The sequence below is a fragment of the Salmo salar genome, chromosome 06 (genome assembly GCF_965601325.2).
Source record: "Salmo salar chromosome 06, fSalSal1, whole genome shotgun sequence".
Taxonomy (NCBI): domain Eukaryota; kingdom Metazoa; phylum Chordata; class Actinopteri; order Salmoniformes; family Salmonidae; genus Salmo; species Salmo salar.
In genome coordinates, this window is record NC_138296.1 from 37,408,310 (window position 1) to 37,475,000 (window position 66,691).

The following is a 66,691-nucleotide window of genomic DNA, read 5'->3' on the forward strand; positions in this document are numbered from 1 at the left end:
ATGCAAATAATGAACATTCTTCTATAATCGATAATGTAAATTGTTCTTGGCTAGCTATAGAAATGTAGTTGCCCTCTCATAAAATGTAGGTTTGTGAATGCATTGCAAAAGTCAAACACACAGAAGAAACAGCAACTGCTGTTGTTGTCACTGTAATATTACCTAGCCTGAGAAATCCATCTGGCAAAACATAGAAGAAATAACAGGTCCATAACAACTCATATGCAATTTATTAGCTGATGATTCAAAAAAAGAAAGAACACCACCATCCTCTCCCCTCCAGAAAAGGGGTTTTGTACTGCTGGGGCTTGGCGCATGGATTAGATATGGAGAAGCTACGTTTGTGGATGTCCTGGGCCCCTACTCGTCTCAGCTCATCTACATCAGCTACATCTGTATTGGTATGGGCTCAGTGCTGTCTTTCACAGGTCTCATCGGCTGCTGTGGGGCTTGGAAAGAGAACCGCTTCTTTATCATGCTGGTGAGAGACAAAAGTTGTGCAGTCAATTTCAAGTCACCAAGCAATAATTGTCTTACTGTGTTATACTACTGCAGAGTTGTAAATGTCCCACTCTTTTCCCCCTGCAAGCTTCAATAAGAGGCAATATTTGACCTGTACCCTGAACAGTTTTTCTTCATCGTGACAATGCTGTTTGTTGCTGAAATCATTGGGACTATTTTTGTCTTTACGTACAGGAATCTGGTAAGAATAAATGAACATGCTGGCATCTGTATCATCAAGTAGGCGAACCTATATCATAATTTAGAGCACTGTAAATTATTGATTTATTTGTATGATATAGCCTAGCCAGGCTATGCCTTTCAATAAGCTGTGATGTCTAAATGTGACAGGTTAGATTAGTGGTACGTGATGCAAGCAAGAATTCCCTGATGACTGCCTATATGGGCCCAGCGGCAACAGACCCAATCTCAACAGCATGGTACACAGTCATGTTCAAGGTGGGAAGCTCGAATGGGGAAAGGTCCAAATAGCCTTGGCTTTACTATTTGGTTCCTTTGACCACCAGAGCATCCCAGACAGTAGTTATCACAGCTAATGTCTTTGTCTTTATTTGGTTTTTCATCTCTTATTTCAAATGCTGTGGTTTTGAGGACTCGACTGTAGATTTCAAGGGCTCTGTGTTCAGTACAACCACGGGTTTGAACTACCCTAAGACTTGCTGCGTGAACAAGACCCTTGCAGATTGTGACGGTATCACCATCACTCCAAGTCTGATCCAACCACAGGTAACCTAACCCAGTGCCTCACTGCACTATGTTGTATCAGTCTGTGCTCTAAAGCTGTAAAGCCTTAAGCCAAATGCCCCCTGTGTGTCCCCCAGAGCTGCTTTGGTAAGGTCATCACAGTGATCAGAGAGCAGAGTGTCATCCTGGGATCAGCAGCTGGTTGCATATGTATGATGGAGGTATACTATGGGAGAATCTCAATTGGTGTTGCTTGACTCCTCGCGTCGTCTCCTCCGTCCTCTCCTCACCTGATAAAGATGGCGCAGAAGAACATGGCTGACGTTTTACATTCTCCCAACCAATTGTGCTATTCTGTTAGTTTTTTTGTGTAACTTATTTTTCAACTTATTGTGTACATAATGTTGCCGCTACCGTCTCTTATGACATAAAATAACTTCTGGACATCAGAACAGCGATTACTCATTGCGGACTGGAAGAAACTTTTTCCTTTAATGAGTCCAATGAGAAGGATATCCTGCTTTCACTGAACTGGCCCAGATCCCCACCTTTTGCATGAAGAAAAGATGAAGGAAAAGGGGCCGCAGATCAGGCAGCCTTCTGAGAATCCGTAGGCCATCCGTTCTTCTTGCTAACATGCAATCATTGGAAAATAAAATTGATGACCTATGATTTAAGATCCTACCAACGGGACATTAAAAACTGTAACATTCTTATGTTTCACCGAGATGTGGCTGAATGATGATACGGAATATAGAGCTAGCAGGATTTTCCATGCACCGGCAGAACAGAGACGCTACCTCTGGTAAGACGAGGGGTGGGGTTGTGTGTCTTTGTCAATAACAGCTGGTGCGCGATGTCTAATATTAAAGAAGTCTCGAGGTATTGCTAGCCTGAGGTAGAGTACCTTATGATAAGCTGTAGTACACACTATCTACCAAGAGAGTTCTCATTTATATTATTCGCAGCCGTCTATTTACCACCATAGAACGAAGCTGGCACTAAGACTGCACTCAACCAACTCTATAAGGCCATAAGCAAAGAAGAAAATGCTCACCCAGAAGCGGCGCTCCTAGTGGCCGGGGACTTTAATGCAGGCAAACTTAAATCAGTTTTACCAAATTTTTACCAGCATGTCACATGTGCAACCAGAGACAAAATAAATCCTAGACCACCATAACTCCACACACAGAGATGCATACAAAGCTCTCCCCCGCCCTCCATTTGACAAATCTGACCATAATTCTATTCTCCTGATTCCTGCTTACAAGCAAAAACTAAGGCAGGAAGTACCAGTGACTCGCTCAATACGGAAGTGGTCAGATGACGTGGATGCTACACTACAGGACTGTTTTGCTAGCACAGACCGGAATATGTTCTTGGATTCATCCAATGGCATTGAGGAGTACACCACCTCAGTCATCGGCTTCATCAATAAGTCCATCGACGTCGTCCCCACAGTGACTGTACGTACATATCCCAACATTACAGGCAACATCCGCAGCGAGTTAAAGGCTAGTGCTGCCGCTTTCAAGGAGCGGGAGACTAATCCGGACGCTTATAAGAAATCCCGCTATGCCCTCAGACGAACCATCAAACAAGCAAAGCGTCAATACAGGATTAAGATTGAATCCTACTACACCGGCTCTGACGCTCGTGTGATAACGCTCTTGGTAGCCGATATGTACAAAACCTTTAAACAGGTCAACATTCACAAAGCCGCTGGGCCAGACGGATTAACAGGACGTGTACTCAAAGCATGCGTGGACCAACTGTCAAGTGTCTTCACTGACATTTTCAACCTCTCCCTGACCGAGTCTGTAATACCTACATGTTTCGAGCAGACCACCATTGTCCCTGTGCCCAAGGAAGCGACGGTAACCTGCCTAAATGATTTCCGCACCGTGGCACTCACGTCGGTAGCCATGAAGTGCTTTGAACGGCTGGTCATGGCTCACATCAACAGCATCCTCCCGGACACCCTAGACCCACTCCAATTCGTATACCGCCCCAACAGATCCACAGATGACGCAATCTCAATCGCACTCCACACTGCCATTTCCCACTTGGACAAAAGGAACACCTATGTGAGAATGCTGTTCATTGACTACAGTTCAGTGTTCAACACCATAGTGCCCACGAAGCTCATAACTAAGCTTAGGACTCTGGGACTAAACACCTCCCTCTGCAACTGGATCCTGGACTTCCTGACGGGCTGCCCCCAGGTGGTAAGAGTAGGCAACAACACGTCTGCCACGCTGATCCTTAACACTGGGGCCCCTTAGGTGTGTGTACTTAGTCCCCTCCTGTATTCCCTGTTCACCCATGACTGTGTGGCCAAACACGACTCCAACACCATCATTAAGTTTGCTGACTACACAGCAGTAGTAGGCCTGATCACCGACAACGATGAGACGGCCTATAGGAAGGTTGTCAGAGAACTGGCAGTGTGGTGCCAGGACAACAACTTCTCCCTCAATGTGAGCAAGACAAAGGAGCTGATCGTGGACTACAGGAAAAGGCGGGCCGAACAGGCCCCCATTAACATCGACAGGGCTGTAGTGGAGCGGATCGAGAGTTTCATGTTCCTTGGTGTCCACATCACCAACAAACTATCATGGTCCAAACATACCAAGACAGTCGTGAAGAGGGCACGACAAAACCTTATCCCCCTCAGGAGACTGAAAAGATTTGGCATGGGTCCCCAGATCCTTAAAAGGTTCTACAGCTGCACCATCGAGAGCATCCTGACCGGTTGCATCACCACTTGGTATGGCAACTGTGAGAACGACCCAGTACATCACTGGGGCCAAGCTCCCTGCCATCCAGGACCTGTATACTAGGCGGTGTCAGAGGAAAGCCCATAAAATTGTCAGAGACTCCAGTCACCCAAGTTATAGACTGTTTTCTCTGCTACCGCACGGCAAGCAGTACTGGAGCGCCAAGTCTAGGACCAAAGGCTCCTCAATAGCTTCTACCCCCAAGCCATAAGACTGCTGAACAATTAATAAAGTCGCCACCGGACAATTTACATTGCCCCCCCCCCCCCCCCCCTTTTGTACACTGCTGCTACTCAATGTTTATTATCTATGCAAAGTCACTTCACCCCACCTAAATGTACAAATGACCTTGACTACCCTGTACCCCCGCACACTGACTAGGTACCGGTGCCCCCTGTATATAGCCTCGTTATTGCTATTCTTATTGTGTTACTTTTTATTTTAGTCTACTTGGTAAATATTTTCTTAACTCTTCTTGAACTGCACTGTTGGTTAAGGGCTTTAAGTAAGCATTTCACTGTGAAGTTTACACTTGTTGTATTCGGCGAATGTGACAAAGTTTGATTTGATTTTGATTTGACCTCTTTTTGGAAAATGTCAAAAGTATTTGAGGATAGAAGTCGAGGAGAGGAAACGTGTAAAATAAAAGTGCTGGTATGAAGTGACTCTTTCTCCACTAGCTCGTCATCAGGCAGATGACGTTTACAGAGAAGGAATCTTAAAATACATGTGTAAAGTGGTAAAAAATACATTTAGATAAAAAGATTAGTAACGTATACTTTTAAAATCTGTGCATGCTTTTCTCCTCTGAGTAAACAGCTGATTCAAAGGGGGAGTGGCAGATATCAAAACACTTCGCAGAGGATGCGCTTCAGTATCCTTTGCCGAACAAAGTAATTGAGGAAGGGAGCAAACTCCTCTGTTCGCTTACTAACGAATTTCAACTGTCCTTAACCACTTATCGGTTTCCGGGTCACGGAGGAAAGGAGGAAGACTTTTGGAGGAAGACTTTTTCCCAATTGAGAATCTCCCTATGAGTTACACTGCTCCCTCAAGGTCTTCTGGAGAACTTTAACCTCTCTCAGTATCCTTTTCAAGGACTATTGCTGAAAATGAATGCACATTTTAAAGCATAGTAATGCTTTTTCTACAGTAGCTCACCATTAGGACCTAAAGAGTATTCTTAGTTTGATAACTATCTATTCTATAGAAATTGGTTGCTGATCAGATAATGTTGCTTGGCTTCAAGTCATTGTTTTCCTGTCCTCTCCTCTTTGCAGTTATCCTCCATGATCCTTGCCATGGTTTTGTTTGTGAAGTTGGGGCTCATGAGGCATCCATGGTGAAGCCAAAGGGTCCGTCCACACCTGGAGGACACCAACAACCCCCACAGGCAACAATAAAGTTCTGCTAAACAATAAAAGTTAGTGTGTTTTCCTTAGATGAAATCATATCTGTTATTTTGGTTATATTAAATGTTGAATATATTATTTTTAAAGCAATGTACTTTGTATTCACTGGGAAGGGGAAACCTAGTCAGTTGTACAACTGAATTCATTCAACCGAAATGTGTCTTCCGTATTTAACTCGACTCCTTTGAATCAGAGAAGTGTGGGAGGCTGATTTAATTGATGTCATCGGCACCCGGGGAGCAGAGTGTTGTTAGGTGTTAACTGCCTTGCTCAAGGGCAAAAATGAAGATTTTTCCACTTTGCCAGCTCAGGGATTCGAACCAGTGACCTTTCAGTTACTGGCCCAATGCTCTTAACTGCTAGGCTACCTGCCGCCCCAATGTTATGTTCAATTCCAACAAAATGTGTATTCTACAATCGTCTCAGTTTAATTTTAGTGCTCACAAATATGACAACAGTGCCCTCGTGAAATTATTAATTAGTGAAGTGTAGAAAGAAGACACATTTAAGGAGACGATATGCAATAGCTGCTTCTATTTAAACAAAATAGCTGATTGATGTACATCTATTTTTTGCTTTGATAAAAAAAAAGACATCTATTGTTCGTAATGTGTGGAATATGTCTTATTCAAAAAGTGACACTTGAAGGCCACATCTAAAATCCCTGTGTTTACAGGACTGTCTGTCCACATCACAGGGGATTTTGTGTATGACTTTGGCTTCCTCATGCTTGATCAATCTTTATTGGAAGGAGACCAACAACATGTACTGTACTATACATCATGTACTAAACAGGCAAACATCAGAGTTAGACATTACTGTTATAGTGTTCACCATAAAGTTGAATAATACTGCAACCTTGCCGGTTGAGCTTTAGATTAAGTCCTAACTGAATTAAAAGGGTGTTCAGTCCACATATTGTACAGTAATTCTTCAGTGATCAAATGTAAAGAAATGGGGGTGTTTATAACAGCTGGTTATAGAGTACCACCGTGTGAGTCATAATACCCATAAAACGGGCGAATGGTTACAATTGTTTTTCCACATTTCATTTTTTCCATAGGGGATTTTAGAAACATTTCAAATAAGGACTGTGTTTCGTGAAGGCTTACCCTGGCGTGACATTTTGATAACTGTGTAAATCTCTCCAGGACAAGGTAACTTTTATCAATAACCTCGCATGTATTTACCTCCCAAAAATGAAACACTAATAAGCTGCTAATGTGGCTGTCATAAAGAACTACAAATCCCATGATCTGGACGAGAAGGTAAGAATCTCTGGATTAACTATCTAATGTTAGTTAAATGTAGTAATTTAATAAATTGGCTACATTTCTTTAAATAGACAATTCTGAACTGTTGTGCACGCTTTAAATTGACAAAATAACTGTTAGTAAAGGTGTCAGCTGCAGATGATGAGCACGGATTTGTAGTTTTGCATGATGTCTACTTTGATGCTAATTAGCATTTTCGAATTTGAGTGTAAATAGAGCCGAATATATTGATAAAATTCACCTTGTCCGATAGAGATTTACATGGCTATCAAAACATCACGCCAAGGTAAGCCTACACGAAACACAGTCCTTATTTTAAGTGTTTCTAAAATCCCCTATGGGAAAAAATTTATGGTGGAAAAACGACTGGAACCATTTCCCTGTTTGACCACTAGGTTTTATGATATTATGACACCTCCACCGTGAGGCTCTATATAACTTCAGTGAGACTGGAATTAATTTGAACTGGTGTTTACTTTTAGGGGTTTCCATCTCCAGTGAGTTATACAGTTTACAGAACAGTGTTAATATGTAAAGGGTCACATAAGAGAGGCTTGGCGTGTGACATTTCCCTTTATTTTCTGAGTCAAACAACACACAAATAATATAATCCCGAATTAATGACTTAATATAAAATGTTGGCTGTTAGAAAACTGCAGTTTCTTATCCTATTATTTTGCCAAGATATGCATAAAATGGGCCATGGCCATATTATAGACCAATGACTATAACAATGTTGACGTTGAACCATTATGTATGTTCTCTAATTAAAGGTTATGGCAGGTTTGCAAAGTGTTCGTGGCATTGAGCTGGTTTTGTCTGGAAGGGATACAGCTTTTGTCAAAACATTTTCGTAGCAGTTTTAGGAGAACATGCGCAGCAGGTTAGGATAATGTATGTAGCAGGTTGGGATAATTAGGTTAAAGTTACGAAAATGTTTAGGGTTAGCTAAAATGAAACAACAAAAATATATACTTTTGACGTCAATTTGACAAAAGCAATATCCCTTCTAGACATGACCCATTGAGCCTGCGGATGTTGAAGGAGGAGTCGTTTCAATTCTCGTTTCCTTTCCCACACCGCTTTCGAGCACTTGACGCTTCTCTGCAACTCTTCTCAAATTACAATCCCAACAAGATTCCACAGCTCAATGCAACTTCTGTTCTTAAAGCGGAATCAATCAACCCTCGATCCAGCTTGTTATTGAGACAATTTGCTAGTTAATGTTTTTCCTCAAACCCTTCTGAGTAGGCTACTTTTCGACAGGTGTTTTGGGCAGAGTGCCCGGAATAAAAAATGTCCAATGGGAAAAATGCACCTGCGGCGGCTAAGTAAGTTTCAACGTCGGGACAGCTTGGCCTACTACACTGAACTTTAAAAATATATATATATATTGGTTGTTCGGTTTATATAGTTATTCAACATCAATTTAATTCATGTAAATACGCAGATTTATTTTAAATATTGTCAATAAAAGTACTTAGTGATCAGGTAACTTTGTTACATTACTTTATTCAGAAGTTATTTAAGATATTTAAAAAGTTATTTTCCTCTTTACATTGGTGTTGTGTTGACATTGAGGTGGACAGAGTCAAGATGGTAGTTTAACAATAATATTTTGTGAGGTTTTATTTGAGAAATGTATTTTGGATTGAGTACATCCAATTCATGACTAATCAAATAATTCAACAAAAGACCAGTCAATGCATGAATAGCTGAAGATATCTTATTTATTTTAGCATGACTCTCTCCTCCTTTCTAACTTATTCCTGTCAAGTGAAGTGTAGTTTCAGTTTAGTGCTTGTTTATTTCATGTTTCCACATATTACTCCTCACAACATATGTTTTATGTTGAGCTCTTTGTGGAGGGGGAAATCCACTGTAGTTATCTTGAAGTTGTACAAGAAGGCAGGTTTTCTTAGATCATCTTGCAGCTGATTTCTAAGAGTTCTGGCTCTAAATAAATGCATACATTTGAGAATTTTGACAGGACTAGCTTGGCGAAAAGGATATTCTTAAAGGTTCTTTTTACAATACATCAGAGAGCTTCAGATCCATCCGTGCCAGGTTTTAATGTTATGTGCACACGTACAAGGAAATGCATTTCTTGCAAGCTCTAAACCCAACAATGCAGTAATGAAGGTAAGAGACACTGTGAGCAGTGTGTGAAGGGTGCTGTGAACAGGTGGGTGCATGTGTATTGACACGATTGCAGGCAACTTACCTTACCTATGGGCCTTAGAGCCCTTCCATTACCTATTTTCTTTCTCTCTCAGGAAGAGAGACAATACTAAAGCTGATACTTACTGTCATGTAACCATTGTAGTGTGTGTGCGCAGTTCCTCACAGATGACCCTGCAGGTGTGCCTTGAGGAGTGTATGGAGGCCCTGGACCTCTTCCTCAACAACCACTTCAGTGAGAGCCTGGACAAACTGCGGCCACGGTAACAGTACCACTCTCTCTGGACTAAAGTGGGCTTCAAACTCTCCATTGGCCAATTAGCGGGTACAAGGTGTCTTGAGGCATATTTGTGCAGCCTTTAGCCGTTGAGTGGTGTGTAACTTAGTGCAGCATCAGCACTGTTGAGGTGTTATGTTGTATTGTGGTGTGGTGTAGTACAGTGAAGTGTCACACTTCCTGCTACCCAAGGCATCAGGCCTCGTCACTTCTCCAGGATATGGAGTGTTTACTGAAGCTGACGCCCAGGGCTCAACGGGCAGAACAGAGGCCCTGGAAAATAAACACCATACTGCTGTAGTGAAATAGGAAAATAATTAGGTGTCTGCTGTTGGCTACTCTGTCTTTCCTCATTATCAATAGGTAAAGCCAGTCTCTATATTGGAAGAAAGGCACATTTTATTCCGAAAGGAAATTAAAATGTTCGCTGGACAATAAATACTTGCTGTTTTCTGATTGTCAGTGAGGTGTGTATGATGATGTTGTGTTGAAGGGTGAAAGAGAGCATGTACCATGCTCTGATCTACGCCACTGTGCTGGAGATGCAGGCTATGATGACCTTCCAGCAGGACGACATCGTCAATGCAGGCAACACCATGAAGAGTGCCCAGGAGGTCTGCCAGAGGTGAGGATGCTACTATACATGGACACTCATCTGTTTCATGTCCTCTTTAACACATTAGTTCATATTATAGACACAAGCAACGTCCAGAAAAGGTAAATGGAGGGAATTCCTGGAATATTCTGACCTCTAACAGTGAGGCCAAATATGCCACTAGTGCTATTAGTCTCCTGTCCATCAGCCATAACCTGCAGGCAAATGAGAGCATTTACATGGCAACCAGGTCTCTTTGCGCCCCGGCTGGAATTTGCCTGTGTTTGCATGGCCAGAGCAGCTCTGTTGATGGCCTACAGCAGGGGTATTCAACTCTTACCCTACTAGGTCAGGAGCCTGCTGGTTTTCTGTTCTACCTGAGAATTAATTGCCAGGTATAAATCAGTTCCTGATTTAGATGGGAACAATGAAAACAAGCACTGGAATTGGCTTCGAAGTCCAGAGGTGAGTTTGAAGGGCCTACAGCACAGGTGTCAAACTCATTCCACGAAGAGCTGAGTGGCTGCTGGTTTTTCCTCCTCACTTGTACTTGATTGATGAATTAAGGTCACTAATTAGTAAGGAACTCCCCACACCTGGTTGTCTAGGGCTTAATTGAAAGCAGAAACCTACAGACACTAGGCCCTCCATGGAATGAATGACACCCCTGGCCTACAGCAAGCAAGGACACTTGAGATTGCTGGAGGTGGTCGAAAGGCTGTCATGTGTTATTATAATGTTCCACATTAATGCCCATGTGATTAACATGAGAAACATGCATTGCTCAATGAGATGTAATTTTTTCAGTCTTACGCTCATAGTTGGTCTCATTTCTTCTTAGGTTTCGACGAAAGTCCCCTAGCAATATCAGTAAATCACCTGGAGAGCGTCTAACTGAAGGTAAGAGCGCTTTTATAATTGGGCATCTCAGCCTATTATTCTGGCAGATTTCAAATAGCCACTGACCATGTGTGTGTGGGTTTGCAGAGCAGCTCCAAGCTCTCCATGCTGATGCTTGTTATGCTGAATGCTTGCTCCAAAGGGCTGCTCTCACCTTCTTACAGGTAAGATGGGTCCTCCCGTCCTCAACTATAAATCTTACTGATCCTGGTTAATGATACTGCTGATGTTTCGTTTAGCATTAATGCACAGGTAACTGCCAAAATAAAGAAAACACTTGAGTAAATGGGGGATACAAAGTATATTGAAAGCAGGTGCTTCCACACAGGTGTGGTTTTCTATGTAAGTTAAGCAATTAACATCCCATCATGCTTAGGATAATGTGTGAAAATGCCTAGTTGCCCATTAGAAGAAGAGATCAGTTACTTTGAAAGAGGGGTCTCAAGGGAGCATAAGGACTTTAAAGTGGGTGCATGTGTATGTCTGTTTCTCGGTCATCAGATCTCAACCCAATGTAACACCTATGGGAGATTCTGGAGCGGCGCTTGAGACAGCGTTTTCCACCACCTAGAGTTCCAGTCACTTGTAGAATCTATGCCAAGGAGGATTGAAGCTGTTCTGGTGGCCCTATTAAGACACTTTATGCTGGTGTTTCCTTTATTTTGACAGTTACATGTATGCATGATAACTGTATCCAACTGATTAGATATCGGTTGATGAAACACATTGTAATTGTTTGCGTTCCTGCTTCTTGGTGTTTTGAGTCTGTGTGCATAGTTTTAAAGAGATCCAACAGGTTTCCCCTGTCCTCTCATTCATTTGTGAATACAGTACATTACTGTCTCACCAGTTGACACCTTTTGTTAAAATGTTTTATTTTCCCTCTTCCTCAAGGATGAGAACATGGTGAGTTTTATCAAAGGAGGAATCAAAGTACGCAACAGTTACCTGATTTACAAGTAAGTTTGCAAGGGGAAAGGGCAGAAATGGTTCTCACATTAAACAGGCGGTGATTGTGAATCAATAATTCTGTTTACCAAATTATGCACTGCTATTACAATAAGACTGCTCAGATGTTAAAACAATAATGGCACATTTCTCTGGTAAGTGTCTGTCGTTATCAGTCATTTAGATGTGTTTTTATTGTGTAATCAGGCATTATTACAGCCTATAATATAATTATGTTAGACTATGAATGACATAATTGCCTTTATGACACAGGGAGCTGCACACCTTCCTACAGTCTAACAGCTCTCTCCAAGGACCCAACCACATTCACTTAGAGGGAGGGGTGTCTTTTGGGATCGGCGCATTCAACTTGGTTTGTCCCACAAGCATCCCCGTATTCCATTAATGGTCCATTTGTTAGATCATTGCGTGTTTTAGCACACATGTCAGTCAGACCTTATGCTGTATCACAGGATTCTGTACTGTCTTCCAGACTCTTTCCATGTTTCCACCTCGGTTACTCAAAATGTTAGAGTTTGCTGGCTTCTCTGGAGACAAGGTATAGTTGCTCATTCTAACTTGTGTCTAGAAAGTGGTTGGTTTACAGCAGGGCTGCCCAACCCTGTTTCTGGAGAGCTAGCCTGCTGTAGTTAATTAACATGATTCACCTTAACAAGCAGGTCATTATTATAGTCTGGTTTGCTAGATGCTCTAAAGGAACAGCGTTGGGCAGCCCTGCTTTACAGGTTGTCTTTGTCTCCTCCCTCTCACTATATATTGTATGTTATTGTGTGCAGGAGTATGGTCTGTCCCAGCTGAATGATGGTGCCACTACAAACAACCTGCGCTCCATGCTGTGTGCCTTGCTGTTGCTCTGTTACTACACCTTCCTCACCTTCATACTCGGTACTCTACTCTTCACAATCAGGAAGTGAATGGGGATCACAAATTACTTGGCTGTTTGGAAATGACACAATTACATATCACATACACGCATGTGTGAAAGAGTGAGAGAAAGAACGAGAGGGTAGACTGTGTTTGTGAGTTTCTGGTTTTGTCCATACATCTTATTCAGTTGTTTATCACTCTACAGGGACCGGTGAGGGGGACGTGGCTGATGCTGAGAAGCTGCTGAAGCCTTTCCGGCTCCGCTACCCACAGGTGAGTGTCACTCCTCCCCAGGCTCTCACCCAGCCCAAAGCAAACTCAACTCTGTATGGAACACAATGTGTACCAATACCAGCAGACTTCTGGGCAAACACAATCTAAAGTAATAGTTTTACAATGTGGGCGTAATGTGGGTAAGTAATGCACTGACCAAGAGAGAGGCAATTTAGTCAGAGGAGGAGCTTATGCTTGAGCTACCATTGTGTAAGTATGTCATTTTACAAGTGCTAGCCACCGCCAAAGTATTATATATATGGTGTTATCAGAGAATGTTTACATTTCTCTCCACTTCCCTTCAGGGGGCCATATTTCTCTTCTTCGCAGGCAGGGCTGAGGCAATCAAGGGGAACATTGATGAGGTGAGCCTCAAGCTACATGTCTATGTTATGCTATTTGTATTATCTGTCTGTTTTTCCAGTCATATTTAGCAGTGGTGTTTGTATTAATAGGGCCTAGAATGAGATCAGTGTGTGCCTGTGGTTTGCTGGTGGGGTGTACTGTAATGATGATATGTCACCAGGCGGTGGTGCTGTTTGAGGATGGCTGCAAAGCTCAGCAACAGTGGAAGCAGTTCCACCACATGTGCTACTGGGAGCTGATGTGGTGCTTCACCTACAAGTGCGTGTGGAGGATGGCCTACTTCTACGCTGACCTACTGAGCAATGAGAGCCGCTGGTCCAAGGCAAGAGAGTGTGCTGTAGTGTTGAGTATAGCCTAGGACCCAATTTTAAGATGACACAAAACCACTTGAGCAGACACTCTTAATTGAATTCAGTCAATTTGACCTGCCCGCTAATTGTATGGCTTTTAAAGCCAATGCGGTATTTTAACCCCACAATAGACTTTACATTATTAAACTCTACTTACTGTATGGCTGGGTCCTGACTGAATAAGGCTTGTCTTTCCTTCAGGCCATGTATGTGTACATGAAGGCTGCTTACCTGAGCATGCTTGCCTCGGGGGAGGCTAGGCCTTTTGGGGAAGATGAGGTGGAGCTTTTCAGGTAGACACATGCTCATCACAACAAAAACATAACTTGGAAATTCCCCAGTCCCATTTCATTGTGACCACCCCTCTTTCCTGGCCCCTTCTCATTTTCTGTCTTTGCCCGCTCTCTTAGACAGGTGTCTACTTTCAAGCAAAAGATAGCAGGGAAGTCTCCACCCACAGAGAAGTTTGCCATTCGCAAGGCTAGACGTTACAAAGCTAGCTGCCCGGTGAGGCTCCCAGTACCTGTGCTGGTGAGACCCCACAAACACACATACGCAAAGCTGCATAAAGACATGCACAAATCTGTTGCTAAAATGGTAAGGGTCACTTGTATTTGTGTGGTTCTGACAGTATTATCTCTTGCTACATTGTGCTGTAGGAGATGATGTACATGTGGAACGGCTTCTCCATGATCAGCAAGCGGCCAGAGCTCACCGAGGGTGTTCTGCAGACACTGGTGGAGGCAGAGCGCACCCTGCTGGAATCCCCCGGTATTGCATGCTGTCTGGGGCTAACCAGTTTCAGGCAGTCAGACTGAACTGGGCCAAACCAGCCTGCTTGTCTAAGCTGGTCATGAAGCAATAACCACTCTTATAATATCACCAAAAGAGAATGGATAAAGACAGATTCTACACACATTCTGCTTGAGCCTGTGTTGATGAGTAATTTTGAATGCATGGTTTTCTAATCTGTGTTTTGTTTTGGAAGCGAATGAGTATTCAATGGATGACCGCTGTGTGATCCACCTACTGAAGGGGCTGTGTCTGAAGAACCAGCAACGCATTCAGGCTGCAGAGGAATGCTTCAACAAGGTGTACAACAGGTGACGTAGGGAAATCTTTTACACACACCTGGAATCTGTGTGTTGTATAACAAAAGGGTAAATGCATGCCGACACATACGTAACATGTTTGCTGAGAGGTTATAAAATGAGTTTATTGGTTTATTTGGATCCCCATTAGCTGTTGCCAAAACAGCAGCTATTCTTCCTTAGGTCCAGAGTGTCACTTTTTAACAAGCTCATCCATGCCAAAAGGAAATATTTTCATGGTATTTAATCAAACAATGTGTTCTTTGTTTGATTAAACCACACCGATGTTTTATCATAGCAAGTTGAATGATGCAGTGTTATGAAGGATGGTAGGACCTCTTAGCAGTGAAATGCACTATGAATAATGTCTAGAGATGTGTTTTTAGAACAGTCAGTGATTATATGAACATGTTCAGTGTAAACGACTACGAGGTAATGATATGGCCGTCTGTTCTCTAACCTCCAGTGAGAAGAAGATCAAGTTTGACCATTACCTGGTGCCCAACGCTCTGCTGGAGCTCAGTGTGGTCTACATGGACACGGGCCGCAAGGACGAGGCCATCAAACTACTGGTAAAAGCCAAGTGAGTCATCTCTTACTGGTTGTTCCAATATAGCCTGCAAGCTGTAGTAGGATGTAGCAGGCTTACATTCCAGCTCGACATAAACACTTTATTAAACTAATGAAGATTCTGTTGATTGGTTAGTTGAAAAGAATGGCACCGGAGGGGATGGCTGCTGTTTTTACAGGCTCCTAACCAATTATTTGTAACTTATTTTGTACATAATGTTTCTCCCACGCTTCTTATGACCCAAAAAGAACTTCTGGATAACAGAACAGCGATTACTCACCTCGAACTGCACAATTTTTCTTTAACGAGTATTGCGGATACAGGGGACGCCTCTACCATCCGTCCTATTGGCCAATGTGCAATCATTGGAGAATAAATTGGAGGAGCTCCGTTCAAGACTATCCTACCAAAGGGGTATAAAAAAACGAATCGAAACTTCAATCTGTTTTACCTCATTTCTACCAGCATGTTACATGTGCCACGAGGGGGGGGGACTCTAGGCCATCTTTACTCCACACACAGAGACGTGTACAAAGCTCTCCCCCGCCCTCCATTTGGCAGATCTAACCATAATTCTATCCTCCTGATTCCTGCCTACAAGCAAAAACTAAAGCAGGAAGTACCAGTGACTCGCTCAATATGGAAGTGGTCAGATGACACCGATGCTAAGCTACAGGACTGTTTTGCTAGCACAGACTGGAATATGTTTTGGGTTTCTTCCGATGGCATTGAGTACACCACATCAGTCATTGGCTTCATCAATAAGTGCATCGAAGTTGTCCCCACAGTGACCGTACGTACATACCGCAGCCAGAAGCCATGGATTACAAGCAACATCCGCACTGAGCTAAAGGGTAGAGCTCCCGCTTTCAAGGAGCGGGACTCTAACCCGGACGCTTATAAGAAATCCTGCTATGCCCTCAGACGAACCATCAAACAGGCAAAGCTTAATACAGGACTAAGATTGAATCCCGTAGCACTCACGTCTGTAGCCATGAAACCCTCAATACCATCATCCCAGAAACCCTAGACTGACGCTAGACTGATTTGCATACCGCCCCAACAGATCCACAGATGACGCAATCTCTATTGCACTCAATAGAGTGCAATAGAGATTGGACAAAAGGAACACCTACTTGACAATGCTGTTCATTGACTACAGCTCAGTGTTCAACACCATAGTGCCCTCAAAGCTCATCACTAAGCTAAGGACCCTGGGACTAAACACCTCCCTCTGCAACTGGCTCCTGGACTTCATGACGGGCCTCCCTCAGGTCGTAAGGGTAGGCAACAACACATCTGCCATGCTGATCCTCAACACGGGGGGCCCCTCAGGGGTGCGTGCTCAGTCACCTCCTGTACTCCCTGTTCACCCACGACTGCATGGCCAAGCACGACTCCAACACCATTAAGTTTGCACACAACGGTGGTAGGCCTGATCACCGACAACGATGAGACAGCCTATAGGAAGGAGGTCAGAGACCTGGAAGTGTGGTGCCAGGAAAACCTCTCAACGTGATCAAGACAAAGGAGATGATCGTGGACTACAGGGAAAGAAGGGCCAAGCATGCCCCTATTCTCATCGACGGGGCTGTAGTGGAGCAGATGGGCTTCAAGTGCCTTGGTGTCCATCCAACATCCAACAAACTATCATGGTCCAAACACACCAAGACAGTCGTGACGAGAGGGCACGACAATGCCTATTCCCCCTCAGGAGACTGAAAAGATTTGGCATGGGTCCTCAGATCCTCAAAGTTCTACAGCTGCACCATCAAGAGCATCCTGACTGGTTGCATCACCGCCTGGTATCGCAACTGCTCTGCTTCTGACCGCAAGGCACATGACTAGAGGGTAGTGCATACGGCCCAATACATCACTGGGGCCAAGCTTCCTGCTATCCAGGACCTCTATACTAGGCGGTGTCAGAAGAAGGCCCTAAAAATGGCCAAATAATCCAGCCACCCTAAGTGTAAACTGTTCTCTCTGCTACTGCACAGCAAGTGGTACCGGAGCACCAAGTCTAGGTCCAAAAGGCTTCTGAACAGCTTCTACCCCCAAGCCATAAGACTGCTGAACAGCCAATAAAATGGCTACCCAGACTATTTGCATTTACACTTTGCTACTCGCTGTTTATCTATGCATAGTCACTTTAGCCCTACATATATGTACATATTACCTCAACTAACCTGTACCCCCGCACATTGACTTGGTACCGGTACCCCCTGTATATAGCCTCGTTATTTTATTGTTGCTCTTATTTTTTTACTTTCGTTTATTTTGTAAATATTTTCTTAACCAAAAATGAAATTAACTCGTATTTTTGTTAAGGGCTTGTAAGTAAGCATTTCACGGTATATTTGGCGCATGTGACAAATAAAATTGTATTTGTATTGAGGCTAGACTGGAACAAATTCCTGCACACTATTTTGCTCTACAGGACCAGGATTGGTGACTTCTGCAAGATACAGTGAGCTCCAAAAGTATTGGGACAGTGACTTTTTGTTTTGGCTCTGTACTCAGCACTTTGGATTTTTAATTTTACAATGACGATGAGGTTAAAGTGCAGACTTTCAGCTGACAGTCTGTACTTTAACCCGTATCATTTCAAATCCAAAGTGCTGGAGTACTGAGCCAAAACATGTCACTGTCCCAATGCTTTGGGTGTACACATACACAATGTTACTAAGTCTTACTCATGATTCCTATCCACTTTGTTCTGTTTCCTCAGAACTAACTACAAGGAGTATTCCATGGAGTCACGCACCCAGTTCAGGATCCATGCTGCTCTCTCCAAACTCAAGGCTGACACTAGTGACCAAGATGAAATCACACCACTGTAGTATAACAGGTGACATTGTGCTGAGCAAGCACTGGACTTGCTTCCCCTGCCATGTGTAGACGTTCCAGGAAGACTTGCTCTATTTTACATCCTCAGCCACTTTGATCACTGCCTCCAAATCATTTTACATTTTTAGTCATTTAGCAGACGCTCTTATCCAGAGCGACTTACAGTAGTGAATGCATACATTTCATACAATTTTTTTCTTTTTTTCTTCCCGTACTGGTCCCCCGTGGGAATCGAACCCACAACCCTGGCGTTGCAAACACCATGTTCTACCAACGGGACCACTTGGTTTGTGGTGAAAGTCTCCGTCCTTCATGGAAGGTGGTCTCTCCCTGATTAAAACACTTGAGTTTTCAATGGGAGTTGGTAGAAGTTGCCTTTACCTGCTGGTTCTAGATCAGAGGCATTTTATCCACCTACTTACTGGGTGATGAACACCCTGATCCTACATCTGTGGTTAGGTTCTATCTTCAGTGTTTGAATGTGTGGTACTTATATCACTGTACTGGTTACCCATAACAGTAGATGGGAGGCAGTTGCTCAACAATTTGAATACAGTATATCCACAATTTTTGTGGGGAAAAACATGTTGAAATGAACTTATGAACAATGTAAGTAATGTTCGTATGTTCTGATATGTGAGGTAGAGTTTTGCTTTTAACTTCTCTAAAAGGGATTGAGTATTACTGTAAGCATTTTGACAAAAGCACCCATTTAGTGATAACTGAATAAGACAGACGTATGACATTGCTTTGATCCCAGAGTTATTTTAACAAATGTATTAACATTTATGTATTAGTAGAAGAACCTTAGGTTATGCTACATTTGTTTTATGTACAGTTGAAGTCAGAAGTTTACATACAGCTTAGCCAAATACATTTAAACTCAGTTTCACAATTCCTGACATTTAATCCTAGTAAAAATTCCCTGTCTTAGGTCAGTTAGGATCACCACTTTATTTTAAGAATGTGTAATGTCAGAATAATAGTAGAATGATTTATTTCAGCTTTTATTTCTCATCACATTCCCAGAGGGTCAGAAGTTTACATACACTCAATTAGTATTTGGTAGCATTGCCTTTAAGTTGTTTAACTTGAGTCAAATGTTTCGGGTAGCCTTCCACAATAAGTTGGGTGAATTTTGGCTCATTCCTCCTGACAGAGTTGGTGTAACTGAGTCAGGTTTGTAGGCCTCCTTGCTCACACACGCTTTCTCAGTTCTGCCCACAAATTTTCTATAGGATTGAGGTCAGGGCTTTGTGATGGCCACTCCAATACCTTGACTTTGTTGTCCTTACGCCATTTTGCCACAACTTTGGAAGTATGCTTGGGGTCATTGTCCATTTGGAAGACCCATTTGCGACCAAGCTTGAACTTCCTGACTGATGTCTTGATGTTGCTTCAATATATCCACATAATTGTCCTCCTCATGATGCCATCTATTTTGTGAAGTGCACCAGTCCCTCCTGCAGCAAAGCACCCCCACAACATGATGCTGCCACCCCCGTGCTTCACGGTTGGGATGGTGTTTTTTGGCTTGCAAGCCTCCCCCTTTTTCCTACAAACACAACGACGGTCATTATGGCCAAACAGTTGTATTTTTGTTTCATCAGACCAGAGGACATTTCTCCAAAAAGTACGATCTTTGTCCCCATGTGCAGTTGCAAACCGTAGTCTGACTTTTTTATGGCGGTTTTAAAGCAGTGGCTTCTTCCTTGCTAAGCGGCCTTTCAGGTTATGTCGATATAGGACTCGTTTTACTGTGGATATAGATACTTTTGTACCTGTTTACTCCAGCATCATCACAAGGTCCTTTGCTGTTGTTCTGGGATTGATTTGCACTTTTCGCACCAAAGTACGTTCATCTCTAGGAGACAGAACGCGTCTCCTTCCTGAGCGGTACGACGGCTGCGTGGTCCTATGGTGTTTATACTTGCGTACTATTGTTTGTACAGATGAACGTTGGTACCTTCAGGCGATTGGAAATTGCTCCCAAGGATGAAGCAGACTTGTGGTCTACAATTTTTTTTTCTGAGGTCTTGGCTGATTTATTTAGATTTTCCCATGATGTCAAGCAAAGAGGCCCTGAGTATGAAGGTAGGCCTTGAATTTTCCAAGCTGTTTAAAGGCACAGTCAACTTAGTGTATGTAAACTTCTGACCAACTGGAATTGTGATACAGTGAAATAATCTGTCTTTAAACAAATGTTTGAAAAATGACTGGTGTCATGCACAAGGTAGATGTCCTAACCGACTTGTAAAACTGTAGTTTGTCAACAAGAAATGTGTGGAGTGGTTGAAACACTTAGGTTGGAGTCATTAACTCGTTTATGTAAACTTCCGACTTCAACTGTAGGTTGTCCCTGCTGCAATATACAGAGGAAAGTAGTCAGATGAAATAAGTTTAACGTCACTAACCTCTGATATTCATTACTTCAAATAAAATTTAGACTGTCACTCAAGACCTTGTACAAAGAAAGGCATGGTTAAAAGATGTGAAAAACATGATTAAATATGTCCATTTGCTACAAGCCCTTATGCTCCAGTAAAATAAAACACTATCTCAGTTGAGTGTAACCCATTCTTGTCCAGATTGCCCTACAAATAAACTTTGATTAAGAGGTGACATTACAGATGAAGATGTATGACTGGTACCTACACGGAGTGTACAAAACATTATGAACACCTGCTCTTTGCATGACAGACTGACGATCCCTTATTGATGAAAGGGAGGAGACGGGTTAAAGGATTTTAACGCCTTGACAATTGAGACATAGATTGCGTATGTGTACCATTCAGAGGGTGAATGGACAAGACTAAATATTCAAGTGCCTTTGAACAGGGTATGGTACTGGGTGCCAGGCGCATCGGTTAGTGCCAAGAACTGCAATGCTGCTGAATTTTTCACATTTAAGTTTCCTGTGTGTATCAAGAATGGTCCCCCACCCAAAAGACATCCAGCCAAATTGACACAACTGTGGGAAGTATTGGAGATAACATGGGCCATGATCCCTGTGGAACGCGTTCGACACCTTGTAGAGTCCATGTTGTAACTCAAATATTAGGAAGGTGTTCTTAATGTTTTGTATACTGTGTATAAACTCACCGGCTATTTCCTTGATGAACTTAATCAGTGGATCATGACGTGTCAATCATGGGGCGGCAGGTAGTCTAGTGGTTAGAGTGTTGGGCCAGTAACTGAAAGGTTGCTGGATTGAATCCCCAAGCTGACAAGTTAAAAATCTGTCGTTCTGCCCCTGAACAAGGCACTGTTCCCCGGTGGGCCGTCATTGTAAATAAGAATTTGTTCTTAACTGACTTGCCGAGTTAAATAAAGGTTACTTACACGTTCTGCACAACAGTGTGCACTATGTAAGGCCAGGGGATAAATGTCTTACATTCTTATATACTTTGTCCATTTATATGGAAAATCATTTTGAAGTCAGCATACAAATACACAAAACCTATAATACATGATCTAATTGTAGGGTGTTTACCTAAACTCTTGGGGCCGGTATCCCATTAACAGATGAAGCCTAGTCCTGGACTAAAAAGCTATTTTCTATTGGAGATTCTCCATTGAACAAGCTTAGTCCAGGACTAGGCTTCATCTGTGTCTGGGAAACCAACACCTTAGGGTTGCAATGATATTCAGGTATTTTTAACATATTGAGAGTCAGACCCAGGGACTTGAGACCATGACCAGACCAAGACTGCATTTACTTGGTCTCAAGTAGTCTCAGAACAATCCTCAAGATCAAGACTCAATTTCTGGTGTACACTATATATAGCCTGCCAATTTCATATGGTTCCAGATGGTGGTTTGCTAACGCCATGCCTAGCCTCATCCCTCTGTAACCATAACCTAACATTGTTTTATGTTAATCGTATCTCATACACTGAACAAAAATATAAATGCATCATGTAAAGTGTTGGTCCCATGTTTCATGAGCCGAAATCAGATACACCTTTTCCATACGCACAAAAAGCTTATTTTTGTGCATTTGTTTTTACATCCCTGTTAGCAAGCGTTTCTCCTTTGCCAAGATAATCCATCCATCTGACAGGTATGGCATATCAAGAAGCTAATTAAACAGCATGATCTTTACACAGGTGCACCTTGTGCTGGGGACAATAAAAGGCCACTCTAAAATGTGCAGTTTTGTCCCACAATGCAATGCCACTATGTCTCAAGTTGAGGGACCAACCATGTAGCATACTTCTACAACTGGTACACACAGAACGATGTGGCCCACCACCCCTGCATCTATAAGCAATCCTCAGAGGACACCTGGTCAAATGCCTAATGTGACATACAGCTTCCCTTAACCTGTGTGAGGACAGACTGTTAGTCAAGATTGTGATTTTGTTTTTCCTGCTGTGTCTCTGGATAAGAAAAGTTTGCCAAATGGCTAAATGTGGTGTAATGTGGATTTAGCCTGTTTTTAATATTGTGTAATTGTTTAACAATAATAAACATGTTTATCACATGAAAAATCATTCTTCCTATACTAACTACTAGTCTATAACTCAGTAAAAGAATACTCCTGAGTGTCAGTAAAGTATGAGACAGACCTAGTTCTGGTGCGTTTTATTTATTATAGCAGGCAAACTCAAAACAGTTGACAACAATACATTTACAAAGTTGACTAAATAGTCATATTTACAAAGTCGGTGCCTTATGACGAGGAATCAGCCCGAGGAAGCAGCAGGAGGGACATGGCTCTGTTCTTCTTTTAGTCTACGTTTCATCAGCTTTCTTTTCTTCTTCTCCTCCTTTTCAATTTCACTCACCATTTCCAGGAACTTGGGGCTTCGGGGGTCCATAGCATAGCCAAAGCGTTCTCTGGCCTCAGCTAGCAGCCTTTCACGACGGGCCTTCTCATCTTTCAACTTCTGTTTCGCCTCCCGTTTTTCCTTCCTCCAGTCAGCCACCATCTTAGGCATCTTGGCCATATTGGCTGCAACCAGTTTCTCTCTGCAAAAGAAGATTGGAGGGGGTGTTAGCCAAGTATCATGTCATCATAAAAGCTACTATAAAAAGGTATGGTTAGACAGAGCTTTATCCACCTGTCAAGCAAATGCTGTACTTCAACAACACTATTAAAGAACAATATGAATTGGAACCAAAGCCTATCAGACTGTTGAGCATATTTATTTATGTTATACATACATACATACAAGAGGCCTCTCATTGAGAGATGTCATGCCCATGTAACTAGTTGCCTTGAGTCATATAGGCAAATGTCATGAAGTAACTACCATTCTCAATTTCTCTCAATGTTATCTAGTATGGCACGTTGCGTAGAAACAAACATGTCATTTGACAGGTCCTAAAAAGATAGCTAGTATTAACTTGGTTAGCGTGGATGTTTACCTCGCGAGACGTTTCGCATTGGCTTCCTTCGTTTTCGCCTCGACGTTCTTCAGCATCACCTGGAGCGGAGGGTTCCATTCCCTCTCCTCTGCTATCATCTCCTCGAGCTGGGCATGGCTGGGCCACAGCTTTGCAGGGTCGATTCCCGACGAAGAGCCATACCGCCCGAATAACTTGCGGTCATACTTCGCTGTCTTCTGCCATTCCGGAGTTTTCTCGCTTTCCCTATCTGGTATGTATGGATCTTTCAAATTTAATTTCAGTGGTTTAGGGTTATAATTTACTATCTGATGTAGAAGCCCGCAGTGTGAGCTGGCAGGATTATACGATTTTAAGGGTGAAACCCTTCGAATAGCCCAGCTAAATATTGCTGTCCTCCTGCACAGCATGGAGGTTGCCATTTTTTGTGGCAAAGTTCGGAGGACCCTCGTTCCGTCACATTTGATTGCTCATAGCTGACTACAACCTCGCCTGTCCTTTATTGTTGCCATCATCATAAGCAAGAGGATCATAGAGGTATCGAAGGTGTTGTGGCAAAAGACAGTCTTGCCAATTCTGATTTGAAACTCTTAGGCTATAGGCCTAGTCAGTGTTATAATTAAAACAAATATTATTGTGTTGCCAAATTTGTATCCATAGCATATAATGAAGTTTAGGTCAAAATTGCCTTCATTTTGAAAGTTGTACCATATGCTACAGAATGTGGGCTGTATCCAATCAGTCTTATCAGTGGAAGTCATGCTGGAAAAGGTAACACTATTTTAAGAGCTCATGTGCACAGTGGCGGTTCTAGACCATTTCAACTGGGGGGCCAAGCTGGGGCCAGTTACATTAGACGTTATTGTTGTCATATCGTTTTCTTCACTGCATTGCAGGCATTAGCAGGCAAAAGACCATGTTCATAATCATCATCGTTGCCACTGTCTAATAACGGATGTAAAAAAGAATGATAGCAAAAATGTGTTATGTAAAAATGATTTCATACTCCACATTTAGGCCCCCCCCCCAGAACCGCTACTGCATGTGCATATGAAATAGAGCTATGTTCAATAAGTGACTTATTTGTTATCTTATGAAGTTAAATTCTAGACCTAAATTATGATAATCATATCAACATCTCTCATTAGTCCACCATCATACGCTCTTGCAAGCCACTTTTAGTTTGAAAACTATTTTTCAATGGGTTTGAGTTTCAAATGTATAAATGAATCTGGGGAAAATGTCCTTTCAAGATCCAAGTGGGGCCTGGAACCAGCAGTGGGCAGGTGGGCAACAAAGCCAAAACCAGAGCCAGAGGAGAAGTATAGACTCTAACACCTTTTTTGAACGTTAAGAATGCTGTATGGGGAATTATCCAGAAAACACACTTTGAAAGAAAGGTTCTTTGTTTCAACTTCTCCCCGCTTTCCTCTTTTAGCAGCCCCTCCCACAACTCCTCTTTTATTCTAGATTTATTTTCAAGAAGGGGAGATAGAACAAATGGGGGGGATCTTGAGTGCAGCACTTACTGAGACAGATGTCACCGCTTTTGTGTTGCGGGAGCTGCTCAAAACTCTCCATCATCATTAAAGATGTAGGGTTCCCATGGCAGGAGGAGGAGAGGGGTGAAGGTGGGGTGGGTATAATAGAGGCTTAATTTGGCTTAGGGGCAATCCAGTGCCAAGCTCAGGGCTTTAGGGATTAAATCAATGTCAGTCACTGGCAAATAGGCTTGTTAGCAGTTAGAATATAAGGGATGGCATGGCAAGCACATTGCCTTGGTCTATTTCTGACTGAGGGATATATAGATAAAGATTGAACAAAATTAAGTAGGACATCATAAGATAAACCAATCTAGTTATCACAAAAAGCTATCAAAATGATCTGAGGATCTGTAAATAGATAACAAAATATGAACTGACTAACATTAACCCAAACTCATGTTCTATGCAGGGACCTTCACTTCTAGAGTTACTGTGTGGACAAGATGGGTTGAGTTGAAAAGGAGAAAAAATAACTGAACCACATTAGTGGACAAGCACCCCCTGCCTGCTGGCTGTAAAGACATCGAGGTAAGTGATGGTGTGGATGAGGATAATGTACATGGTATCTACTGGGGAGTGTTGGCAGAGGATGGGAGAAGCAGGAGGCCCTGGCACCAAACATGGCTTCCCATGGAGATTAGGGATGGATGCATAAGGATTGATTCAGTGTTTGCCAACCCCAGTGAGTGCAGCTATAGAGGACATCCATATTGCCTTTTGATTAAATATTAAAATGTCTCCACTCTTTTATAAACACACGTAAAATGAATGTTTAAATTGAATGAGTGTCACTGTACCCTTCCTCATTCCTGTGACCCCTTCTACATTGCACTCATTTAATCCCATAATTATGGGTTGTGAGTTTGGCCACTTCAGCAGGATGCCAGGATAAACATTTACCTCAACCTACTAGTACACACACACACACACACACACACACACACACACACACACACACACACACACACACACCTGTGGCAGTCAATGCCGTTTAAGAGGAGGACGGACTATTTTTTTTTTCATGAGCATGGACTTATTTTAATTTTTTTTACCGCTTTTTTCTCCCCAATTTCATGGTATCCAATTGGTAGTAGTTACAGTCTTGTTTCATCGCTGCAACTCCCGTACGGACTCGGGAGAGGCGAAGGTCAAGAGCCATGCGTCCTCTGAAACACAACCCAACCCAACCCAACCAGGCCGCACTGCTTCTTGACACAATGCACATCCAACCCGGAAGCCAGCCACACCAATGTGTCAGAAGAAACACCGTACACCTGGCGACCTGGTCAGCGTGCACTGCGCCCGGCCCGCCACAGGAGTCGCTAGTACGTGATGAGACAAGGATATCCCTGCCGACCAAACCCTCCCCAACCCAGAATCTCTGGTACGAACCCAGAATCTCTGGTGGCACAGCTAGCACTGCGATGCAATGCCTTAGACCACTGCACCACCCAGGAGCCCCTACATGGACTTATTTCTATTACAGCATATTGGATGACTGTCATTTATATTCCATTCACCCAGTTCAATGTAACAGTGATAGGTTTAGGCTACTACATGATACTCAAATTTTCCCTCTAACCATCATGTGGTTGCTACAACCTAGCCTATGAATGAAAGTTTACAACGTAGGTGCGCACAGGTCAACATTTTCTTTTAGGTGACAGACAGTGACACAAGCACAGACAGAGACACATTCAATGCCGCCTTACACACTCTTGCCTACATCTAGCTGATATAGGATGTAATCATTAGTCCCAACAGTAGAACATCAAAATGGCGATGATGAATAGGGCAGCTGTGCTTCTAGCTCTTAGGAAACTTTTCAGTATTTCGTTTTTTAATGTGTTATTTCTTACATTTTTAGCCCAGATTCTTTTGGGGGTTATTACTTACAGCCGGGAAGAACTTTTGGACAGCAAGGCAAATTTGAGAAAAACGCTCCCGAATTTCTATCAATACATTGACTGTGGTACTCGCACTGCTAAAACACTCGACCACTGCTACTCCAACTTCCGGGATGCCTACAAGGCCCTCCCCTGCCATCCCTTCAGCAAATCTGATCACGATTCCATTTTGCTCCTCCCTTCCTATAGGCAGAAACTCAAACAGGAAGTACCCGTGCTAAGGACTATTCAATGCTGGTCTGACCAATCGGAATCCACGCTTCAAGATTGTTTTGATCACGCAGATTGGGATATGTTCCAGAGTAGCCTCCGAGAATAACATTGACGAATACACTGATACGGTGACTGAGTTGACAGGAAGTGTATAGGAGATGTTGTACCCACTGTGACTATTAAAACCTACCCTAACCAGAAACGTGGATAGATGGCAGCATTCGCGTAAAACTGAAAGCGCAAACCATCGCATTTAACCATGGCGAGGTGACTGGGAATATGGCTGAATACGGACATATTCAATCTCTCCCTCTCCCAAAGGTAACTGAACTAAATGACTATCGCCCCATAGCACTCACTTCTGTCATCATGAAGTGCTTTGAGAGACTAGTCAAGTATCATATCACCTCTACATTACCTGACATCCTAGACACACTTCAATTTATTTACCGCCCCAATAGATCCACAGATGATGCAATCGCCATCGCACTGCACACTGCCCTATCCCATCTGGACAAGAGGAATACCTATGTAAGAATGCTGTTCATTGACTATAGCTCAGCATTCAACACCATCGTACCCTCCAAGATCATCATTAAGCTCGAGGCCCTGGGTCTGAACCCCGCCCTGTGCAACTGGGTCCTGGACTTCCTGATGGGCCGCCCCCCCCCAGGTGGTGAAGGTAGGAAACAACACCTCCACTTAGCCGATCTTCAACACTGGGGCCCCACAAGGATGCATGCTCAGCCCCCTCCTGTACTCCCTGTTCACCCATGACTGCGTGGCCACGCACGCCTCCAACTCAATCATCAAGTTTGCAGACAACACAACAGTAGTAGGTCTGATTACCAACAATGACGAGACAGCCTACAGGGAGGAGGCGAGGGCCCTGGGAGTGTGGTGCCAGGAAAATAACCTCTCACCCAACGTCAACAAAACAAAGGAGATGATCGTGGACTTCAGGAAACAGCAGAGGGAGCACCCCCTTATCCACATCAATGGGACCGCAGTGGAGAAGGTGGAAATCTTCAAGTTCCTCAGTGTACACATCACTGACAAACTGAAATGGTCCACTCACACAGACAGTGTGGTGAAGAAGGTACAACAGCTCCTCTTCAACCTCAGGAGGCTGAAGAAATTTGGCTTGGCACCTAAAACTTTCACAAACATTTACAGATGCACAATTGAGAGCATCCTATCGGGCTGTATCACCGCCTGGTACGGCAACTGCACCGCCCGCATCCGCAGGGCTCTCCAGGGGGTGGTGCGTTCTGCCCAACGTATCACCGGGGGCAAACTACCTGCCCTCCAGGACACGTACAGCACACGATGTCACAGGAAGGCCAAAAATATCATCAAGTACAACAACCACCCGAGCCACTGCCTGTTCACCCCGCTACCATCCAGAAGGCAAGATCAGAACAGGTGCATCAAAGCTGGAACCGAGAGACTGAAAAACTGCTTCTATCTCAAGGCCATCAGACTGTTTAATAGCCATCACTAGCACATTAGAGGCTGTTGCCCTATATACATAGACTTCAAATCACTAGTGACTTTAATAATGTTTACATATTTTGCATTACTCATCTCATATATATATATATATATATATATATATATATATATATCTGTATTCTATCCTATTCTACTGTATCTTAGTCTATGCCGCTCTGACACTGCTCACCCAAATATTTATATATTCTTAATTCCATTCCTTTACTTTAGATTTGTGTGTATTGTTGTTGTGAAATTGTTAGATATTACTTTTTAGATATTACTGCACTGTTGGAGCTAGAAACACAAGCATTTCGCTACACCCACAATAACATCTGCTAAACACATGTATGTGACAAATAAAATTAGATTTTATTTGCAAACGAGACTTTCTATTGGACAAATTCAAGTATGTTTATCCCCATTTTGTTCCCTTCGCTTCCGTTTAAGAAACGTTTTTCAACAAAATCGGCGGAATGAATACACCCCTGATCATGTGTAAACACAGTTCAATTTCATACCAGCCACATTGTATTCCTTCTCGCATTATGCGCTCTCTTCCTCTCACCTTTTCCCTTCGCTTGTGGACTTCAGTACATAACACATCAGCTGTATGTGACCAGGCGAAAGAACCTTCCAAACCATATCATAACCGCTACACACAACCTACATCGTTGTCACCGTATTAGCTAAAGTAAGGTCATAGTCAACATAGCTAATAGAACTAACGCGTTAGTAAGCCAGCTACAATCATGCAGTAACTTTACAGTGTACAGTCAGTAAGCAGTTTAGCGCTTACACTGGCAGGCCCCGGTGGCATTAAATGAGTAAAACCAAAAGTTTACCTTGACTTGGAAGAGTTCCAGTGTTGTGTTGGATAGTCATAGCCTGCTAGCTAACATAGCATCCCTCTATTTAAACAGGGTGTTTGAGTAGGCTAACTAGCTAGCTGCATTTGCTAGCTAAGTAAGTGAAACAGAAAGTGAAAACAAATGAGAATCTCTCTATCTACCTCTCTCTTGCTTCTCCTTCATTTTGGAATAAATTAATTTGTTCAAAACTGTTCCACTATTGTCTTTCTCTCTCTTTGAGTCAACTACTCACCACATTTTATGCACTACAGTGCTAGCTACCTGTAGCTTATGCTTTCAGTACTAGATTAATTATCTAATACTTTGATTGGGTGGACAACATGTCAGGTCATGCTGCAAGAGCTCTGATAGGTTGGAGGACATCCTCCGGAAGTTGTTATAATGACTGTGTAAGTCTATGGAAGGAGGTGAGAACCATCAGCCTCCGAGGTTTTATATTGATGTCAATGTACCCAGAGGAGGACGGAAGCTAGCTGTCCTCCGGCTACATCATGGTGCTACCATACAGAGTGCTGTTGAGGCTACTGCAGACCTTCATTGCAAAATAATGTGTTTTAATCAATTATTTGGTGACCTGATTATATTTAGTATTTTTTAACAAAAAAGGATACATTTGTAAATGTTTTACAATTTTATTTTTATGAAATTCACTGAGGAGGGTCCTCCCCTTCCTCCGCTGACACACACACACACACATACACACACGCATGCACGCACGCACGCACGCACACACACACACACACACACACACACACACACACACACACACATACACATGTTTGGCTTTGATATAACATTTGCACAGTCAGCATTAATATTTGTTGACAAAGAAGAAATAACAATCATATGGGCCCAAATATAGTCCTCTCTTGTTGGAAATAAACAATGAAAAGTACTTCATCCAGAATTTTGCGCAGTGAATCTAAAAATATACCATTTATCAGCAGTGATGTCCTACTGTTTATACTGTAAAATAAAAAAAGTAACAACAAAACTTATTGGATGAGAAGGCTGTGCTGCAACGTTTTTGGAGGAACTATGACACATTTGTTATAGAAATTCAGATATTGCTTTAGCTTTGAGTTTCCATTTGTCAATTTACCTTGATAAAGCACTTGAGTGATCACTGTAAAGTTCAAAGGACAATGGGATATCACATCCAATTGAAATAGAGGGGTATTTGACTGTGGTTTAGACTGTATTGTAAGTCAATGGGGTAACCAGCGTCTTCATGGTAGAGAGTTTACTGACTGCAGAGTATGGAATATTCCATGTGCAGATTCTATCACTGGAGCATAACTTGTGACTGTGATCACTCTTACAGCTCCCACCCACTAATGTTAAACTTGGACACAGGCCAATTCAGAACTGTCGGCGTAAGCGGTTTATGGAGGGAGGGGGGCTGGCGAAAATGCGATGGGGGTGAGTGTAGAGCGTTCAGCGGGGAGTGGCGGCGTATTTTACGCTAATGTATGTACCACATGGAGATCCGGTTAGTGATGTGTTTGGAGCGCTACGGGACTCGTGGGCTCAGTGCCCTGCTCCTCTGTGTCTGCGGAAAAAGAGAGAGATGCTTGTGGCTTTTAAAAAGATTAATCCACCTGGGCTGTGGGAGGGGAGGGAAGGGAAGGGGAGGGGGGGTAATCCAGAGGGAGCCTTTATTTCTGCTCACTTTGCAGCAAAGAGTGCAGTTTTAATGTCAGGTTGGGACTCCCCGAGCCTCACTGTATTTCCTGTGTGCCGTCACATAATCGCTGTTGCATTTTAACAAAATTAACTCACAAGAATGGATCCTCTGCACGCATATGTAAACAAATACAGAAATACATACATGGGTACATAAATACAGACGGATGATAGATTTAATTTCAAACAACAAAATATTTGGCATCCTGTTACATTGTTGACCTAACTGCAACAGTAGCAGCAACATACCTCTCAAATGGTAAAGGGATAGTGGCCTGTAATCAAAATATTATCCTCCCAAAAATGGCAAACGCATTTAACCCATTAGTGATTTTTTTTATCATTATCCAATGTGACTGGACGTAGGCCTACCATAAACAACCATAACCTACCCATAACCTACCCCATACCGCTTGTCTTTGGAAGAGCTCAAAGTCTCCCACAATGATGGGAGTCCTCAACCCACCCCTGGCCCAAACTCTTAATGAGATGATGAATGGTAGCATAAGGAGTGATGGAGGCCCTATCCACCAGTGGCTACTAATTTAAGGAGAGATTTATCAAATGTGGGGATGCACTCTGCTGGGGGCGCGTCTCCATAACAGGGTGCTGGGGTCCCATGAAGATGAATGGGGTAATTACTGTCTCTCTTCTCCGTTCACAGCCCTTCTTCCCCTTCTCTCTTTCCTGTGGTTCAGGAGCTGGTCATTTGTCTCTTTACACATGGCACACCGTGCATTTTAATGGCACCCCTTTATGTTTCAACCCATCACTTCACTGCGTGGTCATGATGAAAAAGCCATGCCTGTTTTCAGAATTGCATTTCATTCTGTTTTAGAGAAATTGTTGACAACAAATGTGATCACTACTGTCTGTACATCAGCTCAAGTTACAGTATACTTTTGGTAACTAAGAACTCTTGATTTTTCATATCCCTTTATACCGGTATGGGAAAAACACATTTTATACTTCCACTTCAGTAAGACATTTTTGGCAGCTTATAGCATTTTATCACTACAAAAGAAAAGATATATGCCTACATCTAGAGCCCAGCAAACCCTGAGATCTGAAGCTTGATGTGGCAGATAGATTTGACCTCATATGCTGTTGTATGTTCCATCTCCAGGGAAGTGGAAATGTTGAAGGACTTCCAGCCACCAGCTTGTCCTGCCTGTGTTACCTGACCCAACCAGAGATTCAGACACACACACTGTCTGTAGCAGCGTGCCAATCCCTGGTACCCTGTGATCCCACGGCGCTGAGTAATGTCACACACACAAACACACACACACACACACACACACACACACACACTGTTTTGGGTTATGGGAATGGGGTGCAGAGAGGGAGTTTAAGAGGAATGCAGGTGGCACAAGGCTGGTTCAGACATCTCCCCGTCGCTCCCTTAGCCGCACCGGTACCATCTGTCATCAGCGTGAACATCTGCAAACCCAAGGTGCCCTTGTCAACCAATGTTGCAGCAGCATGTTTGGTGTTTCCATTAGCGGAACCACAGTGCAACACCAGAACCAAACATTACATTTGAGTGCAGTGATTCAGCTGGATTGGACTTGTGCACACTGGGTAAATTCTCCTCAAGGCAAATCCGTCTGGCTCGCATGACATCCCATCCACTGACTGTCAATTTGGCCTTAGTCTTCTCTTTCTTTATGAGCCTTGACTCCTCCAGATTATACTGTAAAACAGATGGCCTCATCCCCTCTTTGTTTTCACTCTCCTTCTGTAAGATTTTGGGGTAACACTGAGTCTCAGTGTGCTTGTTGTATTTTTGGGAAATGTGAATGCATGATGTTGCAGTGTTTATGACTGTCAGAAACATCAGGCTTTACCGGAGTTATTTTACCATCTACTTGAATGGTAAATATCACTTGGTTGATAGTATCTCCCTAAATAAATATTATAATCATGTGTATTTTACATTCATATATATTTTCACTAATTGAACCGCATGTGGTGCACAGTGCTGCAATAGTATTCAACACAGACCATGTCTATGCAGTAGTTCTGCTGACTGAGGCCTCCTCTAGCCTACTCCATATGGTGCTGAAGCACTGATCTGGATTACAGCAACAAGATCAAAACAATATGTCCATTGTCCACCATGCACGGATATAATCTCAGAGGATTACTATGGAATGATACCAACGGCCGCCTCTAAAGATGATACAGAGAATGATATGAGGATTCTACGGAAGGCTTGGCAGGGAAGCTCTTTTTGAGATTTCCTGATCTTTGAGATTTCAAGGTTCTTTTCTTATTATTATCTGTGCTTGAACATGAAGCTGCTAGACTCAGAACATTAGGCAATGCTTACCTCCCACAGCTGCCTCTAAACCAATACACATGCACTTGCTCACAAATGTGGAGCTCCCAAACCATCTGCTGAGAGAGTGAGGACGACCCAGTTAATTGTGAATTAGAGGCAGCAGCTGAGGATGCAAACTGTGCCCTGGCCACACAGAGTGGTACTGCTGCTCAGTACACTAACAAATCTGCTAACAAATTCACATGCACATCAAGGTTATGGATGTCACGCGCTCACACACTCTCCCAAGAAGAGAATGAAAGTAGTGGGCAATAATTCATCATTGTCACTGGGGAACAGCACACCATCTCTATAGTGAAAGATTATACATTCTTCAGGGCCACTGGCATGTCATTTAAAAGGCCTATAACTGTGTTGTAAGTATATTGCTTTCCAGCTGTTGTGATTATCAGGAAAAAAAATGAATCTATTGCCAAATGAGCTCTCCATCAACAGCAGGCCAATTTATGCATGGGCAGGTTGGGATATGGTCAGTCTGCACTCAGAGGTGTCATGCCCATTGGGGGCACAGAGGCACATGCCCCCTCAGATTTGTCCCCCCCCCCCCCCCCCCACCCATTTTTTGTTGTTGTTTCTCTGTAATACTACTAGCCACCTAGCAATTTTATGAAGTTGGCTTTAGCTAGCCCAGATAGGTTCACAACCTCATAACTAGCTATCAAGAAGACATTTCAGGCTATCAATGAAGTTAGAGTAGCTTGTCTAACTATCTTAGCTGATATGCCTGCTGGCAAGGTTGGTAGACTTTTTAAATGTACTGAATGAGACTAACATTCCTTTCAGTATTTTACCCAGATTTTAGCAGAGATGCAGAGAAGCATATTTAGCTATTTTTTTTTAAATAGCCACCAGTCAGGAAGATACAGACAACACAAGAGGTATGCTTAGATGTGCAGAAAAATAAACATATTTTTTACATTGAATTAAGCAAAATGATTATAGCTCTAGATTGCAGGAAAAGGCTGTTTCAGGAGTTTTAAAAATGATTTTACTTCCACTGCACAGCCATCCTCACGTACTTTGTGCCAGTGGCATGTATTCATGGTGCCGAAAATGTACCAAGAAAAAAATTGAATATTTAGTCTTTCTGTATTTTGTAATTTTCCTTCAATTCGCAATAGGCTGAATGTATCTTATCGGAGAAAGCATCCGAGCGAGCGAAACAGCGCCCCTCTGTATGTGTAGGTCATCTATCTCCTGCTATCTGGTCAAAGAGATGATGACATTGTTGCCGCCTGTATCATTGAATGCAATCGAAGCCAGCAAGCATTTGGCTCCCTTGATAAAAAAAATTATACAATTATAGCCAATCAGTGTTGAGGTAAACTGAGTGAGCCCAACTGGGAATGGTCCTGGCGCACCAAAAAAAAGTGTCAAGGGAAGCCAGTTTGGATTTGGCTTCCATCCAATCACATCACATCGAGAGCAATGTCATTGATAGAACCAACTTGAATTGTTGCATCTCATTGTCCTCAAGTGGTTAGCTAGCTAGCTAAAATTGTCCCTTTCCTAAATTAGCCATGGATGGAGATAGGGATTTAGACTTGTGGTTTTACTTAATTCTCTGTACTGACCAATGATTATAATGGTGATTCTGATCCAACCATAAATTCATACATTGTTGTGCCCCTGGCCTGAGAGGATGGAAGTTCAATATGTAGCTTGATGTAGTAGGCTAATGTTAACTAGCTAATGTTGCCCATGAAAGGAAGTTAGGCTAGCGAGCAAGCATTTTAGCCAGGTAGCCTAGGGCAACAATAAATGTAAGTGTGTAGGCTACTGTATGTATGAAAGAGAGGAGGAGGGCATTGGCGTTTCTCTAGAAGTAGGGTGAGTCAACATGTTTTTTCTACTTGCACGAACACACACACACAGAAATCAGAACCATGGACAGCCACATCATATTTAGCTTACATTGATTGGACTAAATAGTTTTTGGTATCTTTAAGTTGCCACTGTATTAGACTAAGCATAGATGATTAGATGATGTTGAAATGTTGAAGTTGAAATGGTGCTGGAATAGTGGAGGCAGCTCCTGTTGTCTTTGCGACTTGCGGTAACTCTACGAGGTTCTAAATCAATAGTTGTTTAGTAGTCTGAAAATGTCAGAAACATTAACTTGCTTGACCATGCTGTAGGTCATGTAACGGTTTGTTACATACAATATGCTTTGTGGACTTCACCTATGTGTTGTGATAGTTGTGCTGTTTGCAGTATAACCTGTTAGTTCATATCACAGTGTCAAGGCATATGAACTAACAGGTTATACTGCAAACAGCACAATTATCACAACACATAGGTTGTAATATGGATTTTTTTCTGGCTTGGCTTCCCCAGTGATTTTACCCACACGCCGCTACTGCTTTGTGCCCCCTCAGATTTTTGGGTTACATGACGCCCCTTAGTGCACTTTTAGAAACATGAACACACTCTTTATCCTGACTGTTACAGGTTTATAGTAGGCAAGAGAAAATCTTGAAAAGTGGCTCTCATGACAGTGTTGAAGGCTGCATTCTGTAAATAAAATAGGCTACCCAGTACGCAAACAAATGGCCCTGCAAGCAGCTCAACGGCAAGCAGCTCAACGGCAAGCAGCTCAACGGCAAGCAGCTCAACGGCAAGCAGCTCAACGGCAAGCAGCTCAACGGCAAGCAGCTCAACGGCAAGCAGCTCAACGGCAAGCAGCTCAACATTCAAGATCGGCCAAAAAGTGCCTTTGCTTTTGAAAACAGCACCTGCAAGATATGTGTCCCTCACAAGAAGGACAAAAAGTCTCTCTAAGCCTCCCAAAAATATTGGCACTCTCTGTTTAACTCAAAAGTAGACCTATAGAAGAAACTATAGCACAAGCTGAAAATGCCTGTGGGTTTGTGACGACAAAGTCTCAACTCTACCGTGTAGCAATTTGTCACCTGGCTTGTTTATTTTCTTCTGCTTATTTAGGACTCTCCTTTGTCCTCAACGTTGGGTAAGCTCACAAAATACAATATGGTTTCATTTTAACTATGCTATTTTCTTAACTCAACTATAGCAGACAAAAAAATATTTTCACAGAAATACAGTATATTATATTCAACAAGGGAATCTCACCATACTGGAATGCTTTATATTCTCTACTTGAGAGGCAAAAACAACGGATTTAGGAATAGCCAACTGTAGGCTGTGTTTAAATGGTTGCCCTAAGTGCTTATAGCACATTTCAAGTCAGTGGGAGCAAGTTTAGAGAATAGTATGGAACATAAAGTTGGAGTCCCAAAGGTTTCCTGTGTTTGGAGTTGGCGACAGCAGGCCTCATGTACTTTCATAGGTGATTTATTGACGGGCCTCCATTAAACCAGTGAGTGAGAACCTTAAGCCAAGAGTTCAGCTAAGGATAACATGAACCGACTTTAAGAAACATTTAGGGAGCTATGGGATATAGGCTGCAGTCATTGTCTTGTTTGGTAGAAGTCCTCTAAACCTATTATGTATAATTAATTACAACTCAGAGATGGGAGTTCAATATTTCATCTCAAATTGTGACACTTAATAGTTCCAGGCCTTTCTTCTCACCCTGAAACCTGTAGTAGCCTACAGTGATAACTTTAGTATGATAGGCCTACACATAGGCCTCCAATGTTTACTGATTTGTACATCGGTTGAAGGGAAAGTGTGTGTGTGTGTGTGTGTGTGTGTGTGTGTGTGTGTGTGTGTGTGTGTGTGTGTGTGTGTGTGTGTGTGTGTGTGTGTGTGTGTGTGTGATGTAAATTAATTCCTTTTTATTTGCTTTCTCTTCACTTCTCAGCCAGGTACTTAAAAATGGTCCGCCAGGCAGGGAGAGAATGAGCCTTGCTTGATGATGGGTAGAAAGAGAACAGGAGAGAGCGAGAGCTGGACAAAGCGGGATTGGGTGGTATATGAGGGTAGAGGAGAGAGAGAAGAGGGGGGGGGGGGGTAAAATTCAAACCAGATGGTAATGCTGGCACCTGTCTTGTGCTCAAATCTGTTTGGAGCTGTTTTCCACATGTAAAGAAGCCAATCCTGCTTATTGTGGAGAAAGAAAACTCAGGTTTAACCCTTTGTGACCAAGCCCTCCTCTGGTCCTCTATCATAATGGGATGCCCCCTCAGTACAGGAGGAGATACAAAACCGCCTCTTATTCCCTCCACTCTCTCACACCCAGGCCTTGTAGTCAAACAGAGGGTGCATTCATGGTATGAACAGGAGAGAGCCTAATTTGAAGCTTTAATCTGTAGACCACATGCTGCACAACGCCAAGCACCAATCGACCGTGTCAGACACAGTGTTAAATGCAACCGCATTTATTTGGCCAGGCAGACTAAGAGTCTCTTCCAGGTGGTTACATGTATTAGTTTTCACATTACATTTGCTTTCCATCTTTCTCAGGAGATCAGTGGTCAATGAAGCTTCTCCTTAAAAGTCCAATGCAGCCGTTTTTATCTCAATATTGAATCATTTCTGGGTAACAATTACGTACCTTACTGTGAAAAATAGCTTCTTTGCAAAGACCAATTTCTCAAGCAACAATTTTGCTAGGACTGTCTGAATGAGTGGAGAGGGGAAAATTAGCTGTTATTGGCAAAGAGGTTTGGAACTCTCGTTCTTATTGATGACAACAAGGCACGCCAAAATGTACACCAAGGGCATTGTGATCATTTTCACAATTTCACAGTTTTATTCCAACCTCATAGTGTGGAAACATTTATACATTAAAAAAAATACAGGAATTCACGTTTTTGACTGCACTGGGCCTTTAAGAAGCAATGGAAACGTTAAATTGACCTATAGTTCCACAAATGTTAGGGTATTAGGTTTTTGTACATAGAGGTAGCTGACTATTCCGAAGTAAAGGGCTAGGTATAGTGTCTCATTGTATGGCAGAATGAAGGACAAACTGGTCTTTTTGTTTTTCTGGAACAAATGAATCCAATGTTCTTGCAAATGATCATCTATGAACACTATACATAACTTTTTTTTTGACAGATATTAAAATAAACAACCTGACAGATATTAAAATAATCATATACATACATTTCAGTATGTATTGCATTGTTCTGCAGGCATCTTCTTGAATACCACACATATAATCACAGCCCATGAGAGGGGCACAATGCAATGTTCCAAGGCCATCAGCAGAGAGCGCCAGAGTACTCATTTAGTCCCTGAAGGTTCGTTGCTCCTCCTGCATGCCACCGGTCTTTCTGTTACACCACAACCACATCCAGCCCCACCTCAACTCACACACGTTCTATTTGGACCAAAGAACAGACACCTGTCAAAGGTTATTGTCGCCAGGGTGTTTCAACCCTTGCCAAACTTTTATAAACTGAAATAGCTTTCCTTCCCCTCCACTCACATATATTTTTTAAGGTGAACCACAAATTGTTTCCAGGTTTTCACACATAGTATAACTTAGTGTTTGGGGCAATTTGGAACAGAAACAATTACAAACAAATCTGTATTACACCACTTCTTTGTTAATGGATTTAAGTAGGAAAGAAATAAAAATCAAACATTCAGTTTCCCCTTCAGGTTATTTTAGGCTGTGTTTATATGTCTTCATTTTGCCCATGTTTTAAGCAGAAATTTTTCTGAGTATGTAAATGATGAAACTGCTTGGGCAATGCATGCTCAATGAGTACACAATGCACAGAAATGTTTTACATTGTTTGAAGTTGCTTCACCTCAAGAAAATGTATTGCAGTTGACTATGTGAAATGTTGTAGGAATGTGATGATGGAGTAATGGACAGGGCTAAAGGTGTGGGTGTATTCTAGATCTGGGTTCCGTATGAGTCTGGGTGCTCAGAGGACGCAGGCATGCAACCTGATGTGGCAGACACACACATAAACAAACACACACACAAACCCCAACAATGGTCTGTTTTATAATGTGTCCTCCGATGCCATGGTAACCCCCTCGTCCTGGGCAAGACGGGTAGAGTGGTGTGCCAAAAAAATGCCAGGGTTACTTTTTTTTCTTAAACCACGTTGCCCAGAAACCTTTGAAATGTGATCAAATCCACCTACAGTATACACCATCAGTATCTGAAAGCTCTTGAGCTGCATGTAAATGTATCTGGAACACTTATATAACATTATAGCAGCACAGGAACTGTAGAGGTAAGTCCAGGTTCCAAAAGAGGGCAGGGGTGATTTTATGTTGGCAGCAACTTTTGGAGCAGGAATGGTTTTGATAAAGTCAAGAGATGAGGGATGTATGTACTGTATGTGTGTTGGTAGGCTATTGTTAGGAGTTTCTCGAGCCATTTCCATATTACCCGGGGTCATCTAGGCATTGCGCCCACTCCCTCTGCTTGTAGGCCCCGCTGAGGCCTGGCGAGATTGAAGACAGCGCTGGGGGAAGGGAGGGGGGCGTGTGGGGTCACACAAAAGGGTCCCGTCTAGCGCTTTTTAATTCAATTGGGGCGACGTGCCAAGCCCAGCTTCTCTGTAACAGCTAGCACGCCATAACAGGCCCTATAATTACCACTCATCCCACACCTCGGGTCCCCATCCAGGCTTTGTCTCTCTTTCCCTCTCCATACACAGCCTCTTTTCTCTATCTTCTGCTCGCTTGCGTACTCGTTCACACGCATGTAACATTCACAGATGACAGCAGCACTTACGCAAAATCACCTGGGAATACATGGCGTTGTGGTGGCTCTCTCCTTCACAGTCTGTCAATGACTACAAATGAGACCCTGAATAAACACAAATATCTGTATCAGGATCCAGCTATGACTATACTGGACAGACAGACAGTGAGGCAGACAGACAGACAGGTGTAAGTTGATGGAAATAATGACTTACAGTGGCAAACAGTGTTATGGATAATAGTACTGGTGTCTTTGGAATAAGCACAAAGTCAATGAAAGTGCAAGTTACATTTTTATCTTAGGCATTCATTTATTTTTTGTTTTCCATAATAGGCTTGACTAAATGGAATTCACAGTAATGTTTTCCTCATGGGCAGTGACTAAATATTTATACCACTGAGGAAAATGGCTTTCTTTTGTTTTCATTATGCTCATCAACAACAGATTTCCATCCAGTTAGAATATGCAGGCATTATGGAGGGGAACCAAGAAGACTTCACGTCGCAAGGTGAATGAACCACAAGACAAAGGTGATTTGAGGAGGACAGGACACACGAGACACAGTTATTGAAGTCAATGGTCATTTTATTCAATTCACTCACTATCAGTAGCAACCATTTTTGTGAAATTCCTAGATTTTATTCACAGAGACTGAAGATAAATGTACAAGGCCTGTAACATGGAGGCACTTCAATGACGGGGCACTGACATGTGACTTTGGCTCACAGCACCTTGTAGCATGTATCCACCATGCACTTCCAGAACAATAGGCAGCCCAACATACAAAACAAATTGTAAATTCTTTAAGTACACATTGACCCCCCCCCCCCACACCACACAGCTTTGAATTGGTTCAGAAATGGTGCTTCTCTAAGTCTACATATGGCAGGGTACTAGGACTTGGAAAGCCCGGGCACAGCTGCTTGGAGAGGGCTTCTTGGTGTTTTTGTGTCCGTGTCCTCTCCCTCACACACACACACACACTCACACTGGGTGCATCCTGGTAACACACAGCTCCTGATTGGTGCTCCACCCGTGTTTTCCCTTATTGACTTATTTATATATTTATTAGGCATCACGGGAAGAGGATTTTGGCTGGCGGAGTGAGCGCAGGAATGGCGTCGGACAGACAGCGTGACCCAGGGCTCAGGTGGCAGCTGTGCTACGACTTCTCTGCCAGGTCATGGTGGATGGTAGGGATACTCCCTGTCTATCTCTATCGCTTTCTCCATCACTCTCGCTTTCCTCTCTCTCTCCATTGACCATCTCTTCATTAAATTGAAAAAATGTGTTTCATTAAAATGCCATTTGGGTGGAGGTTGTTGCTCAGGTATAGGGCATAGAAAATGTTTTGTTACTGTGGGTATCTACTTTTAAAATGGCAAATTGATGGTCAGGAATCAATTGATTGAATGTTTGATGAAGTGATTTCTGGTGAGAGGATGTATTGTTGTGCGAGGGTCTAGTTGACTTGGGTGAAAGTATTCCTGTAGAGAAGTTGGAGTCACCTGCATCAATTGATATTGGAATGATGGTGTAGTCATAAATCCTGATGACAATTGTGACAATTATGTGTTTTCAATAATGCTTTTTCTTTGGGCTACTTTAAATGGTAAAAAGCTCAATGGTGTGTGTGTACAAATTGAGGCTGCTGCCCTGTTTTAAGTGAAAGTTGGTAGATACCTAACGCCACTCACACAATTATTTAACATAATTCAGTGCAAGATGAAATATTTCAATTGCCGTGGAATAAAGACTCTGACTGTTATTAAATACAATCTTATCTCTGTTGCTATCCTATTACTCTCAGAATATTGTGACTTTAAATGTTTTGAAAATACTTGTTACTTTTGGCTTGCAAACATTTATCATATCATATCACCTACTGAATAGTAAATGATCTCATATTTGAGATTAAAGATAACTCCAATGGATATAGTTTCAAACTGTACTTCAGCTTGTACTTAATATTCAGTGTTTTCCCCACAAGTCTTTGAAGAAAAATGGACAGAGGACTGTTTCTAATAAGGATTGATTGGAGGTATAATTATCAAAAAGCATAACGTAATGATTTGAAGTCATATTTTTGCATCCACATAGCCTACATTTTTCACCCATATATATCATATATCCTGTTTTATACACATACAAAACAACTAGAACAATTTTTGTGCCCTGACGTTCAGAACCAGGTGCCAGCCACCAATCATTTGACCCCTTTCATCAGACCCCTTTATATTAAATAGTACATATTGATAGCGTTGATCATTCTGTACCACTATTGTTTGCATTGCATTGATTGTCCTTTGTGTGTTGGTACACAGCGCAGAGGTGTCCTGAGGCCTGACACAGTTAGAAAACCCCAGGCTTCCCTGCAGTGCCAGCCTGCTGCGCTCACTGCTATGTAGGGCACCACAGGGCCTGCTTCCTTGGTGAGAGGGGGAGAGGGAGGAGGAGAGAAGGATAGGGAGGCCGGCCAGAACTGGGGCCCCATGTAGGGGGGTGGCAGGGGATGCGGCGACTGCAGGGTGCTGGGGCACAGGGGTTGGCAAGGCTGGGTTATTATGGCTGGCAAAGGAACGTTCTCTCACCCTGTGGAGAATCAGCAGGCCCTGCTAACCGGAACATACGTGTCAGCACATCTAGTATTGTTCTAGCACTCTTACTGTCATTGCTAGGGCCTGATTCTGTGTCTTCATTGGTTGTGTTTCATGACTGCTCATACGTATGTATGTAAATCTGTAATAGACTGTTCCTTACTGTATCATTCCATTGAAACCTCACACTCAAATGTGCTTAAACACATTTCAATGTCTCTTTATCCTATGTCCCTCCTGTCCAGGAGACCTCTCCTACCAAAACTGAACATCTGTCTGTCTGTCTGCAGACCCTCCTGCCATTATCCCTACCTTTCTGTCTCACTTTCTCCGCTGTTCCTCAACCTGTCTGTCTGATTTTCTCACTTTCTCCCCTGTTCCTCAACCTGTCTGTCTGACTGTCTCACTTTCTCCGCAGTTCCTCAACCTGTCTGTCTGATTGACTGTCTCACTTTCTCCGCTGTTCCTCAACCTGTCTATCTGACTGTCTCACTTTCTCTGCAGTTCCTCAACCTGTCTGTCTGATTGACTGTCTCACTTTCTCCGCTGTTCCTCAACCTGTCTATCTGACTGTCTCACTTTCTCCACTGTTCCTCAACCTGTCTGTCTGACTGTCTCACTTTCTCCACTGTTCCTCAACCTGTCTGTCTGACTGTCTCACTTTCTCCCCTGTTTCTCAACCTGTCTGTCTGTCTGTCTGTCTGTCTGTCTGTCTCACTTTCTCCCCTGCTCCTCAAGCTGTCTGTCCTCTTCCTCTCCAGACAACTACCCCGCCGGTGCCCTTATCCCTCTGTCTGTCTCTTCCACTTTCTTTTCACCCTGATGACCCTGCCTCTGCCCCTTTCCTTCTGTCTGTCTATCTGTCTGGCTCTCTACCCAGATGCCCCGGCCACTGCCTGGCGTTCTCGGTGTCTCCCTCTCCCACTGCACAGATGCCTGGCTTGGCCTGCAACAGCTGTCTCGCCATGTGCTGCTACCAAGTGTTGCCGCCGACAGTGGGGGGGTGGGGGGTGAGTCATGAATATTCATATTCTCTTGGATCCACTCTACCAAACAGAGCCTGCCACTGCTAAGGAGGCTCTACCCATCGATGGGGGGGAAAAGGGGGAGGAAGATGGGGGAAATTGCAGGGAGGAAAGAAGGAGGGATTGAGATGGAGAGAGTACCGGACCAGACCAGACTGTATGGCCCGGTTCCATAAAACAACGCTCTCCTCTCAGAGGTGTGAAAGAGTGAACACAGGAAGCAGAGGGATGGAGCGAGGGATGGGGGCAAGAAGAGAGGGGGGAATGGGTATCACAATATGGAGAAGGATGCAGACAATTACATTGGTAGAAGCCGCAATCTATTTGCAGTATTATAGCTGATCCATCTGCTAATGCATTTTGTTTTCAATATGGAGAAAGAAAGAAGTTAGAGATTTTAGGAATAATATGAAATGTGACTTTTTTTGTTCAATTGTGGTCAAATATGAATTGCGCTTCCAAGGCATCCTTACTGTACAGTTCTAGGATAGAATTGTAGCTACATCATTGTTTTCATGTAGTAGCTAAATCCCACCCTGATCTAAAAAGACTAGAATATTGGCAGCTGCTGTTCTCAATTGAATGGATGTACATAATGACAAGGATTTCTTCATATTTTATTAATAATATGAATCCATATTTGAAATCATGTTTAATACAAACGTAGATACCAAGAGATACGTTTAGATAAGAATAAGGAAACATTGACGCAACGACATCCGTTAGGAAAAGCAAATGGATGCTTGTGCAAGCAGAGGGTGGACTGGAATTGAGAGTTAAATCAATAAATCAATTGCAAACCAAGGGATGGACAGAATAGCAGATGAAGTGGATGAATAGAGAGAGGGAACAAAAATAAGCTTTGGAGAATATAGCGAGAAAAGGAGAGCTGGAGAGAGGTTTGGAGAGATAGCAGATGAAGATAGACAGTAGGGGTGGGGGGCAGCCGATCTGAGAGGGCCAGTCTCTAGTGGGTCTTCCTCTCTCTTTCATGGAGAGCCAGGAAAACAGATTATACCAGTGCTGGTCTCTCCTGTGGGAGAACAACCCTACTCTCCCAGAACCCCCTTCCTTTAAACCCCCTTGCAGATACCCCTCTCCATGGTACTGGCTGGAGCCAGACCTGAGTAAATCACAGAGATGAAGAACTATATTTCCAATGGAGCTCTGAGGTGTGGAGCCACACATGTACTCAAATGACAAAAAAAATACATCATTTCTTTCCACACAGGAATGAAATGTTGGTGGCTTGGTTTTGATTGCAGTTCATCAGCCTGAGAAAACACTGCATTGTTTCCCGCTTTGTGTGGAGAGATAACCTAGCGGATCTAAACGTATACACACAGAACACTTGACCTTGTCCCTTTCAGTGGCTTTGAAGAACTGTGGCTGGAGCTTTAACTGAAAGAGTGGGCGCTTGCACAGAGAGAAGTATGTATCATAATTTACTTGTTCTTGTCATGATTAACAGCATCTCACCAAGCACTTCACTCATGCACACATGTGCAAACAATACACACACATCCAAAAGCCATACACTCATACAAACATGTACCTTTCTTATAAACACATGAGCACACACACACACACACACACACACACACACACACACACACACACACACACACACACACACACACACACACACACACACACACACACACACACATACACACACACACACACACACACACAGGCAGAGTTAATAAAGACCTCTAAACCCTCCTTGCTGGTGGATGATAAGCGGTATGCTGGTAGCCCTGCCCTCCTGAGACATGCCTTCCTCTAGCGGTGCCGTGCAGGAGCCTGATAAGGCTGGGGAGTGTGGGATAGCCAGGGACCAGGGACCAGGGACAGCTCCACTCCAGCAACCTGCAGCAGCCACCCTGGCTCTGGCCCCAGGGCCAGCCAATCACAGCCCTCTGTCACATGCTATTTATCTCACCGCTGGGTGCCTGGAGGTGGACTCTATACCTGGACTGGTTAGCTGTCTGGCTTTGTTACGTACAGGGCTGTGGTAATAGGCCTAGTGTGTGTGTGTGTGTGTGTGTGTGTGTGTGTGTGTGTGTGTGTGTGTGTGTGTGTGTGTGTGTGTGTGTGTGTGTGTGTGTGTGTGTGTGTGTGTGCTCGTGTAGATATGTGTTCCCGTATACAGATGTTTTAACTCCCTCCATCTCCTCTGTGGTTCCAGAGGCTTGATAGTCCCACTCCAACAGAAACTCATTAGGGGTGCAGAGTTAATTAAGCAGTAATACTTCAAAACTGACATACTTTCAAAGCACCTTTTTTTTCAAAGTCCTTTTCTAGATGAAATGTACAATCTGCTGGGACACAGAAATGTACACCTTTAGGATGAAAGATCCTTTGAAAAAGCAATTTTGTTCAGGAGATTGACGGTAGGCCTACCTAGATGTTCAAGATTCAACTTATTCTCTGTCTTTGAAGCTATAACCAATTTATGTTCTGACATTTAGATCATGAAACAACTATACCCACATGAGGATATACGGTCTGCTAACAGCAGGCTGTTCAAACAGTATTGCGCACAGGTTATAGGTCCGGTTGCCTACGCTTGCTTTGCCGTGAGCTATGACAGACAGACTGGGGTTTGGGTATGCATGAGAGATAACTGTTGCATTGCTTTTTTAAAGAACTGTGTGGGAATAGGTGAAGCGAGTGTGCGTAAACAGCCCTTTTTTGTCCTTCCGTATGGGAAGTTACGGGCCTACAGTACCTTTGGGGGAGAAACAGAGGCGGTGAATTAGGCTGCCGGTCTGCCGCTCTTTCAGCCAGTGCCCGTTCGCAATGCCAATGTCAGCATTCCTAGACACGCCGTTGTCTAGTGGAACTTTTGTTTCCCAGTTTTTGTAAAGCTCAAGCCGAGAATACTGGGCAAACTGTAGAGAAACGGAAGGGAATCCAAGTAAAGTCCCTGGATAGTGCAGGGGCGCGAGAGAAGGAATTGAATAATGGAATTGGGAAATAAGGGCTTACACTTTACAACGCTGCCTGAAAATCCATTTTCATTTTAATGAGAATCAGATAGCCTATAGCTGTAGCGCATGCTACCTCAAGAGCAACATTGTTTCGTTTTACGAGAATGGATTGTGAAAAACAGTTTGACGCATTTGGGCTCCATCAGAAGCACATTTTTATTTCTCGGTGGTGGCTGTTCAACGAGAACAGTGGCTCTTTAGTTTTTGGCCTATGCTCACTATAGGCCTACAGTACTACTACACATCATGCACGCTGTGACCTTCATTGTGTTGGGCCTAACTCTTTTGTAATTATTGTTAGAAATTATAAACTACTTTAGAACATGCTTAAAAACTCTTAAATCACAACTCTTCATTTCTAAACACAGACATTTGGGTTCGCGGGGCAGGTGAAAGTGCGGAGAGTAGGCTTTATCACTCCGACATGAAAGGTTGAGTAATAAAATGAAGCAGATGCATTAGGCCTAGGCCCTACTTCGGGTTTTTCCGGATTGGTTAAAAACGTGTTCAAGTTCGTTTGACTTGATGTAGGTCAATTTATTTCGCCAGAAATAGAAGGCTACCTATTTATTTATTTTATCGACTGGCCCTCTTTGACTTAATCATTCTATTAACTGAAAACTTTTGGATGAGTTTATGTTATGCACTCATTAGTGTGCCGGCCGGTGCATGAGTCTTTCTGCTCTGCACTTCATATAGTGAACACAGTCAATTTGTTGTTTATAATATATAAAGCTTATTTGTATTATTCTATATCAGTGTGCAAAAATGCTGTTTTTACATTTTGAATAATTTCACATGCAGGGAAGTGAAGATTGACATTAAGCTATATGAGAAATCAGACAACAATGGTTTGTCTTCAATAGAAATAAATAATTTGGTGCTATTACATTGTTGCCTATATCTTAATCGTTTAGATAAGTAGGCTTATCACGAATTCAGATTGCAGAGGCATTGAGAGACTACATGTGAGAGACAACTACAACTATAGATGAGGAAGATGTGGGAAATCAGGATATGATACAATGCTTAGCTTTACCAAGTTGCTTAGGCCTATAGGCTACATCATAAACGAATAAAGTGCTAAAATAAAATATATACAATTGGTAAAATAATAGAGAAGTGTAATTTGCTGTTATATCCTACACTTCCGGATGAAGTAGTGTCTGCCTGGTATCGATGCTGTGTGTTTGCCGACAGCATCGTCAGACAGAGAAAGGCATGGTCAGGCAGTAATATGTAGCCTACTCCCTTGTTTTTTCTGAACTATATTGAACCTTCTTGTCCAAGCCAATACCAGGGTTAGGATGATGATCATAGGCTTGACGTCTTGTGTGATGTTTGCACAATGACAAAAGGCTGAGAATGGCCATTATGTCACAAACAGGCCTAGTCAATATTACATGTTTTTCTTTACACATTTGATTGTATAGATATAGGTCTGCTTGTATCATATCTTCTGCCTTATACAACTTTACATATTCTTTAGGCCTAGAACAAAATAATTATTAGTCTGAAAGTGAACTGCCTAAACTCATACTTGGCACAAGTTTTGAAACAAATTATAGCACCCATCAATTTAAAGAAACGTTTTTCTTTTTATAAAAAAAAGTTTCTAAAAATAATAATTTTAAAGCAGATAATAGGAAAAGGTATTTAGGCCTAATATCAATCCAGCTTTGTTAAATGTGACAGACATGTTTTAACACTTATTCTGTTGCAAACCACACTAATATGTAGATGTAGACCAATTTGTATTTTTGTGTTTTTATCCTCAATGCTTAAATGACATTAAATAGACTAGGGCAACATACATCCTGAAATTAATATTACTACCGCTAACCTGCGGGTCTCACCTGGATTCTGGAGGATTTTAGATTACAATTTCAATTGGATGCAGCCTATTATTGGACATGCAAAACTGTCTGTTTAAGTATCTAAAATGTCATGCAAATCAACCACTTTTTAAACCATGAATACACTTTTAAAATAGCCAAACGGTGTCATTGGGGATACGCTGCATTTATTAATGTAATCCATTTCCTTCTAAAGCAGAATTGTATTATGGTAAATGTATTTTCTCGTAGAAATTAAACAAGTGTCATTCTGATCTTGCCATGTCCAGTCTCGTTAGAATGAAATCTTATTATTTATTTATTTTTTAAGTTACTGTATTCGAAGAATTGCAGGCTTCTGACATTGAGTCTGTGAAATTACAATGCAGGAATTTCGACTGGGGAGGCAATAAATAGGTACTTCCAAGGATGATTAGTAAAAATACAAGTGATTAATGGTGATAATAACAATAATTGAATGTATATATTTATATTAATCAGTGTCTAATACTAGCCTAAAAATAATATTACAGCAATTGCAATAATATTGGTATTATTCTTTTCTTTCTGTTATTGCTGTATCTTTATCATCATCATCATCATCATCATCATCATCGTCATCGTCATCATCATCATCAACAACATCTGCTCTTCTCCAGCTATTAGATTCTCCTGAAGTTATAAACCTGCAGGAGCCATAATAAGCTCTATCACTAAATAACAGCTTGTATTTCTCATGGGTCTTTCTAAATATAAGGTCATAAACTTATATTGCGGAAGAGGAGATGAACAACCAGTTAGCATATTGCAATCCCTTGGGCACGCTCATACTTTGTGGCATCACAACTCACAGCATATTCTTACCTTAAAGGTCAACGCAGAAATGGAATAAGTGAATATTCTAATAAAGTCAAGTCCTATTAAATGTCAAATGAATTTCATTGCCCAGTATTGTTTGATATGAATAACATCACAGTGATTTGAACAGGGTGCAAAAATGATCAGCCTCGTCAATCCGTGTACTTGTCCTGTTCTTGCTCTAGGCTAAGGCTACATTAAGAAATAATAGTTTGCTTACAATAGTTGGCTAAATGTGGATTCATTCTGTAGAAAATGTAGTGGAAATAATTCTGTAGCATACAAAACTGGTGGTAAATCCTCGTTTAATCTCGTCCTAAAACGCACAAACAGGACCGTGACGGCCATACATGGGGTATATTATTATGTTGAAAAAATGTAATTTTATATTAATCTAGACTACAAATATTATCCTATAGCTTACTGTGGCGTCATATCTGCTAGGCCTTTACTGTCAAATTCTCATCGTTGTAAAATATCTGGCATGACTAGCCTAAATATCCATATAAACATCTAAGAAACATATCCCTGCATACAGTGTGCACTGATTACATATTAGTTTTGGATAATGATGAAATCTTATCTAAGTCTAATACCGATAAGAGAGGTTTGTAATTTATAACTTATATCATTGACCAATGTTTAAATGATTTTGATTTTGATCATACCACCTCCCTCTCTGCTCCCCCTCCCTGCGTCCCCGCTCTGCCTCTACACTGTAGCGGGTGAGTGGTAATCCCCTGCCGTCCACGGTTTACTCTGAGTCCGTATTTAATTCCTCTAACCCCCCAGCTGCCGTCCTGGTTACTCACTGAGCACGACAGACTGTGAACCGCTCCGTTTATTAATAATTCACCAGCCCTCCGCTTCTCCGGTCGCGATCCACTGCTGCGCCTCCGCGCGCTCTGGACCTCCACATCACTTTTTCTGGGTTTATTACACTTTAACAGCCGTTAACTACAACTATTTCATCCACTCGTCATATGTACTGGGATTAGCGTATACATATGCGCGTTCTCGTGAAGTCGCCTGGCATAGTGGTATGATTAAGTATCACCTCTCTCCCAAACTTGCAACATCCATGGTGCCAGATCTGGTACTAGTTGTGGTCTCCTTTTTATCTCGAGTAAATATGGGCATTGAAGAACAGGTGAAGAAGAACCAAAGGGAATTCCATTTTTGTGTTGTTTTTTATTAGGAGGACCAGAGGATGAGGATAACACAGAGTTCCTTTGAGGCACACAGAAGCAACAGCTGATTTGTGAGCGCGTAAGCAGAGTCGACTTACTGTCGGTCCCTTGCAAAGAGAGACCTCTGCTCTGTTACTTGGGAGCTAACGAGACGCTAGCATCTTGCACGGATTTGCCTCGCTGGGTATTCGGTGAACATAGCGGACGGAAGGGATGGCGCACTGACAGGCGACCAGAACATGTCCTCATAGCTCCGACAACCGCCGTCCGTTTTGTCATGGAAGTCCCACGCGTGAATAGCGGACATAAACAACCCGAATGAAGCTGGGAAGTGGTTAACTTGGATAAGCCGTCTCCCTTCACTTTCCCTGTTGGAGGAGAACAGTAAAACTACAATTGAAAAAAAAAAATCGCCCGGCCACAGGCCATCCCGTATTAGGGTTATTTTGCTTCCGGTATCAGAAGAAACGAGTAGTTTTCTCTCTCCCACACTTTTTTTGGAAGCTGAACTTTTTTAAGAGTTGAAAATGGGTATTTGAGACTGTTGGCACATTTCCCTGCTCCACAATGGTACGTGCTGTGTAAATCAATCATTTGCTCTTTTATGCATCTGAAAGCTTGTAAACATCTTTCTGTTTTGTTTAAACACGAAAAAAATCAAGCTAGTGCATCAAAAACTATTAATGATATCCCCAAAGTTATCTTGTGAGTGGTTTAAAGAGTAATACCGTACATTAAAGTTAACTTTGCACTGCCCAATCTCATATTGATAATGTATAGGATTTTATGTTAAAACATATATGGAAGTGGGTTATATTTGAACAAGGATAACGCGGATAATTTATATTCCTTTATCCTCCACTCAGCTACATTCCCGGGGCAGTTGAGCTGCCAGTCGTTGCAGCTCGTGGTCATGCTGTCACCCCCTTATTGACAAGCAGAGCACTGCTCTCCACCAATCAAGCATCTACTTTGATGTATCTATATTATACACAAAGTCAAGGCATCGTTACACAATCCAAACGCGTCAAGAAATTGAATAAGCAGTAACATAAAAGCCGAATTCACCTAATGTGAATAGTCAACGGGCGCATTTACTTTTTGGTTTATAAGTGCATTTTGGCTACAGTTTATAGGGGACGTTACACTAAGAGTCGGACTTTATTGCTGAAATCAATGTTAGTTGTGGAAGATAATTGGCGAGACTGTTTTCCTCTCGTGCTCTGTTGTTAAATATTATCTACCGGTATAACGTCTTACCGACGGTTGCGTATTTACGCATAGATGTAAAGGCTATTCACTGAATTCAGGGCAGTAAGGAGAGCACAATGCCATTCTAATAACCACTAGGCCCACCAAGTCCACAGCACTGGTCCTTGTGATGCTGCTTGTGATCGCATGTTATGATATTTTAATGGAGAGTTTAGTTCAGTAGAGGTTCATTTCCTCTATGGCTTGAAACATTTAACATGAGTTTCTTGAGAACAGATACTATTGCTGAGCTATAAGTAGGCCTCCAAAACAAAGTTTGATACAATCTTTACACAGTAAAATAGTACAGTGAATCATGTCTCTAAGACTGTCAAGTAAAACTATCAGACTCCTGATTAAATGCAAGCACAAAGGTCATCGATTCTGCTCCTTTATTTGTTTTGTGTATTTTCCCAAAATAGTCCAGTTGTGGGATATTGGTTAGAAGTGGACTTCTATTAGCTTCTAAATTAGTAATGAAAAGTGTTATTTAATGAGTTATAACTTAGCTGTCCGATTCTTGACCTTTAGCGTGATCTCTTGGCATAGGATCAGTTGAGTTGGCCATTTTGTGTACATTGCCTATTGAGGAACCACTGACAGGTAGATTCCTACAATTCTATTTGCACATGAATATGGAAATTTATTTGTATGAATAATTATGTGTTTACTTGCAAACTGAAATGGCACTAGTCCAAGTAACCGGTCTCACATGGGGTTATGTTTATTTGTTTTTCAGCTACTTAGCAAGTCACCTCTTTTTAATGAAAAGCTGGACAGAATTTCTGCCCAACATATTCTAGACATGTAAACACACATAATCAGTATTTAAGGATGCTTAGGCAATCCTTCAAACTCACCCTGTTCATTGAGTCCTTCACTTATCGAATATATTGTAGTTTAGGACTACATAAATATATGCATATATTAAAGAATAACATATGCTTTAGATGCTTCACAAATGAATGTATGCTCTCTTTTCTAAGTATTCTATAATGCCATTCCCTCTATTGACTTCAGGCACTAAAGGTTGTATTTTTTGGAGTGCTCCGTGGTCTGGCCCAGGGTCAGGATGTGTGTGATTTGTATGAGGAGGAGTACTGTATCATAATCTCGAGGAGCTGTGTAAATTGTTAGGTAATTCTATATCCCACTCTGTAGATGTTGATGTGTATGTACAGAGGGAGCAGCTCACCACAAGATGATCAAACAGGCGCTTTCCAGGCCATATGGTTTCTGCAGCTCTTGTCCGTCGCTGCCAGTGATGTCATCTCTCCCGTTGTATATGGGTCCTCCTTCGCCCTTTTGTGATCTGTGGTGTAGAGGCTACCATATCCTTATTGGCGTTGCAATCCAGAGGAATGCTAGGGTATGTCTTTGTTAAATAAACACTTGGGAGGTGGTGATGGCATGCATATGTGTCATATTAACCCCTGGTTGTGATCCTATAAAGGGTGCAGAGAGTTGTCTCTCAGTTCTGATCCGAGGTCAGTTTCTCATTTCATCTTTATAGGTTTGGTGTCATGTAAGGTCATCTTAGAATAGCCGTTAGGGTAGGCTCAAATCAAACCCCATTTTATTGGTCACATACTGTACACGTGTTTAGCAGATGTTATTGCGGGTGTATGTGCTAGTGGAGCCATAACCTATGAGGACTATGTACATAGACTATGAACATGGATCAAGTTTTGGTAGCTGTCCATATGCTGCAGAAGTTGTGTTGCGTTTTGAGCCATCCTGATTCTTCAGAATGAGGCCCCCTGTTTTAGAATGCAAGCCTCAGCCCTTAAAGGCATCTTGCAGTGCCCACTGCAGAGAGAAGAAGATGTCCACATCACACCCATTTTTTACATTTTAGTCATTTAGTAGATATTCTTATCCAGAGCAATTTACAGGAGCATTTAGGGTTAAGTGCCTTGCTCAAGGGCACATCAACAGATTATTCACCTATTTTTCACCTAGTCATCTTAGGGATTGATTCAAACCAGCGAGCTTTCGGTTACTGGCCCAGGTTAGTGAGGGGTGGCAGGTAACCTGCTAGGCTACCTGCCACCCCTCACTAACCTGTTGTCCCGCTCTCTTGGGCACACATTAAATGTGCATTATAATGTATTTTTAGCGTCAGACCAAATTGAGATGACTGTGAGCAGGTCATCTAAATGTTATTTAAAATAATGCCTCAAATGTTTGATACAGTCCAGACTCAACCATAGTGCTATGACCAATGCAGACTGCCCACCAACGCTTAATGAGTCATTTTATTCCATTTAGTTTGGAACCGTTTTACAGTGTCTTCTGCCCTCCAAGTTTAATTTGAAAGAATTTCCCAACAATAGGTGTCTTTTTGCCTGCTCTCCAGTTGAGGGTCTCTAAATGAAGAATTAGAGCCAACACCATTATTCATTCAACTGAGCTCACAGGATATTTATCAGTGGAGTTGTATTTGCATATATAATTTTTCAACATTTCTTCTGTATTTAGAACCAGGTTGAGCAAACATAATATACTTGCATCAAATACATTATCCACACCTCAGACTTAAAATGGAATACAAGAGAAAGAACCAAAGGCAAACCCCAAACAGCCCTACAACAATAAGCAATCTCCAATCACACCCTTCTAATTATTATCCCCCCTCCCCTCTCTTACCCCTCACCTCCTGAGATGCAGGTGTAAAATATCACATTTTCCCAGCATTTTTCCCTGAGGTGGCTCTGGCGTGGACTCACACAATGCACATTTCTCCTTTCATATTTCTCCCCCACATGTTTTAACAAACAAGTTCCCCCTCCCTGTCCTCTATTTGATCTGCACAGGTTTGTTAGCTTGTTAGCGAGTATACAATGAAGCCCCATGCAGCCACTGAGTGGGACTGGGAGGATATCAGTGATGCTGTAGAAACTAACTGGCACTATTGATGACAATGTCCAATGAGGAGTGATAACGATGATGATCACTGTCTGATCAATAATGGAGATGACTGTTCTTATGGATTGTTGTGAGGCCAGAAAGACTGTTTTGGAAATTATTACAGGAAGTCAGGTGCTTTTCTATTGTGTGTGTCTGTGTGTCTGTGTGTGAAAGAGAGAGAGAGACAGACAGAGAGTGAGTGAGTGAGAGAGAGAAAGTGTATATGTTTTAATTTATCCTGTGCCATGAAAAGATGCCAAGTGGGGCAACCCCCATACATACAGTCAGGTCCATAATTATTGGCACCCTTGATCAAGGTGAGCAAAAATTACTGTATAAAATAAATAATACAAATACTGAGCAGTATTGTATTCTCAAAAAAATGGCAAAATATGTTATTATATACTAATACAATTGCTCAGAGAAATATATTTTTTTAAACAAGTAATTAAAAAAAATCTGAAAAAGATAGGGATCAAAATGATTGGATCCCCTGTTTTCAATACTCTAGAACCCTTCCCCTGTTTTCAACACTCTAGAACCCTTCCCCTTTTCAATACTCTAGAACCCTTCCCCTGTTTTCAACACTCTAGAACCCTTCCCCTGTTTTCAATACTCTACCACCCTTCCCCTGTTTTCAATACTCTAGAACCCTTCCCCAGTTTTCAACACTCTTGCACCCTTCACCTGTTTTCAATACTCTAGAACCCTTCCCCTGTTTTCAATAGTCTACCACCCTTCCCCTGTTTTCAATAATCTAGAACCCTTCCCGTTTTCAATACTCTAGCACCCTTCCCCTGTGTTCAATACTCTAGGACCCTTCCCCTGTTTTCAATACTCTAGGACCCTTCCCCTGTTTTCAATACTCTAGCACCCTTCCCCTGTTTTCAATACTCTAGAACCCCCCTCCCCTGTTTTCAATACTCTAGAACCCTCCCCTGTTTTCAATACTCTAGAACCCTTCCCCTGTTTTCAATACTCTAGAACCCTTCCCCTGTTTTCAATACTCTAGAACCCTTCCCCTGTTTTCAATACTCTAGAACCCTCCCCTGTTTTCAATACTCTAGAACCCTTCCCCTGGGAGGATAACCACACTGAGCCTTTTTCTAAAATGTTTTATGAGATGGAGAACACGTTGGGAGGGATCTTAGACCATTCCTTCATACAGAATCTTTCCAGATCCTTGATATCTTTCGTCTGCTCTTATGGACTGCCCTCTTCAATTCAAACCACAGATTTCCAATGGGGTTCAAGTCCAGACACTGAGATGGCCATTGCAATGTCATGTCATCTGACCATAGAACCCGGTTCTAATCCAAGTGCCAATGCCGTTTAACAAACTCCAGTTTGGTGCTACCCACTAGGCAAAAACTGGTTGAATCAATGTTGTTTCCACGTCATTTAAACAAAATAATTAAATGTGGTGAGTTGAATCAATATGGAAAACTGATTGAATTTGCAAAAAGTCATCAACGTAAGGGAATTTCATATTTTTCCCCAAAACCTTTAACCTAAATCCAATGAAATGAGGGATTTTTTTGTTGTTGAAACTAGAAGTTGAACTGACGTCTGTGCCCAGTGGGTATGATCAAATGACATGTCAATAGAGGTCTTTGGCCACACACCAGTGGTGGGTTTGGCATTGAAAAACAAAAGCATATGCAAAAATGAACCTCATGCCTACAGTAAAATATGGTGGTGGATCTTTAATGTTATGGTGCTATTTTGCTACCATTGGGCCTGGGGCCCTTGTTAAGGTCAACAGCACCATGAACTTTACCAGTACCAGTACATTTTAGCCAAAACCCGGTAGCCTCAAGTGGATATTGCATTAAGACAATGACCCCAAGAACTAATCAAAATCCTCAAAGAAATGGTTAATTTACCATAAAATCAATATTTTGCAATGGCCATCTCAGTGTCTGGACTTGAACCCCATTGGAAACCTGTGGTTTTGAATTGAAGAGGACAGTCCATAAGAGCAGACGAAGGATAACAAGGATCTGGAAAGATCCTGTATGGAGGAATGGTCTAAGATCCCTCCCAACGTGTTCTCCATCTCATAAAACATTTTAGAAAAAGGCTCAGTGTCGTTATCCTCGCAAGAGGAGGGTGCTGGAGTATTGAAAACAGGAGTGCCAATCATTTTGACCCCTATCATTTTGAGATTTTTTATTACTTGTTAAACTAAATGTCTTTCTCTGAGTAATTAGTATAAAATAAAATAATTTCCTCAAAATGTTACCTTGCAATATAGCTCAGGGTGCCAAAAATTATGGACCTAACTGTATATCATTTTGATGAGAGAGATTGTGTGTCTGCGGCATGGAAAATATAGCATTTCTGCCTTTGTTTTAGTTGCTGGTCAAACCCACACAGTTAAATTGAGCATTCACTGTTCACTAAACATGGGAATGTTAAGAAATCAAATCTCAATCAATTGCATTTGATGAACATTTGAATTCTGTAAAACAGCCCATCTAGGTCACTCAATCACAGACATCAAATCATTTTTTTGTCGCTTTTTAAGTGTTAATTAAGTGAGGTCTACTATTTTCGCTCAAGGCTGGCCATATGGATCAGGCATATGTTGCATATATATAGCAAAAGGGTGGAATATATAATTGACAACATGCTCCATAAAAACAGAGAGAAAAGGGAAAAAGGGGCCAGTGCTACAGGGAGCTACATCAAACAATCAGTGCCGCCTCAAACAAATGATGCCCCTTTTCAAGTGTGAAGGCAATCCATGCAGCAGAGAGAGAGAGAGAGGTTTTACTCTGCTATCCCTTCATCCTTCCATCCCTTCCTTCCTCCCTCCTTTCAGCAAACCACTGGTCAACCCAACCGCTTTTAGTACTGTAACACCTTCAGGCCTGAGAATAAGCCTCTTTCTCTGATGAAGAGAATGGTATCATTATCACAGAAATAGCCAATATGTGGCAAGCAGGACTACTACTGTAAATGCCTTTGTTAGGACGATATGCCTATGTCCATTAGGAGAGTAAAGGACATACTACAGATGAACCTTGGTCTTAAAACAACCTTTGAAGAGCTGAGAAAGAGCATTTGTTGTAATAGAACAACTCTTTTATGTTTTCACTCTGTTCTCCTCCATATATATTAATGGTGGCCGGTACGAACATGGTTGTTGAAGCCGAACGCCATGAATCGTCTAATTTGAGTTTTCGGTTCTTTTGGATGACTTGCACTCACATTTCTTATTCGGAAATCTAACTTGAAGAGTAAACATACAAAAGTAAGCAATGGATTAGCATTAAATGATTAGTTTATACAGCGTACACAAACACACACACACAGGCACACACACAGGCACAGATGCCCCTTCAGTGTTAAAAGGGAAAGGGAAAAGACAAGAGTGCTAACCTCTCATTGGGTGGGATATGAATAGCCTGTGTTTCTAGCCGCAGTTTGGTTAGACAAAGTCTGGGACTTATTATAGTGTTGTGTGTTTGTGCATGTGTCTGTGTGTAAGTATTCCTTCAAGTATTGTTCCTGTGTTTTCTCTGTGTGTGTGTGTGTGTTAATGTCTGTTTTTAGTGTATATAGTGTATGTTTTCCAGGTACAAGTTAAGAGTAGCATGCATTCGGCTTCGAACAGTGTTTGTTCCTGTTTTGTGAAACTTGAGAAATCAGGATTTAAGGTTCTGGAAAATAGGATTTTTTCCCCCAGTTCTCCATATCAAGGTTTCCTCCCAGCTATGTTGTCTGGGCTGGCCTGCCTCAATTGACGGCAGAATTGGAATGGATACTCATTCAGCGCTCAAGGCCCAGCTGGTGTGTTCCACAGCATACAAATGAACTGTGCTGAATGGAAACAACACTTAGAAAAATACCTTTGCTGCATCGATCAGTGAATGTATGCCCCGTGTGAATGTTTTGTGCTGAATCAGTCACCGCTGTGGGAGAAGTCACCAGGTGACAACCAGGGACAGGAAATGCCATTGTGTCATTGTGTATTGTGTGGTGTGATCCAAAAGCAGCTGAAACGGTCTGGTCTCCATTCTGTTGCTAGCATCGGAGTTCAGGCCTGCATCGTTTATGAGTTGGCTAGTGCACATTATGAATCATGCTTTGTGTGTGAGTATAAGAGGGGTAGGGATTTTCAATTAGAGATTCGGTACAGGATGCTGATATTGCTTGACTGAACTGTAATTGGCACATCATTTTTAACCAGTATTAATAACAATAGTAAAAATTACAATTATAAGAACAATAATAAGAAGAAGAAATAAGAAATCGTAAATACATTAAAGGCAATAATATTATAATAATGTTATTATTATTCTAATTAAAATGATGTTGTGTTGTGTGCTGTATTTGTTAAGGAGTTGTTTAGAGGATGGTAAATGCATTGATACTATGAATGACTGCTGTGTTACGTTTCAGGCCACCGAAACCTTTCTGGTGAATGAAGTCCCCTCCAGAGGTCCTGGGATGCCTGAATGCTTTGTAGTATCAGATTCCTACAGGGTATGCATTATTATTGTTATTATTATGATTATTTAATGTGTTATTTGAGTCATTAGTCATTATTCTGACTGATGGTCTGCTTTCATGCTCTTGGTAATTGTACCACAATCATAATGTCACTCACAGCTCCCTTTCCTCAGCTGCAAACCATTACAATCATTATGTCCACACACACTTTGAGAAAAGGGCCTTGCAACTCCGCCGAAGCACCCTTCCCTCGTGGGAAAGAAAATGATAACGATAATGTGCAGCATGCAGAGTTGTATAAAATGAAAAAATGACAACAACAAAAAAACTAGAAAACTAGAAACAGTTGAAAAAAACATGCAGCGTTAAAAATTCCACCCAGCGAGCGCATTGGATTTACAGCGATCGGCCTGAAATGAAATGGTAATAAAAAGAGAATTGTGGGATGGGGGAAGTGGGAGTCTGTGGATGACTGAAAATGTGATTGTTAATGAGGTGGGAGACATTTTTCTACTCTTTGTTTCCAGCTAAAGCCTTTTGCCAAGTTATAGAGAATCTGGGTTGCTACAGTGTATTGTGTGTCCCAGGGTACAGAAATGAGCCATAATGGGAGGTAATTGAGTATCATGGTTGGTGTAGAAGTTGGAGAGGGGAGAAGCATTAATATGACCATATTAGATATCAGGGCCAGTGAGTTCAAGGCCATCCAGAGAAGGGTATCTGTACTCACCTCCTCATAGGGAGGTTAGGCCACACACATCGCATGGCTACCATCACACATCACCACTCCAGCTACCTCAGAATCCTCTGTCTGTCCATTTGGTCTTCATATATGAGGGAGTAGTTGGTTGGGAATCCTAATCTTAGAGCACAAACTTTGAACCCTGTGAATTCTGTGCTTAACTTATATTTGAGTTGTTCCATAGATTCTGTGTGTTCGTGGTATACAAAACAACCCTTGCAGATACTGCTGCTACAGTACTTCATTATAACAGCAAATCCATGATTGACTTTACCACAATGAGTGTTGTAGCACAGCAAATATGTATATTGCAGCGTGTGAAAGGAGAGACTCAACAACCATAGCATATGGCTCTACCATGTGTTACTTAATGAGCGATTTACTCCCATAGACCACTAAATGTGGGGCTCATTTAAGGAGCGATGCTGGATGAGTGTTTGCGTGTGTTGCAGTCAACTCAACTCTATAAAGGAGGAAAACAGTTTTGATCCCCTTCGAACCCACTCTCTGTAACCTTTCACTTTTGTGGTCCTGTGTGCTTTTGATGACTTCAGAGACAGAGAGACAGAAAGCGAGAAAGAGAGAGAGAAAGAGAGAGAGAAAGAGAGAGAGAAAGAGAGAACTTCCATGAATACACTGAGTTAGACAGAGACTACAACTTAGGAACAGGATTCATTCCACCTGCTGTTACACAACTGCCCAAATTATGTGTATGTTTGTCAATCTGAAAGTTAGTGCTTATCAGAATTTATTTTGATATATACATTTCAAAATATCAAGGTAACGTTTGTCATTTCAGTCATTTCATATTCACGGATGGAATTAACTGGTATGGAATGCTGTGAGCATGACCTTGTGTGGTGAGAAGGGGAGGTTACAGTTATGTGGTCTGCACAACCCCCTGACCACACACTTTCCCCTCCCTCCTTCCCTCCATCCCTCCCTCTCTGTCTCTCTCTATATCTCTCCCTCCCTCAGTCTCTGGCTCCCCTGGTTGTGTGCAGTATAATTGGCCACACAGAGCCCAGATCTCTTTGTTTCTCCTGCAGAGGCTTGCGGTGTAAATGCACAAGCAGTAGGCCTCATAAATCTGAGGGACTCCAGTTGTCAGATCAACATTTCAGCTCCACAATGACTTTACCTCCACCAAACCCTATACTACACTTAGGACCTGGTCCAAAACTTGTTTTATTACTTTGTAAAAAGGGGTGTGTGTGTGTGTGTGTGTGTGTGTGTGTGTGTGTGCGCGTAATGTAAACATATGTTTCGCATGCCAATAAAGCCCTTTGAAATGAATTGAATTGAGAGAGAGAGAGATTTTGTCTGTGAGAGGGTATATGCCTCTGTAAATTGTTCTCAGTATGACCAATATTCTGTGTTTTCTAATACACTCCTCCTTCCTTGGGACACTATCTTGTTTTGGTAGCATACAGTATGTTCTTATCCAGCAGTCCTCAGGTTGGGCTGTTTTTCATTTTCAAGTCAACTTCATTGTAGTAAATGTCCCAAGCCAGACCAACAGTGTGGCTCTGCTGTTTCAACTGCAGTCGCTGTTACAGCTTTCAGGCTGGATCTGATGTCTGATAGTGTTCTATACACTCTGCAATTAAATGTCTTACTTGTGCATCGGCCTGGGCTGCAGGTGTGCTTGTGCATCGGCCTGGGCTGGAGGTGTACACTGAAATTCAGGCAAGATGCTGAAAGTGCCTTTGTATCAGGGGGCAGAAACCAATAGAAGTAACACAAAACGTGCAGGACACTGACAAATATTTTTTTACATTTGTTTCACAAACTAATTTATGCAGAGGCAGTGTAACTGTAGTGTAATAACAATGTAATACTATTGTAGGTAAACCCATTAATTTACATAGCTAGAGTAAAATTTACATGGATCTAGATAAAATGAATCCAAACCAAGATCCCAGTGTCGTTCTATTCCAATCTCATTAAATATTTCGGCTACCTTCTCGTTTCTCAGATGGAAAACAAATGACATTTCCAATATTTTAAGTCAATCTCTTAATATCAAGTCATTATTTATCAACATTATATGTCTTTATTTTCGGACATAGGTCCCATATGAAGCATCACCTTTGACCTTACAGCGATCACATTCTTATGCTTGTATGGACTTTACTAGCTGGTAGGCCTAATAAGCCTAGAATAATATTTCATAGAAAACACATCAAAACAAAATCACATCGTAGCTATAGAAAATGTTTAGCTCATTGCAAAATACAATGCTCAGACTGGCGGACCTTCTGTAAAGCATTTGACCTTCTCTTTTAGGATATAAGCTACTCTACACGTCGTATTGATAAAACGCTGGATAGTACGCATTCAGCGTTCCTATTCATTTAACCCTCGTAATAACATACTTGTTACCCTAAAGAAAGAGAGCGGTGTATTGGCATTATGTATGGTTACTGAGTATGAGCTGAAACGACCGGATTAAGCAGGAGTTTGCCACCGCATGATTTACGAAATTGAGAGATTCATGTTAATGATATTATGTTGAATAGCAAACACCGTCGCCCCTGATCAATCCCCCCAAAAAAATATCTGTGCGCACGACAGGAGAATCCATGGAAGAGGGTGGGAGACAAAACTTTTTTTCCCCAAAAGTTTGTGTAAGTTTTCACTTTCAGCCTTCTAGGCGGGGTTACAGTACAGCATGGAGTGAGCGAAACAGGACGGCGAGCGATTGCAATGCAGCACTACAGCGAACTTCCATCCAATTTAAATAAGCTCTCCAATTTTCATTTCTAAAAATAACCATGTACTCCCCGTACTGCTTGACACAGGTAAATACCATTATTTCATTGTTATTGCTTAGTATACAGTCGGTGTTGCGGGTTAGATTAGTGCTCCCACCATTTGCAACTATGTAATAGTTGAATTTGAGCTTATTTGTTACTCTCTGTTCCTTTCTGATAGTATTTACCTTGTATCGCTGACACTTTTTCTTCTTAGATGGCATTTCTTCGCAGGGCTTTCTTATGCGTTTCATTGCACATGGTTTTGGAGAGAAAATGGCGCTCCTCCCGAATCTATTTAATATAAAAGGAGGGGAGAAGTGGAGGAGAAAGGAGTGAGTGTAGACAACTGGACTGAAGTTTAGTGTTGCATGTGATGGTCTTACATTGACATTTTCCAAAATGTTGATCTCGCAAACGCTTGGCAGTGAGAGAGGCTATATGTGGAAGCGTGGCCGTCAAAAAGCTTTATCCGCTAACGGTTGAATCTGGGTCGGTGTGTCCTCCCGCCAGTTCTACAGTAGCCTACACTTGTCAACCGTGCTCGATTCTGATTAATTTAACGTACGTATTTAGTGAAAGTAAATGGTCGGGAATATAATGTATAGACTATTTTACGCACGAGTATCTCACTGCATATATGCGCCATAAGGATTATTTTCAAGGTTCTGGTCATGCCCAGTTGATGTTAACTTATTTTAGTGACTCTGGTCCACTGTACCTAGCACAAATACTGTATTTAATCTGCTATTATAAACTCTTGACCATTTCTGTTCATAGTAAAACAACCATCCCACAATTTACAGCCAAGAAATATTCAATAACTTTGAATAAGAAACCTACCTCTAATGTTTTACTCTGTGCTGCGTTTCCCAAAATGTATAACCTACTTTCAACTATACAGTGCATGTCCAGACCCTAACACCTGGTATATTTGGTATACATACACCATACATTGTAAAGTTCACTCATATTCAATAGGGAATTACTCTGATACTTCCACATGCAATATTCCACATTTCTGAGGACAGTTGGGCAGATAAGAATAGCTTATGAGTTGAACAGCTTATTGGCACTAATTGGTAATTGATAAGGTCCTACCTAAATAAAATGTACTTTTGTTAAGCAATATAGAATCTCTTGCTGTATAATGTAATAAATCAATTATTGTTTGATATGCTCATTAATGGTAAAATCTGTTTTGATATATTTTATTGGTTAAAACTGGAGAGTTGATCAGGTAACAGTTTCAGAATCTACATGATCTTTTTTTAAATCAAGAATTCAAGACAAGTTTTTTTGGGGGGGGAAATGTATATAAAGCTTCTCTTTTTCTATTTTATGAAATGATAGTCTATTTGTCCTTGAGGATAGAGAGTATTAACAAGTATTATAGTGCCTGTTGTAACTTTTGCAGAGATGTGGTCAATGGATTGTATCAAAAAAGTGCATTGCACAGTCATAAGATAACTTAAACAGTTAGTTATTTAGTTTATGGATGTGTTTACTTTGAAAACATCATGTGTATTAGTAATAGTCCTATAACTTCTCTGTCAAATGAACAGTGATTTAAGGTCAGGCTCGATTCTAAAATGGCCAAATGTCACACATCATTGCTTAACTTTTTTTGACTCACCAAGAACCCTAAATATATGAGGTTCAGTAACTACTCATTTATGACTTAGCTGCAATATCATTACTCTTGGAACTGGAATTTTCCTTAGCTTGGCAAAGTAACTTGGAGGGAAGCACCAGAGAAAGCTCTGCTTGAAGTTGTACTGTCAACAGTATATGTTCACAGATAAATGTGACATACAACAGGGGGTTTTGAGCCCACTGACCGAAATATTTAACATATTTTAGCAATATAAACCCTCATAATATAAACCAACAAAGTTCCTTGGACTAAACTGAATCGTGAGGCACCCATCATTTAACTCTCTGCATCAATATATTCCTGCTTCTGCAAAAACATTTTAGTGGTTTGCTTTTCTTCTTTCTATGATTTTTATGTAGATTTTTTGTTAGTTTATGGATTCTTTAAAAAGCCATGTCTTTTTCTGCGTCCAAAATAGAATGATTGTTGAAATGATCTGCAATTCTATGACTCTCCTAACCGGTGGCAAATCTGTTGGAAATCTATTCCTATAAAGCAAACTTGTTTATCCCTTGGTTTCACTGGACAGTAGACTGCCAAGGCCTATGTGATGCGTAGTTCATTCCTGATTTTACAGTGTTTTATTAAAACAATTTTACTTCCATGCCTCTGACTCCTGTTACAGAAGCAGAGATGGTGTTTTTCTCAGTTGCGGGCACGGCCAGTAGTCTGTTTCCATTTAAAACTGTAGAATGATCATATGTTGTTCTCTGTTCTACTCCCTGATTGACAGAAGCAAGACAAAGCTGATTTGAATACTTTTTTAGAAGTGGATATCTATTGGAAGAGAGTGTCTTGTACTTTTTAGGCCACACGAGTCTAAATGAAATGCAACTGAGAAAGAAAATAGGCCCACATATTTAGAAATGGTGGAATGGGACTTTATCAGATGCACAGAGAGGAATCTCTATATAGACTCGAACTTTTCTCTCCGACAGTTTATCATTGAGATTTTGCGGTAGGCCTAATTTGTTAATGCATATTTATTTACAGGGTTTCTGGAATTGATCAATGTTGTATTTTACTAAAGCATTTATACGGCAGTATGAAAAGAAAATGAATCTTGATAAAGCCAGAGATTATTTTGACAACAGAACTGACTGCACATTCTGCACGTGCTGCACATATGCAGAAAAAAGCCTATAGGCTAAATCATTTGGACTGGATAAACTATATAAATATATTATTTAAAGCTATACATTGACTATATAGAGTTTGGTATGTTCATGCATTTTAGGGAGATATTCAACAAGAGAACAGCTTTGTGCATTGCACTCGTCCAGCGTGCGTGGAGCTTGCGCCTCTCTGCCCAGCCCAAGCCTCCTGCATTCCCTTCACTTCTGATGTGTCTCTTGTCTGCAGATGTAGACTCACATTTTTGTTTATTTAATTAAGGTTAATAATTTAAAAAACGAGTTTGGACCTCGGATATGGCAACACAATATAAACAATCGAATAAATTATTAACAGTGGTAAAAGCCTTTCTGGAGAGTGGCGAGATGGATGGGGTGTAATGGAGGCAAATTATGTAAAGCATTCAGAGGTCCGTTTTTAGTAAGCATACTTGTTTTATGATGTTATAAACATTACAATGTAAGCCCATACCAAAGGTATCTACAGTAGGTATGGAAATAGACTATACCAAATTCACCGTGTTGTGTGGCTGGCTGATATAGGCTATTGACTGAGTTATTAGACACCATTATCGGAATAGAAAAAAAGGTGCTATCTAGAACCTGAAAGGGTTATTCGGCTGTCGAGAAACTTTTGAAGAACCCTTCTGGTTCCAGGTACCTTTGAGTTGCATTTAGAACCCTTTTCACAGAGGATTCTACATGGAACCCAAAATAGTTTGAGATCAGTAAAGCAGAATTCAACACTTTTCTTCTCTACACAGTGGAGTATCCGTGATATTGACAAATACAAATGACATTGTTATTGTTGTTGTTGTTATAGTCATTATTAGGCATAGACTATTGTTAGGCTATAACACGGAAGCTTGGCATGCTTGGCTTGTTCCCATAAAGCGCACCAGGTCATAACCATTTTCTTTTCGCATTTGCCTAAGCCACTTTATGCTAATGATTTTGTTTATGCTCAAAAGTTTATACAATAAATAAAATGTGATCACCCTATACTATTCTTACTCGTACGACATTTTAACATCCTCTTCTCTTTGCTCTCCTGCTCGCGGGACGGTGACCCCTGCGCGGGAATGCTTTTCACACCTCTTAACACCCTCGCGACACTAAAGTATTGCACTACTCACCTTCTAAACAACCCATTAGTGGTAAGTGTTGCCCTATTATTTATTTTAAGGCATATATATTTTAATGTGTGTTATATACATTTTATTAGGCATTGTTACCATAGGTTGTTGTAGCCCATATTACTTTTTTTTTAAATGCTCAAAATTAAAAAACGTTCATCTTATTGAAAGG

General features: G+C 41.8%; 3 protein-coding genes and 1 long non-coding RNA gene across 13 annotated transcripts in view; 2 read left to right on the forward strand and 2 right to left on the reverse strand.

Moving 5' to 3' along the window:
• Positions 1-211: 211 nt before the first annotated feature.
• LOC123743430 (uncharacterized) lies at positions 212-9,127 on the reverse strand. Its single transcript, XR_006770201.2, has 2 exons — positions 8,980-9,127; positions 212-478 (listed from the first exon to the last, which is right to left on the reverse strand). It is a non-coding gene; the product is annotated as an uncharacterized LOC123743430 (long non-coding RNA).
• LOC106607089 (tetratricopeptide repeat protein 39A) lies at positions 7,717-20,526 on the forward strand. 4 transcript variants are annotated; one of them, XM_045720363.2, is made up of 18 exons: positions 7,717-8,003; positions 8,999-9,116; positions 9,624-9,755; positions 10,567-10,625; positions 10,713-10,789; positions 11,520-11,584; positions 11,847-11,946; positions 12,067-12,132; positions 12,371-12,479; positions 12,667-12,734; positions 13,040-13,099; positions 13,261-13,422; positions 13,652-13,743; positions 13,861-13,981; positions 14,110-14,221; positions 14,439-14,553; positions 15,008-15,124; positions 17,841-20,526. In XM_045720363.2, exons 1-18 carry the CDS (start codon positions 7,976-7,978, stop codon positions 17,950-17,952), a joined length of 1,713 nt encoding a protein of 570 aa, XP_045576319.1. In that variant the 5' UTR covers positions 7,717-7,975; the 3' UTR covers positions 17,953-20,526. The 4 variants fall into 4 exon arrangements, with proteins under 4 accessions (XP_045576319.1, XP_045576320.1, XP_045576317.1 ...); XM_045720364.2 differs by having other exon boundaries at positions 7,719-8,003; positions 9,012-9,116; XM_045720361.2 differs by having other exon boundaries at positions 7,719-9,116.
• A 2,005-nt stretch (positions 20,527-22,531) lies between these two features.
• Positions 22,532-23,787, reverse strand: LOC106601291 (large ribosomal subunit protein mL64). The gene is made up of 2 exons (XM_014193395.1): positions 23,333-23,787; positions 22,532-22,933 (listed from the first exon to the last, which is right to left on the reverse strand). Exons 1-2 carry the CDS (start codon positions 23,731-23,733, stop codon positions 22,648-22,650), a joined length of 687 nt encoding a protein of 228 aa, XP_014048870.1. The 5' UTR covers positions 23,734-23,787; the 3' UTR covers positions 22,532-22,647.
• Positions 23,788-50,138: 26,351 nt separating this feature from the next.
• LOC106601192 (nuclear factor I/Xb) overlaps positions 50,139-66,691 on the forward strand; it is a 138,824-nt gene continuing 122,271 nt past the window's right edge. For 2 of the 7 annotated variants that reach the window (XM_045720382.2, XM_045720384.2), the window contains exons 1-2: positions 50,139-51,043; positions 59,045-59,128. In XM_045720382.2, the coding sequence (XP_045576338.2) occupies positions 51,041-51,043; positions 59,045-59,128 (87 nt within the window). In that variant the 5' untranslated portion in view covers positions 50,139-51,040. Of the gene's footprint in view, positions 51,044-59,044; positions 59,129-62,472; positions 62,642-66,504; positions 66,541-66,691 lie in introns of those variants that run through there. The other 5 variants (XM_045720381.2, XM_045720393.2, XM_045720383.2 and 2 more) reach the window with 5 other exon arrangements.

What these genes read in the sequence shown, in the direction of transcription:
- LOC106607089 (XM_045720361.2), top strand. Translation starts at nt 8,866, where the DNA reads ATGTGTATTGACACGATTGCAGGCAACTTACCTTACCTATGGGCCTTA. An exon ending in GCCCAGGAGGTCTGCCAGAG is followed by an intron (nt 9,756 to 10,566) that starts GTGAGGATGCTA and finishes ATTTCTTCTTAG; the next exon opens with GTTTCGACGAAAGTCCCCTA. An exon ending in TCAAGGGGAACATTGATGAG is followed by an intron (nt 13,100 to 13,260) that starts GTGAGCCTCAAG and finishes ATATGTCACCAG; the next exon opens with GCGGTGGTGCTGTTTGAGGA.
- LOC106601291 (XM_014193395.1), bottom strand. Translation starts at nt 23,733, where the DNA reads ATGGCAACCTCCATGCTGTGCAGGAGGACAGCAATATTTAGCTGGGCT. An exon ending in AATGCGAAACGTCTCGCGAG is followed by an intron (nt 22,934 to 23,332) that starts GTAAACATCCAC and finishes CTTCTTTTGCAG; the next exon opens with AGAGAAACTGGTTGCAGCCA.